Here is a 72,089-nt window from a genome sequence, read left to right as displayed (position 1 = left end):
AAAATGGAACTAGTTGTAGAACAAAAAGTTGATGGAATGTAGTCAAGTATTCCTTGGTTCCACTTGTTGTAGAAAATGATGCTCCCCCTTGAGAAATAACTAAGAAATCTGTTTAAGCTCCTGGGTGCAGCTCAATTGACAATCACTGTGAAAATGAAGTGTTATGTACCAGGAGGTTTGAGGTTCCAATCGCCCCAATTTACCCATGTCTGCAGAAACGGCATTCGTAGGCACCTAAAGGTATAGTGGTAGTGGTCAGAATCGACCCCATGTTATGCGAGTACGAAACCAGCCCAATTACCAATTCCTCTAGCATAGAAAAAAAAAACTAAACCTATTTGAATTATAAATGGAACTACGGTGACCATTTCTGTGGGTAGGAAAGCATAAATACCAGCAACCATATTATTTCAAGATGTAATGAGGTATTCCATGCCCAATTACCAATTCCTCTAGCATAGAAAAAAAAAACTAAGTCTGTTTGAATTATAAATGGAACTACGGTGACCATTTCTGTGGGTAGGAAAGCATAAATACCAGGAACTATATTATTTCGACATGTAATGAGATATTCCATGAATGGGAAAGGCAGTGTTATTACCAATTCCTCTAGCATATAAAAAAAAAAAAAAACTAAGTCTGTTTGAATTATAAATGGAACTATGGTGACCATTTCTGTGGGTAGGAAAGCATAAATACCAGCAACTCTATTATTTCGAGATGTACTGAGGTATTCCATGAATGGGAAAGGTAGTGTTATTACACATGTCCTAGAGAAAGACTAATGGAAGATCATATTTCCTGGGGGGTTACTAATGTTAAATAATGTTAGCCTATCCCCAAACCACTTGACAAATGAATTCCCCTTTTGGATATAGTTGGAACAAAATATGGGCAAATGAACCGATAGAACAGATAGACTTTCTCTTCTTGATTTGGGTTCATAAGACACTCCTTACAGCTGAAAACTCCATCAAGAAAGGAAATACAAGGTCATGGCATGTTTTGTGTAAATATAATTAAGAGTCCTCCCATATATACCTGGAGTGCTCATTCACTAATTCAGTTTAAGACAAATGAATCCATATCACAGATCAACTTTTTCTTCTTAGACTTGGGCTCATAAGAAACTCCTTACAGCTGAAAACTTCAAGAAAGGCAATACAAGGCCATCATGGTTTTTTTCTGTGTAAGTATAATTAAGAGTCCTCCCATGTATTTTTGGAGTGCTTATTCGCTATTTCAGTTTGGAGTCTCCTCCCTAATTGGTACAACTACTACACTGTGTGTGAGGATCCCTCCTAGGGTCCTCTAACTAAAAACTAAATTTATCTAATTTTAAACACAATAAGATGGGAGATAACTTATTCATATCTAAACATTTATTTGGTGATAGTATACCATTAAAATTTATTTACCACAATTTAAATAAGTAAGAATTTCATTTCAACCATTTGCATAAGTAATCAATAAATGGAAGAATACTTGTTCCAATAGCGTAGTTGAGATGCTCCTGAGCTCCTGACTCTGTTGGGATGCTCCTCTTGACTACACGACTGGATTTACCTCCCAGCCAACTAAGAATGATTTCCTAGCCCAGGGAACCTCCACAGGTTCCCTAGCCCTCCGAGCCCAAGTCCAACCAGATGTAGTGTATCCAATTTAAACAAACACTCTCCAAATCCAAGTTTGATCTCTCTCCTCTTTCTCCACATCCCTCCTCCAAAACAAAACCAAACCAAGACCAAGGATCCCCCCTCTCCTCTCATCATCCTTCCCCTTTTATGCCTCTTCCTCCCATCCACCTCAACCACCTATCATTAATGTCATGACTACCCCCTCATTCTTTCATTTAGTATCCTTGACTTTTCTTACCATATCTTCTGCCAAATAGATTTGAGAAAACATTTTGGGGATGAGATATGGATATTTAATTTGGAAATTAATTGGAGAAAACCATATCTTCTCCCAAGTAGATTTTGAGAAGACATTTTGGGGATAAGATATGGATATTTAATTTGGAGAAGACTATATCTTCTCCCAAGTAGATTTTGAGAAGACATTTTAGAATATGGATATTTAATTTGGAATAAATGGAAGGAAACCATATCCTATCCAAAATTAATTTTGAAAAAACAAGTTGGGAATTGAATAATAACAATAATAAAATTTATATCAGTAAATAAATTTACAGTTTCACAAATGTAGGTATGTACCAATATTTCTTGATAATTATAAGTCAATATTTTCAGGTAATTTAAACACTAATAAAATTTGCATGATAAGATTAAGTAGGGCATTACATACACCCCTCCTTCAGAAAACTTCGTCCCGAAGTTAGAGTGAAAAAGATACAAGGAGTTCGAAAGCAGTTTGACAATAAGGCATAACAAAATAGAGAGAGAGTTATAGTAGTAAAATTTAATAAGTCAACAATGATACCACTTCCCATCAAGAGTCTCCAACTAATCTATATCCTCCTATCCTTCCTAACCTACTTCTGTTCCCACCCTATCCATCCTTTGTTGTTATATACTATGGCATCGGCTATACCAATCTAACCATTGATAAAACCAATATGGTAGAAGCATCGACTATATCGACCTAACTTCCCCAGCAGGCAACTGGAAATCGTCATCACACGTCTAGGGGAGTGTGTCCATCACTACCCTCCCACGATTCCAGGTTTGGAGGTTACACTATGGGAAATGCTTCCACTCCTCCTTACAACTAGGGTCAACACCCTAATATGGACCACACTACAGCGCTGGTTGGATACTTGTCATCGAATAATCCAGTCAGGTAGTCTTGCCACCTGTCATTTACATTTTACCCATGTCATAAGAGTGCATATCAAGTAGATACCAAATGCAATATATCAATGTACATCATACCATTCTTCATTAGATGTCTCGACCTTCCCCAATGGAAGAGTAGATCTTGGTTATCATATATTTCTTTCCAATCTGCAGGTTAGTTCTCATTCATGCATATATATAACAACAAAATAGATATATATACGTGATCTTAAACATCATATTATTAAGTCTAGTATCCACGTGTCAATTTTGTAGTTCATACAGGAAATACATCTTACATTAGATAAATCATAATTTCACTAAGTCATTCATTAGATAAATCATATCCACTTAAGCCATACATGAAACAACAACTCTGATAAGTCATGCACTAGAAAAATCATAACCAAGTAAGTCATACATTAGGTCATACATCAAACATTTCAATCATCAATACCTAATCCATCTAATGATTTATATAAGTAGTTTCACCTGTCCAACTAAATGCATCAATATTACATAGCGTTCATAAATAAATAACATGGAACTACAAATAGAGCCTTAGCATAGGTAGCTATCTAAGTCAAAATGGACATCATAAATGGTCAAAAGTGGGGTAATTGCGACATACAGTCTTTGTATCCTCCCGGGTAGCAGATCTTGGGTTATACTTGTCCCATTGTATCTTAACTTGGTCCACCAAGTGATGCCTGAGCTATCGAACCCTATGGTATAATATGCATATTGGTTTAACCATTATGGTTCCCACGTCTGAGACCTATAATTCCCTCCAATCAAGTTTGTGGGATTCATCAGAAACATAATGTTATAGGACAAATACATAAAAACATCATGAGTTTTATGCAAGTGGGGTGGTAGTACAAGACAATAGGAAACTGGTCCAATTTTTCTCTTTGATTCTAAAAGGTCTTATAGATCGATGTGGTAACTTCACACATTTCTCAAATTGAATAGGAATAGAATAGATGCTTGCATAGTCTTCCAGCGCATAATGGTAGACATTTGTACAGATTGCTTTCCCTTTTCTCTATAAATCTTTGTTTGTGGGTCGCACAATAAGGAAAGAGATTGTGTCATCACTGATGCCCTTGGCTCTGTTCCGGGTATTGGAAAAGATGTCTTCCTCTGCAGGAAGGAATGGAGAATTTGATCCTTTTTCTCTACCCTATCTTCAAATAATATTTTTGTTCTACTTTTTGATGTCTTCAGAAAGTTGGGAGGTACACATCCCCTATAACAATGTCAAAAATGTTAGGCACGATCCAGGGTTTGAAATACTTCACTCAAAATCCACCTAGAAACTTGTCAACAAGTCGAATCTGATCACATACACTTCTGACCACTCTTTCAACCCTTCAACTCTTCAAAGGCAGTGTTGGATTTGTTTTTGGTATTTTCTAATCTATTATTGTTAAAATGCTAAAATTAACAATCTACTTGAAAAAAATAAATGCCACTATCTTCCAACTTCATACATTTAAGAGCTAAAACATCAATTGAATACTTGTGAAAACTTGAAGAAAATACTGAAAATAAAGCAAACCCAAGGGGTGGGTTCTTCTGTCATGATAGGGGTCGGTCCAATTAACGATCAACCCAAATGCATCTACAAAGAGACAACTTTACCCACACTCAGATTGTTTTAAGCCATAAAAATATGTATCCAACAGTTTCCTTCCTTGCCTTCTATGGTGAAAGGTAGGGTTAAACAGTACAGAATGTTCAAAAGAAAATAAATAAACTCCTTGAATTCTATAGGCCAAAACACTCATTTTTAGATGCAAATCTGCCTTTATAAGCACATACTAGGAAAGAAAATAAACAAACTCGTGAAACTATGCAACAGGTGGAAAAATAGATAAAAGTCTCTAACTTCCAAACCAACTATCCAAGATGATGCACATAATTTAGATTTTTAAATTTTAAACCAGAAATGAAGACATGGTTTTCAAATTTTAAACCAGAAACAAAGACATAGTTTTCAAATTCCAGAATAAAAATTTGAAATATCTAAATTATACCAAATTTTGTGTTTCACATTAGGAAGCAATATCTACACTATACAATTTGTGTTTCACAATAAAAGGCAACCCCATTTCATTTTTAAATTCATTCCTCATTAAGATATAAGTAGCAGGAGGAGTTACTTGGGGTTATCTCAGGTGGTTAGGTGGAACAATTATTATCCTTCTTACCCAGGTTCAAATCCCACCCTCAACAAAGAAAATGATGACCTTTGATGTTTTTGATGATTATGATGTAATGACTTTAAACCTGAGAAAAGCACTCTTAAGTGAGTATAACTGTAGGCTAGCCTGGTACCAACAACCTCACTCTTGCCTTCAGGTTGAGAGCAAGGCCAATTTCTTTATAAGAAAAGAAATAAGTAGCAGAAGGAATCTGAACTAGTAATAGGCCCAATATATAATTATAGCACTCATTCACAGTCATGGCCATTCTTTGCATATTTATAACCATGAATTAGAAACTCAGAATGCCACAATTAGTTGCTAATTTTCCATGGATGACAACATGTGTGAGTTGCCTCATTTGGCCAAAATATGCTTACTTGACAACCACATTGTCCAAACTGAAGCTGTAAACAAAATAAAACAGTTGCACACACCTACCAGGTGCTCTTCGGACTGTTACATCATACTTGCAACCAAAAATAGGCAACCAAGTCCAATGTCATATATTATGGAGATGAATATGAGTTCAAATATCAAAAGGCACACAATGGCTGCGGTAAGAAAACCTTTTGGAAAACCAGACACATCTTTAAGATATCTGTCGTTTTAGCTTTAAATTTTAGGACAAACTTTTATGATTCCTCAGCCTCTTCCATGAATAAAAACTGAATATATATTGTCTGGTTTTCACTGAAGTATCAACCTTTACTCTCTTCATCTAGCGTGACACAATTGCATTCATATTTTCATAAGATGGAGAGAAACCCAATTACAAAGATGGGTGGTGGTCGAGACCACGAGGATTGCATTTCTGATTCATCAGACGAGACAATTTCAAAGCTATCATGGTCTGCTGAAGAGAGCAATCAGATTGGGGTCGAATCAGTAGATCTGCATTTTGAACAGGGTTCTTCACTTCCATGGCTTAGTTTGTCTAAGGTTCATGTTAGTGGTGCATTGGAAGTTCAGAATAAAACTAATGAAAACTGTGAAGTTGATGTAAGTTACCAGAAAGCCCCAAGGCCCTCTTGTTTATGCCAGTTACTGGACAAGTGAATAAGGTTCAAGTTAGGGGAAAATTGGAAGTTCAGAGTGAAATTGTCATCAACGAAAGCTGCCCAGAAACTGCAAAACTACTCCTGAGCATGCTAGCCAGAGGACAGTTAAATATGGTACAAGTTAGTGGGGAATTGGAAATTCAGAATACAATTGTCACATAAGAAAGCTGCCCAAATTCCATTCAAGCTTCAATCCAAACATTACCGAAAGATTGCATTCGTAAGAACCTTGAAGTTTTCAATTGGACAATGAAGTTAAAGGGTGCAGATGGCAGTCCTGAATTGGATTCTGAAGTGAAGAACGGAGACAGGGTTGATAGAGTCAACAAGAAATCTGGCACAGCAAAGAAGCAGGAATTTGAAAATCACCAAGAAAATATGTCTGCATTTGAAGACATTACTTTGAACCAACTACCATTTCTCCGTGGATTAGAAGGCCATTCAAGAGAGGAGCACCGGAGAGCAGAGATGCATCAGAAGATCATTCAGAAGAATGTCGTGCGGGAAATGCGTTATGACAGAATTCAAAATGAAAAGGAAAGGCTGTTAAGATACAGACCTAGGGCCTGCCTTATTAAGACTGGCAGTATAAACAGAAATCATTATGACATTCCAACTATTACAACGCTTTTGCTAGATGGACCTAAAGGAGCTGGGAAAAGCACTCTCATTAATAATATACTACGGGTGCTCAGCCATGGAAATGAAAGATTAGACAAAGCTCAAGTTTTTTTTCAAATCATCTGCTGAAAGTGGGAGCCTCTTTCTCCAAGAACATATGGTTCCTGGAACTTCAAAAGTATTCTGCATGTTTGACAGTAGAGGCTTGTTAGAAAATGTTGCTGAGGATTTCCCTATCCTGGAAAATTGGATGTCTAATGGCATACAGCATGGAGAAATGGCTCTAAGGTCGTCTGATGACAACACTATAAGGATGTTTATGAAGCATAAGGCATGTGATAGACTTGATAATTTCAGTAAAATAAGGAAAGTCAATTTTGTGATATTTGTTGTGAGTGCATTTTCTGTTCTTCAAATCATGGAAAATGCGGATACACTTGCTTCTGATACCCTGGTGAAACTTTTCAACTGCCCATATCTTTCATTTAAAGGTACAAATTCTCATGAATTCCTTTTCCTTTTTAATCACCTGATTGGAAATACCTGTGTCCAATCCTTGTGCTGTGACTGGGGTCACGCTAAATGAACTTTTTTTTATTTTTTTTTCAAAATGAAATTTTATTATATTACAATAGTAGTATGATGGCTCTGGCTATACCCGTAGGGCTACATGTTGCAGGATATTCAAGCTTCCTGCTATCTAATTTTGCTATGTTGAGTGACAAGTATAACAGATTCAAAATTAATGCTTTAAAATTCGTCACTGTAAGACAAAAACAATTCCAAGCAGATGGTGTCCTGTTCCTTATAAATGACAAACTTTTGGAACCATGATCCATACAAAATTTCTTTACATATTTAAGATTTCTTGTTTTTATAAAAAGATAACGAAACCCATACTAAAGCTGAAAACTGAGTTGTCAGATTTGTCACCCTATCTTGAAGATCTAGGTTATGGTACAGATTGGATCCCTTGATCTGCACTGTATATTACCTCATTTATCTCTCCATTCTCTCCCTTCATTTGATCAAATAGGTCATTTATTCTAGGTATCGGGTACCTATTCTTTATTGTGGCTCTATTCAAGTCCCTATAATCTATGCATTCATTGATGAATCTTTGATATATTTAATCTTAATAAATTAAAATTGAATGAAATCGTGAAAGAATGTATTAACTTATGCATGAAATAATAAGTCAACCTATACAAGTATTTTAATTATGAAAGAATGAATAAATGTATGTATGCATTGTGAGATCATTAATTCAATGTCACTAAACTGGGTTGTCAGATTTGTCACCCTATCCTGAAGATCTAGGTTATGGTACAGATTGGATCCCTTGATCTGCACTGTATATTACCTCATTTATCTCTCAATTCTCTCCCTTCATTTGATCAAATAGGTCATCTATTCTAGGTATCGGGTACCTATTCTTTATTGTGGCTCTATTCAAGTCCCTATAATCTATGCATTCATTGATGAATCTTTGATGTATTTAATCTTAATAAATTAAAATTGAATGAAATCGTGAAAGAATGTATTAACTTATGCATGAAAGAATAAGTCAACCTATGCAAGTATTTTAATTATGAAAGAATGAATAAATGTCTGTATGCATTGTGAGATCATTAATTCAATGTCACTCAGTTAATGTTTTAGGTTTTAATGACCATTATTTATATTTTATTGTTATGATTAGAAATTATAACCATTTTTTATATTTGATATCTTTCTAAGCATGTATATTTGTTGCACCCGCAATTCCTAAATTTGCTTCCCCTGCCACACCTGCACCCGCACCCAATCTTGCACCAACATGCAAGGTAATTTCGTTGCACTAGATAACCTCAATTGCCTTAGTCCATAGATAGGAAATGGTCAGGTTGCATTGATGAAAGAAAATCAGCCACATTTTACTCATTCAGCATGGGATAATTTAGTCAGTTAGCAAGAAACAACCAATATTTCAACGCCTTCAAAAAAAAACCAGCCCATTGCACCCCATACATTCACCAAATCTTGTTCCATTCCATCCAACCTCGGTTTTGTTTAAATATACACTGAGAAATAATAGTGGTTCACCAGACACTACATCTACCAAACCCGCCAACTCATTCAAACTAGTAGCTGCTCTCTTTAATAAATGGTTCATTAATTACTATATGTTTATAGATAGTCTCCCTGAAGTCTTCAACACAATGGCTACACACTCTTTGATCAATGATATAAAGCATACTTTTACATCCATAAATCCCACCTTATTAGCAAGCACGGTTGCTCAAATGATTGGCAAGTTGTGACAATCATGTAAGATTTCCTGTATACAGTTAATTGGGTTAAAGCTCATTTACCAGGGATTTTAGAAAAATGGTTATGAGCTGAAACCTCTTCTTTTCATTTTGTTAATCGTAAACAATATGCCAAGTGCACCAAATGCTTAGACATGCAATATGCATCATTTTAGTACGAAGCAATAACTTAGTTGAATAATGGTGTAAGCATATGAAAGGCATTCAGCTATTAAGATGCATCCAATGCTATTTGAACACAACTAGGATATGAAGCTCGAAGATTCATCTAATTTGATGCATGTGGACAGATTCTATTGAGCATCTAGGATTCACTCTTTGCATCCCTTTTCATGCAGTGCCATTGTGTGATGTTGAGAACTTAATCATATAATATGCACACTACTATCTGCTTCTCATGGATGATGACTTAGATGCTACACAATGTATTGATTATCAATATAGCATATGGCTGTAAAGTCCAGGGACATAACAACTAACAACCAATGATCATATGACATATCGATCCCTATAAAATTTGTGTGTATAAGCTCAAGGATTGTTGATCCCAATTATGGAATATGCAATTGCTTGTAGGACATTCACTATTCATTCATAGATCTATAAATTTTAAAAAGACTAACAAAACCTACCATTATTTCCTTGGGAAAATGTATCATATACATATTTCCCAATTGAAATATAATTGATAAGAAAAGTTAAAATCCATACAGGTTCTTGACAGGTAGATTTGCAGGCAGTGAATCTTTACATCCACTTTTACATCCATGGATCCCACCTCATCCAAGGCAACTGTTCACTCTTTTGTTAATTTCAAAGTCAAGGACTCAAAACTCAGTGAATACAAAATGAAATATCAACTCAAGGCAAACTCAACAATCTTTGGGTGCAAAATAAATCAATAACTCAACTTATAAGAGAAATGAAGGAACACATACTAAAAAAAAATCATGAGCATCAACTCAGCAAAACTCGACAAAACTTAAAAAAGGTTGTCAAGCTTGAATATATCTCTGCTAACTCAGAAATAACTCAGCTACAAATAATGATGTCATATTAGTATGAAGCAGAAGTTGACTGGAATAATGATGTGACCAGATCTAAAGCCTTGAGAAATATTAGATGTGATCAAGCCCCATCTTTGCTCACTTTTAATATGAACATGGGCAATTCATGTAATGTTATGTATGTGCATAGATTCTCTTGAAGATCTTCTAGTTTCTACTCACCCTTTAAGCTCTGCTAACTCATAAATAACTCAGCTCACTCAGCAATAACTCAGCTACAAATAATGATGTCACATTATTATGAAGCAGAAGTTTAGTGGAATAATGATGTAAGTTGTAACCAGATCAAAAGCATTATAAGATGCATTCAAGCCCCATCTTGACTCACTTTGGATATGAACATGGACAATTTGTTTAATGTGATCTATGTGGATATATGCTAAAATTCGCAACTAGGGCCAAACTCCATGTGGATCACCTTATTTATGGCTTCTAATATTTTTCCTAGATTCCTGTCATCGAGAGGTGTAGGATTGATCTAAAGATCATCCGATTCCAATAAGTATTTATGGAGATATGAATTTATTTTGATTATGGACAAATTGTCAAGGTCGACCAGCAAACTTATGTAGGCTCAGAAGCCCAACATTCATGTCTATTCAACCTCAACATTTTCATATAAATACAAGGAGCATTCTCCTCATTTGAACAATTCAATTTACTCATCTTCTCTCTCTCTCCCCTACGCATAAAAGGAGCCTCTCTCTCTCTGACACATGTGGCTTAAAGGAAGACGTCCTAGGGCAAGGAAGACGTAGAAAGAAGGACGCTAGGGCAATAGGTCATCTCTTTGACCAGCGTTGACCAAGCGTTGACCTTCCACAAGTGCAGATTGGGTGTGGTTGCCTCTCCTAGGCAGGCCGCAATTTTTGGCACAGAAATCGAGGTGATCTAACCTCTAGTTTGACCAGTGTTGACTGCCCTAGTTTAGGGCTGCAAGTTGACTTCAGAAATCTGCAAATTCACTAAACTTTTGGGGCTGTTCAAGGGCTGTTTCTTCAAGCTATTCGAGGACAAGTTGACCGGAAATTGACCAAGTATTTTAGAGGTCAATTTCAGCTAGTTTGACCAAGTTTGACTTTGTTGATCTAAGGTTTGCTATTGCTGATATAAAATTACAGAATTCAGATTTTGTACTATTTCTCTCTACTGAACTATTGAAGATAAAAAAAGATTTGATCAAAGGGTTTCCCCACATTGGGGTTTGTCCTTGGCTAGCCGCCACATCTTGTGTCTCTTGTCTTGGCTTGTTTTTTGTTGATCATTTAATGTTCTATCTGCACTTTACTTAATGTATGTGCGATTGTTAGGCGAATAAGAAGAAAAATAAGTAAACTGCTCTAAGCATAAAACATACCATAATTTAACATGGTATCAGAGCTGAAGTGAAAACAAAGCCCAAGCAAGAGCAAGAGCAATAGCAATCACCAAAGAGAAGGTTGGCAAAGCTATCTTAAAGAAATCATGGGGTCCTCAACACACTTCCCTGCTGAAGACAAACTCCGTGAGAAGTCTGACTATCACCGATGGAAGATGTTTCTTGATCTAACATACGAAGAGCAGGAAGTGTTGGACCATGTGAGAGGCGGGATTGTTGAACCTCCATCAAATGCATCCACTGCTGCTAGGAACAAATGGACCAAGGGAGAAGTCAAAGCAAGGAAGATCATCCAAGACTCTATCGACAAACGCTTGGTGTCCTATGTTTCCGAGCTAAACACCTCCAAGGAAATCTACGATAGACTGGTGAGTTTATTTAAAGTTAATGATACAAATCAAGTCTTGTTTCTTAGAAATAAGCTGAAGGAAATTAAGAAGGGCAAAGATGAAAGTATGCAAGCATATTTCTTAAGGATCACCGAGATTAAGAACGATCTCCTATCTATTGGGGAAGTAATTCCTGACAGGGAAATGACACTCACAACTCTTGGAGGACTGCCATCTGAATGGTATATATTCAGGACTACTCTTCTCAACAATAACGTAATTCCAGGATTTGAGGAATTAATGGCCAGATGCATTCAAGAAGAAACGAGGATGGAAGAGCAAGAAATGCCCATAGTTAAAGGTCATCCTTCTGCCTTTTCTTCTCATACTAAAAGAAGAAACAATTCTGGGGCTAAATTCAAAGGAAAGGCTGGACCAAAGGGTGGAAGAAAAGGACGATGTTACGATTGCAATAAAACGGGTCACTATGCTAGGGAGTGCCCTAATAAAAGGGACTCACACCAGGACGATGATCAAAATCCGTCTCAAGGCAATCAAAGGAATGGCAGGTCAAATGGAAGAGGTAAAAGAAGTGTCGTAAATCAAGGAAGAGGACAACCATTCAAGAAGGCAAGAAATTCCAAGTATGAATCTAACACTGTTAACAATAAGCAAGATGAATATTATCTACCAGCAGCTCTATCTACTACTACTCCCCCGGACTCGCTGGGAAATTGGCTTATTGATAGTGCTATCTCAAGGCACTTCACTGGTTACAAAGAAGCTCTCTATAATCTGATAGAGAAGGAAACCAACCTAGAAATTGTTCTCGGAGATAATTCAAAATATCCCGTGAAAGGCATAGGAAATGTCACTCTTCAATTGAATCAGGGTAATACCATCCACTTACAAGATGTATTATATGTACCTGATCTCAAAAAGAACCTGGTGTCCATTTCGGCAATGGAAGACAAAGTCTACAAGCTGGCCTTCAGCGATGGCAAGGTACGTGTATGGAAAAAGAACTTTAAAGATGCTTTTACTCTTGGGTTTCAAGTTGATTCATTATATCAGGTCAGTGGAAGTCCGTGGGTGTCATGTCTTGTGACACATCTCTTCAGTCCGAACTATGGCATCAGAGGTTTTCTCACCTTCATTATAAAGCTCTACCCGATATAAGAAAAATGGTGACCAAGATGCCCGAGTTCAGATTAGAGCAAGAAGGTGTATGTCCAGGAAGTGCTGAAGGGAAGCTCAAAAGGGGACCATTCCCCTCAAGCCAAAGCAAGACCTCTGATATATTGCAGTTGGTTCACTCAAACATATCTGGTATGATGCCTGTGAACTCCTTGGGAGGATATTTATATTACCTCACTTTTACAGATGATTATTCTCGCAAGACTTGGATATACTTCTTGAAAAAGAAGGATGAAGTGTTCTCCTGGTTTCAGCACTTCAAAGCCTTGATCAAGAATCAAACCGAAAAGAAGATCAAGACCTTAAGGATTGATAATGGGACTGAATATGAATCCAATGAGTTTCATGACTTTTGCAAAGAGGCTGGATGAGCAAAATGGTGTGGCGGAAAGGAAGAATCGTACAATTGCGGAAGCTGTCCATGCTATGCTCCATGATCAAAGACTTCCGAAGTTTCTATGGGACGAAGCTGCAAATACCGTCGTATATGTACAAAACCGATGCCCTCATCAAGCATTGGGTTCCAAGACTCCCGAAGAAATGTTCACCGGTAAGAAACCTGACGTATCTCATTTTAGAATTTTTGGAAGCCTTGTATATTTTCATGTGCCAAAAGAGAAAAAGAATAAATTGGGTGCATTTGAAAAGAAAGGAATCTTCGTGGGCTATAGAAAATATACTAAGGGCTATAGAATCAATGTAGCTGGTCAAAGAGAAGTCGAGATTAGTCATGATGTCACCTTTGACGAAGATATGGCTCTTAGCAAAGTAGACAATCTTTCTACTTTAAGGGGATCTAAAGAAGTTGACACCGGGGAACCTAAGGAAAAGGAAGATGAGACAATGTCCGTTGTGGAAGAACCTATGGATCCTATTGATCCTCCTCCGCAAGAGCCTTCCTCTTCTAGGAAGAAGCCTTCATGGCTTAGGGGGACACTTGATGATGCTGAAGGACACATTGCACCCAGAGGAACCTTCCATGAAAGTAAGAAGCCGAGCAAGTATCAGGGATACCTAACCATCGTGAGCACGATCATCCAAAATGAGCCTTCGTCATTCACAGATGCTGTCAAGCATCAAGTATGGAAGGATGCTATGACCGAGGAATATGAGTCCATTATGAAAAACGATGTTTGGGATGTGGTCCCCAGACCCCAGGACAAAGCAGTTGTCACTTCAAAATGGCTTTACAAGATAAAGCATGCAGTTGATGGAAGTGCGGAAAAATATAAGGCTCGTTTTGTCGCTCGTGGCTTCTCCCAGAAGGAAGGTATAGACTATGACGAGATATTTGCACTTGTTGCCCGATATACCACCATCCGCTCGATCATAGCCCTTGCTGCTTCACAAGGATGGAACCTACATCAGATGGATGTCAAGACTGCGTTCTTACATGGTTCGATCAAAGAGGAGGTCTATGTGGAGCAACCCAAAGGATTTGAGATTTATGATCGAGAATCTCATGTGTGCAAGTTGAAGAAGGCTCTCTATGGGTTAAAGCAAGCACCCCGAGCATGGTATGAGAGGATCGATAGCTACTTGATGAAGCTGGGATTCACTAGGAGTGAAGCCGACCCTAACCTTTACTTTAAGGTTATAGATGACAAGCCTCTCATACTAGTGCTATATGTTGACGACCTCTTTCTAATTGGTGCAGACCCTCTCATTCACGAATGTAAAAGGGAGCTGGCTTCTAAGTTTGAGACGAAAGACCTAGGACTTATGCACTATTTCCTAGGACTGGAAGTCTGGCAAAAACCAAGGGAGATTTTCCTATCTCAAGGAAAATATGTTGTGAAGATATTGGAGAGATTCGGCATGGTGGACTGCAAGCCCGTAACTACCCCGATGGAGCTTGACTTCAAGAAGTTAAGCAATAGTGCTGTCGGACCTGTTTTACGAAATGCTACCGAGTATCGTCAACTCATCGGAGCATTGATGTTCTTGGTGAACTCCCGTCTGGATATATGCTTTGCAGTCAACACATTGAGTCAACATATGGTTGAGCCTCACCACTCACATTGGATTGGTACCAAGAATATGTTGAGATATCTTCGTGGCATAATCACTCATGGGTTGAGATACACTGTCGGAGATGTGAGACTACTCGAGTATACTGACGCTGATTGGGCAAGCAGTGTGGTGGACCGAAAGAGCACTTTCGGGTGTTGTTTCTCTTTGGGATCTGCCTCGATATCCTGGATGAGCAGGAAGCAGAAGTCAATGGCTTTGAGCACCGCCGAGGCAGAGGACATTGCTGCTAGCATAGCCTCCTATGAGGCAGTCTGGTTGCGAAATCTCTTCAATGAGCTGTTTGGATTTACATTGGATACCACCGTGATTCTGTGTGACAACCAGAGCGGGATCCGTTTATCAAAGAATCCCATATTTCATGATCGCTCCAAGCATATCGATATCAGGTACAACTATATTCGAGATATGGTGCAGCGAGGAGCAATAAGGCTCCAACATATCAGTACAGATGAACAGGTCGCTGACATTTTGACAAAGCCCCTAGGAAAGGTCAAATTCCTGACTTTCTGAGAACGACTTGGTGTCATTCAGAGACCCTCTTATGAGGGTCAAGTATGATGTATTGAGCTCTAGGAGCTCCAGGGGGGTGCAGGGTACTTCTTGGAGCAACATGTGACCACAGGGCAACTCACCATCCCCTGGTGGTGCACTATGTACCAATGTTTTAAAACTCTAACTCGGCCGAGGGTCGACTCCGACTCGGTATCGACTCGGTCGGCTCGATTTCAATGACTTGGTCGTTGTAGAAAATACATTAAATATTTATTTTTTATTAAAAAACATAATTTTAAAGATTTTCATTCATGTTTCCAAACACACAGCATTACAATATAGATAGAAGACAACATATGATCAAAGTAGGCTCATGAATATATCCATTATATCAAAATGGCACCCAGTGGACTGTCCAATACATACATGACGATGATATAGAGATCAAAACAAAAACAGATAACCAAGGAGGCTAGAAATGGCGCTATCCTCCAAAATAGATTGTAAGTCATCAAGGAACTAATACAAGGGTCCAAGAGGGTTCCTCACTCCAAGAAAGTCCCAAAGTGCATGTGTACATCTTCAAAAAGGTGCATCCTCCACCATGATGTCATCTAGGAGAGACCCTATGTCACCCTTTTCAAGCATGTGAGTGACATGGCACCCCTAAGGGTAAGCATTGGCATCAAAGAGGGATGTGCTAGCCCTCCTAAGTCATCACAATGATAACCATCCTCATCATTGCTTTGGAAGAAGGCACCATCCACCAAAATGGGGTCAAGGCCAGCCAGGGGGCATCTTCAGTCCATTTGGGCATATCATCAAATAGTCCAACGTCCAAGCTTTTAAGTTTAGTGTTTTAGCATTTGGAGGCTCATCAAGGGGTGTAGCATTACGTGGAATCAACTCAAGGCTCGATGCTCATCTTTGGAGGGCCAAGGTTGGGGCCACAAAGTTAGGTTTTCTTTAAGAAAGGGGCAAAGAACCTATTGGAAGGTTTGAAGGAGAATGAAGTTATCCCTTAAGGAATCTCTACTACATATGTGATACCACCTAAACAAACCTCTCAAGATCAAGCGAGATAAACTTATTTAGGGACAAGTCCATCGTGAAAACTTTGGAGTCCCCCAAAAGCAAAAAAATTTAAAAAAAATCGTTGTTTTTTAATTCACGGGTCAGTTGGGTAATAACCCGACCGACCGAACCGGTTCACTGGCCGAGTCAACCCAGTGAGGCATTGACTCGGACCAACTCGACCGAATCGGTTCCGCGCTGGACGAATCTTAAAACACTGCTATGTACAGGGTAACGGTTCAACCTTCCCCTATGACACCCCCTGGCGACTGTGGAACCGGATGATTAGTTCTCCTGTGGGCTAGAATGATTCATTCTTCGTGGCGACTGTGGAGCAGGATGATTAGGTCTCCTATAGGCCAGGATGATTAGTTCTCTGTGGCATCCACTGGACAGGATGATTCGTTCTCCTGTGGACAGGATGATTAGTTCTCCTCAGTGTTGCGGGGGAGCGCCCCCCCCCCCCCTCGCTCCCGCTCCCGATCCGCGCTCCGGGCGGGAGCGGGTCGGGAGCGCGCTCCCTAAAAAAATTTTCGCTCCCTGCCTTTTCGGGAGCGTTTTCGGGATCGTTTTGCCTTTTATGCATTTTTTTTTTGTAGTAATGTTCGAAATGCAATTTTTTTGAAAGAAACAAATAGTTTTTGAGTGGGGCAACTTAATGATCAAGTCTAGGCCCTAGTATTGATATGTTATTCATGGTAATGTTAAATTCTTAAAGTAAAAGTGACATTTTCTTTAATTTTCATTTTCATCCTTTTACTTAAATTTTTAACATTACCATGAAATGACTCAGGATGTTTGAGAGTGGTTTCGTCCTCATTGGATTTCATATGGAGAAAGTAGAATTTTAGATTTCATTCAAAATCCAGCAGACTTATCAGTTTTTCAGGATTTCAGGATTGGGGGATTGCAATGTTTCCATTGAATTTTGTCATGTATTAGGGTATGGAACTCATATTTAATCAAGAGTACCAATCCCTCTATGTACCTTGATGTTAGTGACATTGGTTGTCGAACTCCTCTATCATGACCCTTCTAAAAATGTACGCATCACTCAAACAAAATCTTGACTTGACATGCTATGCAGTATGCTTTTTCTATCTTATGTTAATGCTTAGAGGGTGATATTAATGACAAAGATCCCTATACAGATACAAAGGTAATGACAAAGATACCTCTGGATATTAATGCTTGGAGGGTGATATTAATGACAAAGATCCTGATTTTGCAACAAGACTAAAAAATTAGACATTTCTCGTGGTGGCAAGAGGCCCAAGCATAAGAAATAGATAATAGATTTACTTCTCTTCTCTAGTTTCTAGTAGCTTTTATAACTATTGACTCTTTCATATTTATTATGATATTTTTTTAAACAATATATGACAATTTAAGTTTGAAGTTGGCAATTATAACTCATTAGTAATGAATTATGAATATGATGCTTCATGAAAGTTGAAAGTTGTTTCATTTCGTTTCATTTTATAACATTTCATTTCATGTTAGATATTATTTGTTGTAATGGTTACACTTAGCTTACAAGTACAACTTTGGTGATCAATGATGATAAATGTTATATATTGAATTTTGAAAGCTTGAAACTTTAAGATTGATGAATCATGAGACTCAATATGTTGTATGTTACTATGTTACTAACTTGCGGACGTGGTTGATGAAGATTATAACTTCTAGATGATTGTTGTTATATGGTTCAATCTATGCTTTTTTATGTTTTTTTATATCTAATTCATCATTCTACATGTTTTTGTTGACATATATGTATCAAAAATTAAAAAATATAAAAAATATATATATTTTTAAAAAATCGCTCCGGGATTCGCTCCCAAACCAGGAGCTTCTGAAAATGGTCGCTCCCGCTCCCGCTTCCGCTCCCGCTCCCAAGTAACATTGGTTCTCCTGTCAAGGCATCCTACCCATGCAGTTTGGGACTCATGGGAAGTACCTCACATATGATCAATGAGCAGGGAAATGAGGATAGGGACCATAGTAGTATTATCGATGGACGCATCGCTGTATCTACCGTACTCCCTATGTTAGCATGACCTACATTGATCTGGGATCAACGACACTGATCTGGGATCAGTGAGGGTGGTTCACACTCTGAGACTAACTTCGAGTCAATGGAAGATGGTATGATACATCCTCGATCATTTCTTCTTCTTCATAGTTCGAGCAGAGCAGAGCAGAGTGGGGTCAAGCTGTACAAAACAATGCATTTGATGTATGGATAGCAACAACGGTCTGACGGATTGTAGATGAAGTTCTCCCTAGTTGAGAGGGAGTGTTAAAATTGGCAACTAGGGCCAAACTCCATGTGGATCACCTTATTTATGGCTTCTGATATTTTTCCTAGATTCCTCTCATCGAGAGGTGTAGGATTGATCTAAAGATCATCCGATTCCGATAAGTATTTATGGAGATATGAATTTATTTTGATTATGGACAAATTGTCAAGGTCGTTCAGCAAACTTATGTAGGCTCAGAAGTCCAACAGTCATGTCTATTCAACCTCAACGTTTGCATATAAATACAAGGAGCATTCTCCTCATTTGGACAATTCAATTCACTCATCTTCTCTCTCTCTCTCTCCTACGCATAAAAGGAGCCTCTCTCTCTCTCACATGTATGGCTGAAAGGAAGACGTCCTAGGGCAAGGAAGACGCAGAAAAAAGACACTAAGGCAGCATGTCATCTCTTTGACCAGCGTTGACCTTCTGGAAGTGCAGATTGGGTGTGGTTGCCTCTCCTAGGCAGGGCGCAATTTTTGGCACAAAAATCGAGGTGATCTGACCTTTGGTTTGACCAATGTTGACTACCCTAGTTTAGGGCTGCAAGTTGACTTCAGAAATCTGCAAATTGACTGAACTTTTAGGGTTGTTCAAGGGCTGTTTCTTCAGGCTGTTCGAGGACAAGTTGACCGGAAATTGACCAAGTATTTTAGAGGTCAATTTCAGCTAGTTTGACCAAGTTTGACTTTGTTGATCTAGGGTTTGCTATTGCTAATATAAAATTACAGAATTCAGATTTTGTAATATTTCTCTCTGCTGAACTATTGAAGATAAAAGAAAATTTGATCAAAGGGTTTCCTCGCATTGGGGTTTGTCCCTGGCTAGCCGCTACATCTTGTGTCTCTTATCTTGGCTTGTTTTCTGTTGATCATTTAATGTTCTATCTGCACTTTACTTAATGTATATGTGATTGCTAGGCTAATAAGAAGAAAAAAAAAAGTAAATTGCTCTAAAAGCATACAACATACCATAATTTAACAATATATTCACTTGAATATCTTCTACTCACCTTTTACATCCCATGCAATTTCATCTAAAACCCCCTTCTGATGTTGAGAACTCTCCATATAATCTGCACACTATTCTCTGTTTCCCAGAGCAGATGACTTTCCTGCTACAATGTTTCAGTTATCAGTTTCAGTAGCAACCACAAGAGCATATCACCAACGATCTTGGTATATCAAACGCTTGCTGATCACAAAGATTGTTTATGCAATGATGTACAGTAAATTTAATATTCATTTGTAGATCTCAGGCAAGGACTTTCTCCATTGAACTCTACAATCATTTCTTTGAAAAATGCAGCGTAGGCTACAATTTTTAATTGAACTTTAGCTTAATATATTTGGTTTAAAGGAGGAAGTTATTGAAAGAAATTATATACTCCAATGTTTACCTCAAAAGAGGAAGGAAGTTGCAATTATTCCCCAAATCAAAGTTGAAGCAATTTGTCCCTGGTTTTTGACCGCAATGTTGTGACATCAGCCAAACATGCTAAATGTTTGGTTCTCAAGTATAAATCAGGAAATCCCACTGGAGGTGACCCACTTAAATCAGCATATAGCAGCATGTGCAGCAAGCTCCACTGTTGGATCACCCTAGGAAAATTTAAGAGTAAAATGTAAAATCATTTTGGCCAACTAACCCAACTCACTAGTCCAACAAGAGATGACCCATTTTAACCAGCTCATAACAGCATATCCAGCAAGATGCTCCAGCAGATCACCCTTTGAAAAACAATTGTAAAATCTGACTTCTCTTGGATATTATTTTCCCCACTTTCTTTTTCGGAGGTTTCTCGCAGAGCATTCTCAGAAGCTGCCTCGCCAACATTTGTCCGTTGCGCCCTTCATCGTCTTTCAGAGGATTTGGGGAACGCAAAATATCAAAGAAGAGTGTAGATTGTGCCAAGCGAGATATCATATTGATCGAAGCCACTGCGTTGCAGAGCCATAGACGAGCTTCGGAACGGCCATCAGTCGTAATCAACTTCCAGATCAAGGGTTCCAGTCTTTCTAGCATGCTTACCCTCTTTGTACTTCGCATTCCATCGTGAGCCGATGATGCTGAAACAAGATTGTCCGGGATTGCCACGAACAGATTCGTCATAACAGTAATCTTATTGGTCACGAGAATTCAGTGGAAGAAAAAATGATTGAGGGTTTGGAAAATAAGTCCGGTGAGAGTTTAGAAAATAACTCCAGCGAAGGATTGGAAGAAGGTTGCGGTGGCAGGTTGGGAGAAAATGTATATATTAATATAGAAAAAAAGGATTAATTCATTATGATTAAGTTGGCCGGTTTGGTCCTAAATTTTGAATTTGAAATTGCACATTTATTTTTATTTTATCTTTTTTAGTAGGTAGGCTTCAAGGTCCAGATTTTGAATCTGGGCTTTGATACCACGTGTGAAGATCCCTCCTAAGGTCCTCTAACTAAAAACTAAATTTATCTAATTTTAAACACAATAAAATGGGAGATAACTTAATAATATCTAAACATTTATTTGATGATAGTATAGCATTCAAATTTATTTACCACAATTTAAATACGTAAGAAATTCATTTCAACCATTTGCATAAGTAATCAATAAACGGAGGAATACCTCTTCCAATAACTTAGTTGAGATGCTCCTGAGCTCCTGACTCTGTTGGAATGTTCCTCTTGACTACCCAACTGGATTTACCTCCCAGCCAACTAGGAATGAGTTCCTAGCATAGGGAACCTCCACAGGTTCCCTAGCCCTCCAAGCTCAAGTCCAACCAAATGTAGTGTGTCCAAGTTAAACAAACATTCTCCAGATCCAAATTGGATCTCTCTCCTCTTTCTCCACTTCCCTCTCCTCCAAAACAAAACAAAACCAAAACCAAGACCAAGGATCCCCCCTCTCCTCTCATCATCCTTCCCCTTTTATGCCTCTTCCTTCCATCCACCTCAACCACCTATCATTAATGTCATGACTACCCCCTCATCCTTTCATTTAGTGTCCTTGACTTTTCCTACCATATCTTCTCCCAAGTAGATTTGAGAAGACGTTTTGGGGATGAAATATGGATATTTAATTTGGAAATTAATTGGAGAAAATAATATTTTCTCCCAAGTAGATTTTGAGAAAACATTTTGGGGATAAGATATATATATTTAATTTGGAGAAGACCATATCTTCTCCCAAGTAGATTTTGAGAAGACATTTTGGGATATGGATATTTAATTTGCAATAAATGGAAGGAGACCATATCCTATCCAAAATTAATTTTGAGAAGACAAGTTGGGAATTGAATAATAACAATAATAAAATTTATATCAATAAATAAATTTATAGTTTCACAAATGTAGGTATGTACCAATATTTCTTTATAATTATAAGTCAATATTTTCAGGTAATTTAAACACTAATAAAATTTGCACGATAAGATTAAGTAGGGCATTACACTGAATCATAGAGGAGACCGTCGTCATGTCACTCTCGACATTGCGCTTTAGGTTGGGTTCATGAAAAATACAATTGAACACAAAGGACCTCATTTTTATTGATTGTTGGAAATATGCTAATAAATAAAGAATCATACAATACAAACTCTCAAGGAGACAATTGCAATAAACTTTCAGGGAAGAAAAAATATAGATGGGATGAAAGAAAAGAGGTTATTCTCCTGGGACCTTAAATGGATATCCTCATCAAAAACTTATGTTACCAGAATCATCTATCAAACCTTTGAAAAGCCGGGATTTGAATAAAGTGGGTATATGTCAAATAAAAAAATAAATAATAAATTTTAAAAGCATTTAAAGTTAAGAATCAAAACCATTCATGAGTCACAACATTAAAACTGAGATGATTAGATGATATCCATTATAAACACAAGGGGGTTTTATATCACTATGCCAAAGATTCAATCAGTTTGAAAAACAGTGCTCAGTGTCTTGTGTTTGAAGTGGGGCAGGGTTATCTTCTAAAATATTTTAAGGGGGGCTTAGGTTTAAGGAGTGGCAAAAATACTAAAAAGAAAAATAAAATTCTTGTGATCCACATGTGGTGGCATTGAATGTCACTGGATCTGCCTCCAAATTTCAGGAACTACCTCTGAACTGTTTGGTTATGCCTAGCAGGTCGATCCTATGCAGATCCAGATCTAAAATGCGGATCCATGGATACAAGGTGAGAACACCCTGCGGATTTGGTAATATAGCCAAAAAGTGATCAAACATCTAACTCTCATGGGGGAATTCCCTTGTCTCAACCCTATGCAGAATGACATTCATCGCTGCATCAGGAGCCAAAAGAAATTTCTTATTTTGCTTGAATGGAGCTGCAAAAGGTAGTTCAAGAGCACCCAGGTCAAAAAAAGCTTATATTTGACCAAGGGGGTGAATTATATGCAAAGTAATCATAGAATATTGGCATCTTATCAAATAACTACCCAAAAGCTCTCACTGTGTTAAAAGGACTTGAGATTCTGGAAATAATGTCCTCACAAACCATAATAACACAAGATATGACTTGGAAAACCCTGTCAAGAGAAAAATCAGCTAGAAGGTGACGTTGTGTTGCTCTCTCTTTCTCTAAATGGAAAATGGTGCAAATACAAATGAGTGAGAGTTCCACTCTCAGCTAGTTTACTCAACTATGGTACAAAATGCACTATAATCGAATTGAACCCTTTTTTCTCCTACTGGCCCGGTTATAACATAGCCCAATAGCCAACTAGCGGTTACATTTGGCCCATTCAACCCTCAATATGAGTTACAACTCGACTCTTCTAGAGTCTTTTTCATCATGGTCATGTGCCTAGCCCCTTTTCCATCAGTAATGGGGCTAACATGGCATCCTTTTAAATCATGGTGGGCAAAACAAGGTCAACTTTCAAGTGGCATAATTGTGTATACAAACTTTGTTTGAGGTGTTTCTTGCATTGTTGGAAAAGTATCTAAATGTAGAACAGCGCCATGTAGTCTAGCACAAGTGATAGTTTTTGGACCCCAAAAAAAGTAGGAAATGCATAAAACTGCCTCCGAACCCCAATTCGCCAAACTGGAACCCATTGGTAAAAATGGTCTTGTGAGCTGATTCCTTCAATTTTTCCACTCTTAAAGCATCAAGATGGATGACAAGTAATATAATGATACAATTATGATAATACCTACCAAATTTGGGAGGCTTTTGGTCCCCAAAAGCTTTTCCTGAATGAGGTGAGAAAAATTCCCCTCTACCCTCTCCCTGGAGTACCATTTAGCATTACTTAGAAGTTGTTCTTTCAACCCAATCTGCCAAAAGTCATGCTACATCTTGTAGTTTTGGACCTCTTCTACAAAATTGTATTCTCTGTCAACTTTACCTTAGCATCTAATGTTAAATCCTCTATAAAAGGTAGGACTTCTTCTTCTTCCTAATCCACCATAGAAGGCTCATAGAGTTTTAGATTTTCTACATTCGCCACTGAGTAAATGTGCATGTATGGAGGTAGATCAAGTCTATAGGCGTAATCTCCCACCTTTTCCAATATCTAAAAGGGACCATATCACATAGCCTTGATTTTCTTACCAGGATCTTATAGCCTCTCTTTGTTCAATTGTAACCATACTTCGTCTCCCACTCTAAATAACTTCTCTATTCTCCGTTGATCATGTCTGGCCTTGTATTTTTCCTATGACTTCTATATCGTCTCCTATACTTGAAGATGGATATGTCTAATCTTCTCAACAAATTTTTTGCCCTTAACGCATCCCCTATAAGATCTTCCATTAGTCATTGATTTCCATATGCAATATCCAAAGGTGAAGGTGACAAATATATAAAAGAAATTTCAAATGGGAACTTACCAATAGAAGTGTGGATTATTCTATTATAAGAAGCTTGTATATATACCAAACTTTCATCCAGAGTCTTTTGATGCCTCTAATTGTAACCCCTCAAAAGCTACACCAAAGTCTTGTTGACTAATTCTACTTGCCTATCTATCTGTGGATGGAATGTTATAGACCTTTTCAACTTCGTGTCCATCTACTACCAGAATGAAGTCCAAAATGCAGTAAGAAATCTTGTCCATGTCTGAAACGATGTTCCTTGGTATTCCAAAGTGCACCCAAATCTGTGCAAAGAACAAGTTTGTTGCCTCTTGCCTGCTAATGGTCTTTTTATAGGGCATGAGAACATGCATCTTACTAAACCTATCAACTACTAAGAATAGGTAGTCATGTCCCTTCTTGGTTGTTGGTAAACCTCCCACAAAGTCCATGGAAAGGGTTTCTCAAGGACAAGTGGGTACAACCAAGGGATGGTATAGACCCTAATTTCATGTAACTAGGCTTGCTAGTACAACAAAGCATACATCCTCTTATGAACCTAGATACATCTTCTTGCATCCTAGGCTAGTACACACACCTTTGCAGGTTAGCCAATGTCTAACCTAGACCAAAGTGTCCTGCAGCCTTGGAGGTGTAAGCCTCTTTGATTAGTTGCAATCATTCACCTTTAGGAAGACATAACTTGTCTAGCTTGTAGAGCAACCCATTCTAGAGATGATAATGAATTGTGCTATAACCATTGTGCACATGACTCTGGCTCTACAACTTTTGAAACACCAACTTGAAGTCCCCATCCTTTGTATTTGATTCACTATATGCATCATGGGTGAAAGGCTCCATGTGCATCAGAGTTCCTAAAGCTGTCATCTTTGATGTGAGTGGCCTTGAAAGTATGTCATCCAACTTGTTTGTGTTTCCCTTCTTGTACCTAATCACTAAATAAAATTATTATAAAAGCCCCATCCACTTGTAATGCTTGGTCTATTGTAACTTACTCTTGGCCTGCAGGTATTGAGACGGCTACTAATCTATGTGGATTATTGTCTCCTTTTCCATCAAATAGTGCTTCCACTTTCTAACAGCTTGTACCAAAGGATAGAGCTCCTTGTCATAGATAGGGTAGCTAAGAATCACCCCATGAAATACTTCATAATGGAAGCATACAAGCCTTCCTCCCTGCATCAACACTACTCCCATAGCATACCCACTTGCCTTTATCTCCACTTCAAATAACTACTATAAAGTTCAGTTATGCAAGCACTGGTGTTTGACTAATTTTATGCTTTAATTCCTCAAAGGTCTTTTGCTGACCCTTTAATCACTAAACCTCTTGCCACTAGTTGTGATGCCATGGAGTAGCCCAACGAAACTCCTGACCTCAAAAACATTGGTAGACACTAGTCACTTCATGATGGCCTCCATCTTGGTAGGATCTATCTTCAGCGCTCCTCCACCCATCACATATCCTAAATACACCAAATAATGCTATGCAAACTCACACTTTTTGAGATTTGTCAATAGTTTATGCTTCTTCAATATCTCTAGCACCTGCATCAAATGTGAGGTGTGCTCCTCCCAAGTAGCATTTTATACTAGTATATCATTCAAATAAACAATAACAAATGAATATAAAAGTGTGCAGTATACATTCATTAATCTCATGAACATAGTTGGTGCATTGCATAGGTCAAACAACATAACTAACCACTCTTACAAGCCTTGTCTAGTTTTGAAGGTGGTCTTCCAAATATCTTCTTCTCTAACTCAAACCTGGCGATACCTTGACTTTGAGTCCATCTTAGTGAAGTATTTTGCTTATTGCAACAAGTCCAACAGATCATCCATCCTTGGTAGGGTGTACCTGTTCTTGAGCATTATTTTGTTTAATGCCCTGTAATCAATGCACAGTTGCCAAGTCCCATCCTTCTTAGGTGCAATTATGATGGGTAACCCAAATGGTGAGGTATTTGGTTGAATGGCACCCTACTAGAGCAATCGTTCCAACTATTTCTTCACCTCATTTGCTTTGACTACAGACTGCCTATACAACCTAATGTTTTGCGACAGAGAGTTCGACAATAGTTAGATCTCGTGCTCCACTTACCTCTTGGATGGTAGCCCTTTCAGCTCTTGGAACAAACCCTTGTATGCTTGTAGCAACTCTTCCAGTTGTTGTTTTTGTTTTTTCGTACACCCCTCCAAGGATGACTATGCTCTCACTAACTCTTCTACAGACTAATTTTCTCTTTAAAATAAAAGAACATACTTCTTGCTAGCACTGATCAATTTCTTGGTTTGGTTCGCACTTACTAGTAAAATTTTGGACTTGCCCTTATGTGTGTTGATGGTGAAGGATTTGCCATCCTCACTGAGGAAGTATTGGGTGGTTCTTTGCATAAAGATTGCATCCTACATGTACATATAAAGACTTCCACACACCACTACACATTTACCGACTTCCACACACCACTACACATTTACCAAGTCGAACTACATCCAGTTCTACTACATCAACAAAATCAACATTAATAGCGAATTGGATTTTGTATTGTTTAGTTACCTTTATTTATGCATTCTCATTTACCCATCACAGTGAATATGGGCTTGGACGATCACGATCTTTTAATCCCAATTTGTTTACCCGCTCTGCTGCAATGAGATTCAACTACAATCCTGAGTCAAATCGAGCATCAATTTTCATCTTCTTGACTTGCATCTTTATATGGAACGGTTTGGTCATCTCCTTTTTTTTCTTGAAAGCGACTCATATTCACCCCCTTCAACACTAATATGTAGACAATCTTCTCATCCACGTCCAAGTTGTTTTCCACCTAATTATTGGAATTTGTGGCCATGATATTTTCCTTTTTCCTATCATTTTTTCAGTTCTTCGGGTTGAGTTTTGGATGTATTTTCCAACACTTCTCTTTTGTATGTCCATCAATGCTACATTGGTTATGGTGGTCGTTGAGATCTTTGCACTAGTGTGTTGTGGTTTTTGTCCTTTCTCCCTTTCTATTTCTTCTTCCCTTATTTGGAAAATTCTTTGGTGTTCCTTCTACTTTGACCCACTTGATTGCCCTTTCTTCTGGCCTATGTTTTCCAGGTACTATTCCTATACACACGCCTCATCCATTGTCTTGGGTTTGAACAGCATCGCTTGATTCCGCGAATGGTTGTGTAGAGTCTAGACCCCCCAGATACTTGAGGAGTACAACTGGATTTTTGGGAGAGACACCCAACATTATTGTGATCTTCCTGAATTCAGTGGTGTACTCTTGTACACTTTGCCTCTATCTCTACCTAAAGTAATGCCACTAGATCCACTAGTCCTCTACATACCCAATAGAATTGAGTTGGGACTTTCTGAGAGTTTTGAAATTCTCCCATAGTCCGCTTAGTCACTGGAGGATCCCCTACCAACCTCAAGATTTCCATATAGTTTTCCGACCAAGTCAGGGGGTGGCCCTCTAGTTTTAAATAGGCAAAAGAAATTTTTAATCTTTATGTGATGAACATTAAAATAAGCTTCTAGTTGCTACAACCAGTGATCTAATTTCAAAGCATCAATCTCACCTTGATATGGCTTGATGTTGACCTTCGCTTCCATCTTGAATAGGGACTATGAATGGTTCATGGCACTCAAATTGGGTTGTCTCTTTTGGGTTCCTTCTTAGACTCCTCTAGTTCTTCCTGATCCCCTAATTTGCCCTCTAACTAACCTCTACGTTGGAACATTCACCTTCTCCAATTCCAATCTTGTTCGCCAGAGCCGCTAATAGGAGGTTCATATTGCGATTGATTTCTTCAACCTACTCTTTCAACCTTAAGAACCTCTCCTTTGCCGCGTCTCAAGGGTTGTTGATAGATTCATCAACCATGGCTAGGGTTTTACAACTTTCTGCTTAAACGGATCTAGATCCCCTCCAACTTACCAAAAAATACCCAAAGACACTTGCTCTGAATCCTGACACCAATATGATCCATAAATTGTCATAAGACAAATCGTCACAACATATCTAATAAAAATTTACTGAAATCCGAAATTTATACTATAAGAATTACTTTTTCCAGCCCGAAGGAGAGGCTACTCTACTCTCTCTTTCTCTGAATGGAAAATAATGCAAATACAAAGGAGAGAGACGTATGGGTTGGGGACTACAACAAAACACAAACCCTCTTTGTTATGCCCTTTCTCTATCCACTCTCAACTACTCTACTCAACTATGGAACAAAATGCACTAGAATAGAATCGAACGTTGTTTCCTCCTAGATGCCTGGTTATAGCACAGCCCAATAGCCAATTAGGGGTTAAATGTGACCCATTCAATCCTCAATGTGACTTACAACTCAAATCTTCTAGAATCTTCTTCATCATGGTCATGTGGTTAACCCCTTTTCCATGAGTAATGGGTTGACGTGACATCCTCTCGAATCATGTTGGACAAAATCGGAAGGTCAAGTTCCAAGTGGCATAACTTTTTCATAAAAACTCCATTTGAAGTCTTTCTTGCGTCGTTGAAAAGGTATATGAGTGAAGAACAGCACCAAGAGGTCTATTGCAAGCTGGACCTTTTGGACCCCAAAAAACTTCAAAAAATACCTCAAATGCCTCCAAAAGATTTAAAACCCCAATTCACCAAACCAAAATCCACAGGTAAAAATAGTCTTGTGAGTTGAATCCTCCATTATTTCCACTCTGAAAGCATTGAAATGGATAACAAATAATATAATGATCCAATCCAGATCATCAAACAATGAAATATGCACCAAGGACTCGCCTCACTACAAATGTTGTTAGGGAATATGCAGCCAAGAAACCTTGATCCCTAGATATTGGGGTAAAAATGTGGCCATTAACCATCATTCACAGATTTCTTAAGCGAATATAGAATGCACCACCAAACAACCCATGGCAAATCGAGGGAGAAGGGGGGGACTTGGTAGGCGTGGAGTAGGTTATTTTGGATTTTAACTCTTAATCAATTAATTTTAAAAATATATGTATAATATTTGAGCTAAACGATTAAAAAATCTTTAATAGTAAAAACTCGTCTTTTTTGTGTTCTCTCAAGCTCAAGCAGTCATTAGCCATACATGAGATCTATTTATCAAAGTTGGAGAGCTCACAGGTTCGACTCTCTTGATCCCCTGGGTCCCCTGGGGTTAGGCTCTGATCTCCAATTACCATCCGTGAATCATGGGGGAAGGTAGTTGCGAGTTTTCTGCAAGGTTTTCCTTGCAAAAAAATTCCCTTTTCAATAAATATAGCCTTGTTGATTTCACCCTGAATCTTTTTCCTGGAAAGTTGTTAGTGAGATGCTCTTTGTTAGACTTCATACTTTACAAAGAGCAATGTGTACAGCTCCTAGGCATACCTGATACAGCTCATACACAATATGTTAGAATCTAAGCAGACCACTATTGTGATAGACAACATTGAAAACATATCAACACATGCACATAATCAACTTCTTATAAAATTAAGAACCCAGAGCACCAAATTTCTTTTCACAAAGACTATTGCAATCAAATGCAAATTCCTGCCTGTGATTCGTAGAATTTCATCACCTGTACTCCATTTTTTTAATTGGGTGCAAACTTTGTTGCAAAACGAGTGCATTTTCAAATGGGTGCAAACTTTGTTGTAAAATAAGTGCATTTTCTAATGGGTGCAAACTGTTGTTGAAAATGAATGTTGTTTCAACATTATAAAGCATAGACAGCACCATAGATTAAAAATATGCACGTTTTCCAATTGGCAATCCCTGTTAATTAAAAAACTAAAGTTTGGTTTTACATTAGAGATCACAGCCGCATTTTATAGAGCAACAATTGACTGGGATAAGACTACAAAACTTCATTGTCAATTAGTTAAAAGGCAAAAAATATAAGTGTAACTCAATTTTCTCCTTTACATCACTTCTTGGCACACAACACTGATCAAGATTGTCAACAATGGAGCAAAGTTTGCCTGCAACATCAAATGGAAGTGTCTCTTGCCCACAAGCCTGAGTCACAAGGGTTTTCAGAGCAATGTCCAGCACGATAGGTTTTAATCAAAAGTTTATGACACAATATGGCGCAATGTTTCTAACAGATTTGGGCCAAACCCCATCTTGCCAACGCAAATAATGTGTTTTCATCTGAATTAAACGGTCTAGCCATGCTCCATATAGCTGAGAGCTGCAACGTCCACCCTATTAGGTTTTAATCATTTATGACAGAATATGGTGCAATCTTTCAAACGGATTTGAGCCAAATGTCATCTCAAGATTGCCAATGCAAAGACTCTGTTATCATCTGAATTAAACGGCCTAGCCATGGTCCATATAGCTGCGAGCTGCAACCATCCAGCAAAAGCTTACAATTATACCTCCAAGTCAAACTGCAGCGACCAGAACTTGACACAAATGAGGAACCTAAAAACCAACATAAAAATGTCCGCGTTCTCTCCAATATCTTGATTTTGACGAATGGTTACTGTTTGGGCCTTGAAATTTCTAGGAACTTTCCCGATACTGTAACTTAAGACATTTATTAGCAGCCAGTTGAAGATTAATTTCTAAATATGCATTTGCAGCCTGACCTTAATCACTCTTTATAAATTGATTTGCAACTCTGTTTGCACCAACGAGAAAACCAAGATGCCTGCTGTCCAATATTACTGATTTCTTCTCGCCATAATTTCCTCAATATTCTCTCTTGAGCCATTAGAAAACTGCATGTCTATATCCCCCGTAGACCTACCAATGGACTGTGTATCTTCAAATGCATTGTCCCCCTTAAACCTACCAATGGACTGTGAATCTTCAAATGCATTGGCCCCGTGCCCCAAAGAAACTTGTCCAGGTCTTTCAGAGGTCTTTTGGCTTAAATTGGCAATCTTTTCTGAAGCCACATTTGCATCCAATCTGACGCTTCTTTCAAGATACTCCCCTGTGACTTGCTCATCATCTTTGTCCTTCATATAATGCACCAAGCTCTCATCATAGGTAGCCTTTCTAGGACTCAACATTATCAAGTTTACCAATTTCCTTCTAGCCAAATACAGACGATTGGTCTCTATCAACTCCCCCTTCTTATAAGCCTCCCTGAGAAAAATGGTATGAAGCTTACCTTTGTTGCCGCGAGTCGAAATATAGAAAATACCTTGATACTGCAGGAGGAAATTCTTCAGCTTATTAGGCAAATAGAAAGAGTGCCTCAAATGGGCAATCTTCTCCAATGTAATCTTCTTCTCAACAGTGAGATTCAGGAACTCGTGGATTGTAGCAACCACTCGTTTCTCCAAACGCCTATGGGCTTCGAGGGACCTGAGATCATGCCTGCTTATGTCTTCGTAGGGAGACCAATAGGGTAATCTCTGCCATTTGAATACAAATATTCTATAAGCCTTGCTGATCTTAAACCCTGGGGGGAAATTGACAATGAATGAAAACCTAATATTTTCTTCACTCTTACCGCGTTCTCTGTACTCCTGCTCTCTTAGTTTCTCTATGGCGCACAGACTCAATTGAGGATCACGCTCAACAATCTCCAGATACTTGGTCTTGGCATACTTTGTGTCCTCGCCTGTGAGGCGAAAGTAGCGAGGGTTTTTCAGAATAATGGAGCTTTCGAAATCTTCGGGCATACCAAGTTCCTGGCTCATGTGTTGCACATGCTCCAACCGGACTCTGCCACCAGCGGTCATCATCAGAAGCTTTCGGAGCCTGGTCACTGCCTCTTCTTTCTGTGCCTCCAAGGCCGCCTTTTCTTCTTCTATCTGCTGGAGAGCAGCCGAGGTTAATCTGCACCACAGTAGCCTTTGAACAGGGTGCTCGAATATTTTGAAAATGTGGGGAAATTTGAGGACGAAACCGCCCGACTCGAACATCTTCATGCCGTGTCGTCGGGCGAGAGTGTCGAGCCTTGCGATGCAGATGGATTGGTTAGGCTGAGATAGGATTATCTTCTGGAATTTCTCTACGTTTCTCACCTTCTTATAGACATCCATGTAGTCATCAAAGCCGTGGTCTCTGGTCCTCACTTTCACATTCGCCTTCTGGCTCATGCTTCGCCCCCATTGCCATTGCTGAGTCCAACATTGGACAATCTTCATTGCCATCCATGGTCGTCTTCCTGTCATGGGCATGAGTATCCAAGATGCCTGCTGTTTGATCAATGGAGTTTACTCTGAAACATACGTTATATGCATGAATCTGTAAACATCTTTTTATCTAATAGAAAGTTGTTCTTTTTTTCTTCTGTTAAAAAAAAAAAAACAAGGCACCTAAAATTATCATTGTCATAAAAAGTTAAAAATGGAATGTGGACACTCTCCCACAATTAGAAATAATTAATAGAATGTGCATTCATTCTTAGCGTAATAAAGAAGAGGTTAAATTGATACTCAATAACAAGTCAATGGTTAGGGTTTTGGCGAAATATACTAATGGGTACGCTTTCTGTAAAATAAGCCAAAGAAAGGAAGACATGATTTTGCATTCACTCCATTTAAGCCAATTGGAGAATGGAGAGGAGAAATGGGCAACAACCAATAGTAATTGACACCCATTACAACACATTGTCAACGTATTAGATACCCATTGTAAACTCTATATTTTTCAAGTCTGTAGCTATGAAATGACAAGAAACATAGATTCATTTCTAGAGAAAATATGTTTTTGGATGGTTTATCAAGAAACAATTTCTAACGCCCAAAAACAGAAAGAACGGTGTATTCATGACTTTTGAGTTGTCAACTTGTAAATGAAGAAAGGAATCATCTAACACTTGACATTTTTTTTTATTCGTAAGAATAACAAAAAAAAGTAGTTTTTCAATTAAAAAAAAGAAACGTAGTTGTCTTTGTAATTCTCATATCCAAATCCAAGCATTGATTATATTGACCACATGATCTCTTATGAAATTTTAATTTTAATAATTTTAGACTAAACTTATGTTTTTCATTTATTTTTTAACAAATTTTACAAATATGTTTTTTAGTTTATTTATAGTTAACTTGTTGGTGATCATTATTAATGTATTGTAATAGTCCTCGTTAAAAATCCATGTAATAAAGTTGATAAAAGCAAAATAGTAACTAAGGTCATGGGACACGTATTCCAAGTTGAATGTTGGGTAATAACATAGTGATGAGATCATTTGTGATTAATTAATGGCTATAGAAATTGGCAAAGGCAGTGGCAAAGGCTTTGGAAACGCAAGAGACATTTATTGGCATTTTATTTATGAAAATAATGGAAAATAGGAGAAAAGGAACGTGAAAGGTCATAAGTTGCATGTGAGGAGGAAATTGAAGGAAAAATAATGGAAAATGAAGAAAATAGAGGCCTCATTAATAAAAAGGCTTATGAGGATCAGTTGACAGTTTTTTGTCAGTGTTAGCTTTTTGTCAGTTCAGTTTTGGAGTTTTCATTCTATTCTCTCTCTCATACCCTTGGACACTTAGAGCACTCTTGGAGGAGTGTGGCATACTTGGGATTCGGAGAAAGAAGGCAACCGAAGAGCAGAAAGCGCAAGAGGACATCGGGATCAGTAGCTACAATAGTTTTTGCTCATAGCTACCGAGTTACATGTATTATTTCCTTGCTAGTTTTAGCATGCATGGCACATGCATGTGGTTTCTTGGTTATAATCTGTCATTGGCATGGAGGATTGCCTAGATTGACAGTGGTTTTGCCTAGCCTTTCCATTTCCTAGATAGTCATGGTGTTGTGGGTTTCTTTCCTCTTGTTTTCTCATTGGTTCTCATGTTCCTTATGGACGTGGGTTGAGTTACTAGTTCCTGGAGCCTTGGTTGGACAAACGCTCTGGAAGCCTTATAACAGCTTGAGTTAAGTTACTAGTCCTAGAAGCCTTGGTTGGAAAAACACTTTTGAGCCCTTGGTGGGTTGAGTTAGTAGTCCTAGAAGCCCTGGTTGGACAAACGCTCTGGAGCTCGACAACAACTGTGAGTTGAGTTACTAGTCCTAGAAGCCTTGTTTGGAACAAACGCTCTAGAGCCTTGGACAACTTGAGTAGAGAACGATTTGGTGATGATTAGTGATGCCTGACCATGAGGTGGAATCCTGGTTAAGGGTTGAGGTGGTTTGACCTCTATAAGCTATGGTTTGATTTTCGTGGTTTATTCCATGAGATCCCACATTCATGCTTGGAATATGGTGCAGGATTGATTGGCTAAAAAGAGAGATTTGGTTCAGCCCAATCTATGGTCAGGTGGTACGTGGAAGTCCCTGACTTGGTTGGATTTGCATATGTTAATAAGAGCTCCTTTTTCTTTAGTATTTTATGAGTATATGTGCTTTTCATTATGTGGCTTTAATGGTTGTTTCCTCATTGATATATCTCTGGTTATTTGTTGGTTATAAGTATGTTTTGTGACAGTTATGATGTATGGATCTCATCATGTTTTGATTAGCATATGAAATTTTAGTGAATGATTGACCTAATAGATAACAATGCAGCTATTGTGAGGAGATACCAGTCCTCTTTAACGATTCTCATGTAAGTATGAGACCCCTATGCTCAAATTTGTTGTTGTGACCTATAGATTACATGTTCTTGATGTGTTTGATGAAATGCATGTCATGGCTAGTAGGGGTCAGATCAAGTCCTTGTTCAAGTGTTTGCATTAGTAACCTTGTTTCAATGTTATTTATCATTTCTGGAAGTTTCATGAAGTTATGGGCAGTGGCCTGAGTCCTAACCCTGAAAAAGTGGCACAGAATCCGAGGTCGTTGGCATTGAACTCCCTGAAAAAGGCCACAGTTGCATGGATGCCTTATTGTGGGAGCGACTGGAGGGTCCCAGTCACATGCATGCCTTGTCATGGGAGCGACTAAGGCTCTAGGGCAGTGAAAAAGCAAGTTATCTCAGGGGTTGGACACCTAAAGGGGTTGGTTGGCTCCTAAAGGTTTTGTAGCTTCTAAGGAAGGTCAGATTGGTCTTGTCATGTCGGTTCCACTTCATTAACTATACATGGGGAGTTGAATCATAACATAGTAACTCTTTATCACATGTTTACCCTGGTGGACCGGTTAGCTTCAATAAATGTGGGAGGAGGGAATTACATGTACACCATCCAATATTAATGTGGATGTGCTAGTGTATACTAGGTGAAGGTTGTAGTGGTTTTGAAACCATTCAAATGATTAAAAAATGTGTTTAAAAATTGTGGAGTTGGGTATGCTCTTATTCACAGATGGTACTTTGGATGAATCCAAATTATACAATATAGGTAAATAATTGCAATTAGAAGTTAGTGAAAAAAATCATAATTAATTTATCATTGAAAGTTAATGTAATGAGGTGGGCTTTCCTTGTATCTAGTTATCAATGGCATGAATAAACAATTTGCATGTAAGGGAGTTGACTCTATCTTATTAGCAAATATGCATTGGTCAATTGATCCCACATTAACATGATTCAGTGCTCAAAAATGAAAGTTGTCGGATTGAAGCAAAACATGAACGATCTCGTAGATCTCGTCTTCCTAATTTTGGTGCAACTTGTTTCGCGCGAAACGGACTCTGTATGCTCCCAGAAACGTGTTCTGTTCGTTTTCTCAAACAAGCGAATTTGGCAAAAAAAATTGTAGCACTGCATAGTCAGTAGTCCATACTGCTGATGTGGTAGGTTGACTGGGATGCCTACGTGGTAGGGTGACTGTGCAGGTTGATTGGACCTCTGACGAATTACAACTTGACATGTGGTAGGCTTGGTGCCAGCTAACATGGGTGTTTTTTATTGGTTGTATAGTGGCCAACCACAAGCTGCCATGTGGCCCAACCGGAGGCCTCCATGTGGTAGCAAAGGGCCACTAAAATTTTGTTAAGGGGCGAATGAGACTCCACGGGAGTCGAAACCACAACCTTTGTTCCACAAGCGCCAGGCTCTAACCGTTACACCAAACCTTACTGCTTGTATTGGAGGGTGGAGTTAATTTATTTAAAATGGCGCAATAAAGGTTAGGGTGCAAGGGGCTAGGCCATAGCCACCCTCGTGGCAATAACCCACCCCGTGGCATTAGCCACCAACATAACTGTCGGTGGCAAGGCATTTGAACACCGTTGCGGAACCGTCAAGGTTCCCTAACCGTCGGACCCCAAACTGTTAACAAACTGCCACGTCGACCAGTGACATGTGGCCACGTTCACCGGCACCGCCAACTAACTGTCGTCTCTAAAACTGCTCGCAACAGACCACCAGCATGTGACCATGGTTAGCTGTTAGCCTAAACCATTGGGATAGACTGCCATCTTGGGAGCCAGCCACAGGCCATATGGAGGATCATCTACCTAGGGGCACGAATTTTGGGGCTTATAGGCAAAATTAACGGTCCTACAATTTCGCCCGTCGAGCAAGAATTGAGCCAGGTTTGGAGGAGCAGTTCCGTGTTTGGGGTGCTCGTGTTGGGTTTGGGCCGAATTGTAGGGAGGTTAACTACAGAATTGGATAAAAGAGAAAAAAAACTCATAACTTGTTCAGTTTTTACCAATTTGGGAGCAGGAAGAGGCTAGACAGGCATTTTTTGGTCTTCTGAAGCCATTGGAACAAGTTTTAGAGCTATTTGGGCACTGTAAATATATTCACACTTTTGAGCATAATTGAAGAGGGCCAAGCCATTGGAAGCTGGACCAAGGAGACGTAGCCTAGGAGGGGTGAACTCCTTCATCATGTGTTGTTGTGTTACTGTTTATGGTGATGTTTATGTCTAATATATGTTGTTGTTTATTGTTTTACTTATGTTAATTTTCTCATGAAATTTACATAAAAACTCATGGTTAACTTGCAATTTACCTCATAATCCTCAAGCACTTGTTTATATTATGAATTGGAATTTATCACAGTAAACACTAACGTTCCCATTCAGATAATTACATGCAGATTTGGATGAGGGATCACCAAGGAGAGGAGCTTTTGCTAGTGTAGAGTCATTCAGGTGATGTAGTTGGTGACTCTATGATAATCATGTTGGAAATAGGTAACATGGATGCATGGAGCATATCGCCTATTTTATGGCTTTGGCTCCCATGCAATGAGATGGCAGTGATTCAAACCCTTCCACCACTTCTCATGCATGATCTTGTTAATGTTAGCTTTGGTCTAGTGCTCCCCTTAAGCTCCGCTATTTTTAATCTTTTGTTACCTATGTTAATTATGCCTCCCCGCTCCTCTTGCCAAGGAAATCCCCTACTTGTCGAACCAAAACAAAGATTGTCATTGTTACCTTTCAATGCTTGTTTCCATCTACTATTAAGAGGAAAATCAAAGCCCTCGAGGAAGATGTTAAAGTTAAGTACACATGTAGAAAGGATCAGAATGTTGACCTGTTAGTCAAGGATTTTGTACCTTTGAGATAGTAGTAGGTCAGCTACCAATGCCAGAGCATCTAAAATAATTGTTTTGGGGTTTTTGGTTTTAGTTTTGGAAGACCAATGAATGAAGACAGATGTAGAATTGAAATACTTAATCCTTTGGAAAATATTAATATCTTAGAAAAGGGCTGTTATAAAGCTTTACACAGTGATATAGATCAAATAGTGGTGAGAAGAAGAGATAAAATAATATGATTATCACAATTTCCAGACTGTAAAACAGAACAATCATAAGTATGAAAACCTTCTAAACTATGTTCCAAAGATTCAAGGCAATATACTTAAGCTTACAAAAGATACTGATGATTTATTGATTAAAGGGGATTAGCTAAACAGACAGTTCATTAATCCATTCTCTTAATAGATGATCACTTCACGAGTTTATAGGAATAAATTGAGACACAATTATTTCTACCTAAATATCTCTATAAGTCAAGCATATGAAGAAAAACATAATGATTGATAATTGGAAAAACTTACAGGATAACACAAACTATGTAAAACCAAATTCAAAATCCTCTGCTTTGTATTAAGGTTCTAAAAAGACTAAGTACATCGAGTGTCTAGAAAAGCTTCCTTCAAAGGTGCAACCAGGTTCAAAGTAGAATGAACAGTCATAACTTAACAAGCAATGAACAATGAACCTTGAACCCTTAACAACTCGAGAAGAGAGTTATTTATACAATAATGAAAATAAGAAAATATCCTAAAATTGATTAAAATTTATTCTAGGAAAGAAAAGATCTTCATGCAAGAAGATAGGGGCAGCTATTGAACTGCTTCTTGTTGTCCCTTTTATTTAGGTTGTGTTGGCTTTGTTGTTTGATATTTTGCCCTTTAAGTTGCTTGATTGTTTGTATCCTTTACACTGGTTGATTCCTTCATTTGATCTTTCATCTGATACTCTTTAAACTCTGTGAATATCCTTTGACCCTGCTGAGTAACTTTTACTGTGTTCTTTTTTGCCTTTATTGTGCATTTCAGGTTTTTACTATGTTTTTCAACAGTAAATCATTTTAGATTTTATGTTACAGGTTAAGTGATTTGATATAATCTTCGTATTTGTCTTTTAACTGTATGCAGGCTTTTTCTTTGTAAGCCTGGAACATGAGTTTTTACGTGCAAAACACAGAAATTGTTCAGAAAAACATAGGTGACAGAGAAGGTCTTCAATGGCTTTATAAAGCTTGAAAGGATATTGGAAGGAGTCCAGAGCGTATCGGAAGGTAAAACAATGGTTTTATTGGTCGCAGAGGCTTATGGAGGTTTCAATGTGAAAACAGGCGAAACAAAGCAAAATGGTGATTTTTAAGTTTAAACAGAAAAACAATTTACTTTATGAATTATGGCGCAAAGTGAACAGTGGCCATTTTGTCGTTATGAGGGAGGTGGTTTTGGTTTTCATCGCATCGCTTATGAGGCGGAGGCGGTTTTTGGGAGGGGTCACCTGATATGGTCTACAGCCTGACACGTAGCAAGGGGAGGTTGGTGGAATACTTTTTTTTTTCGGGCGGGTAATGTTAGGGTAGAGAGCCAACCCGAAATTGTTGAGGGTCGTTGGATTTGAATGTATTTGATCGGATGGTGGTGGCACGAAAGAGCAACGTGGAGGTAAGAGGAAAGAGCAACGGAGGGGCCCAACGATTAATCATGGCGGTATGGGCTTTATTATGGGTTAAAAATTGAGATTAGCGGGGTTTTATGGTTAACTAGAAGGTTTAGGTTGGTTCTTCGTTTAAAACATAAAAACATTTTAACAAAGAAATCCTTTGCAAAACAAGGTATGTCGGACTTTAAATAGTATGAATTCGGGCGGATAAACGACGTCAGGTCCGAGTTCATCGCATATTGTAATCGCAGTTTAGCGAAGGAAAGCCCATCGCAAAGGAATGCTATAGGGGTTGGACGCAATGTGGAAAATAAATCATGGATAATAATGTGATCAGGTCCGGGTTCCCATCGCATATCAGAGATCGCAATGGCGGAGGGTGTATGTTTTAGCCGGGACTTGCAATGAGGGGCGGATGCGAAATGGACAATGAATTATGATATATATATGTGTCAGGTCCGGGTCCATCGCGCATTGCATATCGCAATGCGGAGGAGAGTGCATGCACGTTGTAAAGTTTGTGATCCGCTGATATGCGATGTACTACGGAATACATAGTTTTATAATAAAACTTATGGTTTCAGGATATTTAATAAAGGGAGTTAATAATATACGAGAAAATGACTTCTAGTGGTTTAATACGCTAAGTTAGCGTTAATATGAAATATGAGCAAAAAGGGAAATACACTAAGTATAATGCATTTTCATGAGTTATTTGCTTTTCACATATATACATCAATACTTAGGCTAAACATCTTTTTGTGGGTTTTTGGGTAAAACAAGGTTTAACATCGGGTTTTCACTTTTTCTAGGCGAACAAGATTTTAACCTTAGAAAAAGGGGTTTTTTACGGAAATTGAATGAATATGAACTGTATGAAGGTGGGAAGGGGAAATTAGTAAATATAGGGATGAATGAGGATGAGGGAATTTAATTAATTGATCTTGTAGACCTTCATTTGCTTTGTGTAATTGCCTCATGGACATATAAAAATATGGTAAAAGATGATCAATGTACATTTTATCCAATCAATCATCATACTTTTACAATCTTTCTTCTACTTACCCTTTGCTTATCCTATCATTTTTTCTTCACTTAATGGGTGCATTTAAGCTAGCAAACCCTTTTCCTTTCTTTTTATTATTTAAAAAAAAAACAAACTATCTAATTCTAACCTTATAACATCCAAGGGCTCAGATTAAACTGATGAGCACCTTATTATTCTCTACCTAACTACTGATCTACCAAGATTAAACAGTTTGGCCAGATCTTTATTCTCTAATTATAACATAAAATTTAAAGCATGAAGCAGTCAAGATTAAACTATTTGACTGTCATGGGTTGTTTCATTTATGACAAGCTGCACACAACCATTATTTTGCGGAAAAAATAGTAGTGGCATTTAGAGTTGCTCACTTTCAGAGTTTATTTGTTTTCTTTTCTTTCTAACCTAACATTTTCTTTTTGTCATGATTTTTTTAGAGCATCTAACCTAACATTTTTTTTTATATGGACATCATCATCAAGATATTTTCAAAAACATTTTATTCAATATTTTTATGTCCATATCCTAACTTAACATTTTTTCAAAATATTTTTATTTTTTTTTATTTTTTTGACTAATTTATTCTATCTTATCAAAACCAAAAAAGGCTACAACATTGGCTCCATCCGGGGACTACTTTCTCCTATAGAATGTAGAGAACTTGCAAATCCATGTGCCTTCTCCTCGGGCTATGGAGTCCTTGCTGTAAAAAAGTTCATACTGACATCTTGAAAAGTAAAAGAAAACCGGAGTATTTACAATGAAAATTATTTCAACTTCTTAGTACTGAATGTAATGTTTGAGAAACCTTCCATTTACAGGATAAGTGGAATATAGCCCCTCAAGATTCTGCAACACAAAAGTGTTGTTACCCTTCACTTCAGCAATTGCTAAAGGTCCAAACCATAGATTGTCAAATTTGCCATGCTTTCCTTTCTCTTCTCTCCTGGCATCCCATCTTAGAACTAGATCACCTTCCTTAAAGTCCCTTTCCCTGGCTCTTCTATCAAACAGGGCCTTCATCTTATTCTGATATTTCTTCAATTTGTGTTGAACTTCATCTCTGTTTTCATTAAGTTCAATAATCTGATTTATTCTTCTTGAAAAATCATCAGGTTCATCTGTTGAATCCTACAGGAATTTTAAAACAGGGAAGGCCAAATTGGTAGGGAAGATTGCATCTTTCCCATAGACTAATTGAAATGGAGATTTTCCAGTTGATCTCTTTGGAGTAATTATGTTTGCCCATACTGCATAAATCAAATGTGAATCCCAGCTCTTCTTATGATCAGCTAGAGTCTTTTTTATTACCTTTACCAGACTTTTGTTTGATGACTCTGCAAGGCCATTACCTTGAGGGTAGTATGGAGTTGAATGATGTAACAAAATCTGATATTTCTAGCAAAAGTCAATCATTTTAACACTAGAAAAAGTTGTTGCATTATTAGTGACAATTTGAGTTTGGCAACCAAATCTAGATAAGATATTCTCCTCAATAAACTTAATTACTACTAAATCAGTAGCATTTCTGATTGGAATTGCTTCCAACCATTTAATAAAGTAGTTTGTTGCAGTGAGGATCCATCTATGTTGATTACTTGAAGTGGGGTGAATCTCTCCAACAAAATCTAATCCCCATTGAGAAAAAGGTGTTGAAACTATTGATGGAACGAGTGGAGGAGCTGCTAATTTTTGTTTTTACCAGCAAACATTTGACAAGGAACACAACCTTTAACCCTTGCCCCTACTTGTAAGAACAATGTGGGCCAATAAAATCCTCCCCTCAGAATCTTGTACGTTGTTGCTCTCCAAGCATAATGTACCCCACAAAATCCTATATGAAATTGATTAATGATTCCTTCAGTTTATGATTCTGTTAAACATAATAACAAAATATTCAGTGGATCTTTCTAGTATAAATTTGCATTTATAATGCAGTACTTGATTGATTTTAACTTAAGGATTTTACACTGGGTTTTGGAGAATGATGCTCGACACTCAAAATGGATCAAGAAATTTACAATATCTTGATACCAGTTTGACAACAAGAATGTTTCATCAATGTGTATAGGACTGATCTGCTCTGAAGGTAGAGGTTCTTGTGGGTTCTCTTCTTTAGGATGAAGGGAAGGTTTTTGTGGATTCTCCCCTTCCGTAAGGACATAAGGTTCTTGTGTATTCTTCCTTGTATTTCTAAAACAGAATTGATTCCAAGTACTTTTCAGTTGGATTCAACTAGAAGCTTGGCTAATCCTTGACCTTTTACTAGCTTGGTAGTCTTGATAGTTAGATCAAACTCCAGAATTTGAGTGATCCATCTACCTCTTTTCCCATCAGTGTCTGGTTGGGTTAGGACAATTTTCACAGCACTATTAGGGACATAAGTAGTAATAGGTGAATGTAAGACATACATCCTGAATGATTTCAGGGCTTGAATGAGGGCATATGCTTGCTTCTCAATGATGTCATACTTAAGCTCAACATCTATCATAACCTTGCTGAAAAAGGCTATCGGTTGGTCATGGGAATCTTCATTTTTCTGTAACAGAACGGCAACAAAGGTTGTTTCAGAGGCAAAAGAGAAAATACTAAATGGCTTAGTATAATCAGAGTTGGCTAAGGTGGGAGCTTCAAAGATAGCCTTTTTTATTTGTTCAAATGCATGCCTAGAAGAGGTAGTCCATTTGACTTGATGGTCCTTTCGGAGCATGTCAGTTATATCTTTTACAATCTTTGCATAATTTGGAATAAATCTCCTTAGAAAATTAATCTTGCCTAGGAAAGCTTGAATCTCCTTCTTGTTTCTAGGTAAGGTCAATGTTTCAATGGCAGATACTCGTTTGGGGTCAATTACTACTCCCTCCTTTGAAATTATATGGCCCAACAATTTTCCTTCTTTGACAACAAACAAGGACTTCTTAGGGTTCAATGATATTCCAAATTTTCTACACCTGTCAAAAACCTTCATCAAGTGCTTTAGATGTTTCTGATTAGATTTAGAAAGAATAATTATTTCATCAAGATAAATAACCACAAATTTATTTACCTGACCCATAAAAGCTATGTCCATAGCTCTCTGAAATGTTGCTCCAACATTGGTTAAGCCAAATGGCATCCTAGCGTACATGAATGTACCCCAAGGTGTAGTAAAGGTTGTCTTCTCTTTGTCTGTTGTATCAACGTTCACCTGATTGTAACCTAAAAACCCATCAAGCATAGAAAGTATTTATGCTCCTGAAACCATTTGAAATAACTAATCCATTTTGGGAGGTGAATGGTAGACTTGGGAATCTTTGAGAAAGCATGCAGACCGCGAGAATGGTGAGTGTTTGCGCGAGGAAATCCGTGGCCGAGCTCAGCGAGAGTGCAGGTTTGAGAAAAACTGGAAGCCATGGATTGGGCAAGTGCAGTCATGGTCAGGGAGAAATCCTTAAGGCTTTTGCTTGTCAGTTTTCAGACCTGCATTACTACAACGCAGATCATGACATGCAGCGGTTCAGGCGATCACTTTTGAGGACCGATCGGGCACCTTTCCCTTTGATCCGAGGCTTGATGCATAGATCCAGCCTAAGGATCACCTCTACAGACATCCGTTTTCCGGATCGACCCCTATACTGGTCAGATCTGAAAACCCTTTTTGGAGGGGATCGGGGTACTGAAACAACAGTCAATGCAAACAAACAGGACTGGCATACCACAGAGATCGATGTCGCTGGCTCGCAGATGGATTTCCGGGTCCAAAACAACGCCATCAACCTGACGGTTTTTCAGAAGCTGCTGCAGGATAGGTTTGGGATACGAGCAGAACCAAAGTGGGGATCAGGGAACAAATCAAATTTTTTTCCCACGGATCCCTTTTCAGGCACAAAGGATCTTCGTAAGGCAAGTGAGATCCAAAGCTACGCTCAGGAAACTAAGGTTTTCAACAGATCGGATAAGGTTTTGGATGGCTCAGATCTGACAAGAATAGAGCCATCCCAGATTGCCAGACCCGGTGGGCAAATCTTTGTAAAGACGCCAAAAGGAAACACAACCGTGATCTGGTCTTTTGACAGTGACAGGGTTTCAGACTTGCAACACAAAATCGCCGATCAGACTGGCTACCCGGTTGAGGAACAACACCTTTTATATGAGGGCAGATCGCTGCAGGAATGCAGAACCATGCAAGAATACAACATCAAGGCAGGCTCTACAATCATTCTCAATATGAGGTTACGAGGAGGTGCCGAAAGCGCTGGAACTAGCTCGCAAAGTAAAGGGTCTTTTAAGGAAGCAGTGAAGGGCAAAGGGAAAGAACCTACAGCTGTCACTGAACCCCCGGGGCAGTATATTGTAGATCAAATGCCGGAGAGCCCCTCTATCTCCATCGACATACCAGAGGTAAATAATATATACTCAGATCTACAAAAAAATGCAGTTATTTGTAGATTCAATGGCTTCTGGCCTAGAACTAATGCATTGTATCAATGGATCCACACGGTTTGGACAAAAAATTGCCAAATCTACCTATACCCTAAGGGGTTCTTTATAGTATGTTTTCACACAGAAGAAGAAAAGGAAACAGTTCTCAACCAAGGGCCATGGTTCTGGGGCAGTGCTGGACCTTTTATTACCCCATGGTTTCTTGAGTTTGATGCCAACACCATGGTGGTATCAAGGATGCCAGTATGGGCTAGGTTGCATAGCCTTCCTTTGCATTTCTGGCATTCAAAGGCTTTAATAGCTATTGGAAATACCCTGGGGAGAATGTTAAAGATAGACAGAGAGAGACATATAAAAGGAATATTTACCTTTGCCAGAATATGTGTCGAGGTAGATCTCAGCCGAGGACTACCTGAAAGCATAATCCTGAACTTTAATAATACACAATGGAAACAACCCTTGGACTATGAGAATACAGCTTTCAGATGCCGGGGATGTCAACAAACAGGTCATCTGTACAATGCATGTCCAAGCCTCAACAAGAGCAAGCCACAACAAAGGAAGACGAAAGGATGGCAGAACATAGATGCTGCTTTAAAGAAGGCAGATATAGCAAAGAAGGAAGAACATAATACAACAAAGGATAAAGATCAGGACAATAAGGAAAAAGAGATTAATGAAGAAAAGGAACAAGACCTCTAGCTGGAAATAAGTGGTAATAAACGAAGTCACAGTCCTGAAGGATCAGATTCAGATAAGGAACAACCAATGAACACAGTAGAAAACCAGCTCGCCATTATTGACTCCACGCCCAACATAGATGGTTGGCGAAAAGTGGAGAAAAAGAAGGGCAGGAAGACTTAGGACAGCTGGTTTTTTGTGGGTTGCACTTCGGATAATTGGAGAGACACTTTCTTTTTATGCTTGTAGGCAGGATTGTATACTGCGGGTTGTATGATCTATTTTTCATACAACCAAATTGAATGCTTAACGCATATACTTGTAACTTTTTATTTTTAATAATAAAAAGTTCGATTTTTTTCTTTGGGAAAAGAAATAACTAATCCATTTTGGGCAAAGGATAATTATATTTTAATGATGCCTTGTTCAAATTTCTAAAATCCACACAGAGTCTTATTTCTCCATTTTTCTTTCTAATAGGAACTAGATTTGCAACCCAATTAGAATATCGAAGAGGGAGGATGATCTGAGCATCTAGCATTTTCTTAATCTCCCTTTCTACAATTGGTAGAAGGGCTGGATTTATCCTTCTAAGTTTCTGTTGATAAGGTTTTGCTTCTAGCTTCAAAGGAATCTTATGATGTACTAATGAAGTATCATAGGTCTTTAGATCAGCATAAGTCCAAGCAAAAACATCCTTATAATTTTGCAGTATCTTAAGATATTGAGCTTTGATCTCAAGGTCTAGAGATGCACATATTTTGATGTTTTTGATATCTTCATCAGTTCCAATGTTAATCTCTTCTATGTCATCTTCTAAAGAAATGGAATAAGGGTTTCGGAGGACATCATTTTGATCAAACAATTTTTCTAAAGGAATGAGTCCTTTTGGAATAAAATTATTAGATAATTGAATAATGTCATGATTAGCAATTTGGGTTTTAAAATCTGAAGTATCATTTATGTCTGCATTTTCATTTATTTCAGTTTTATCTTCATCAATTTGTAGAAATGAAAAATCATCTATTACCTGCAGAAATGATTTCAATGTTCATCATCTTCGAATTTTGCCAATGTTTCAGGTTATCTGGGATAGATGGCCTATATTTGACTTGTATCTGATAGAGTACATTAGTATGATTAGGAATTTTAAAAGAGCTAGCAGAGACAGCTAAGGCATCAACATGAATATTCTGATCTCTAGGAATATGAGTCAAATTAAAAGCATCAAAGAAGTTTTCAACTGAATCCCATATTTCATTTCGGTAGGACCTAAGTCTAGGGTGTTTGGTCTGGTAAACATTTCTTACTTGCTTAACAACAAGTTCTGAATCAATAAAAACACTTAAGTTTTGAACTTTCAAGCTTTTGGCTAATTGCAATCCTAAAAGGAAAGCTTCATATTCAGCCACATTATTTGTAACTTCGAAGTCTAATTTACATGATTGGGTTATATTTTCTTTTTCAGGTGAAATTAAAACTACTCCAGCTCCTGCCCCATCTTTCGTGCAAGAGCCATCAAAGAACAGTTTCCAAATATCAGTTTGGTTTGGTTTAGGACTTTCAACTACCTATTCAATTTTGACTTGAGTTTTATGTTGGTTTGAAGTGAGTTGAAAACAACCAAAGTCTTGATCTATTCCATAAATTGGATGGTTCCTCGGCTGGTCAGTCTTACAAATAGTATGTACAAATCTTACCTCTCTATATAATCTTAATTGCTTTCCTCTATAAACAGGAATAGTAGCATATGACATATCCATCTGTAGAGTTCCCCCTAATTTGGCACAACAAGACCTAAAAAGGAGCATTCCAAACTTGGGAGGATATCTGTGACAATAATATCAAGTACTACACTTTTCACAGGAATTTGGGTGAGGGTAACCACTAGATCCTTGATCAATCCTCAGGGCGCCCTTTTAGAATCAAAGGTGTACAGGTCATGGTAGATCTCGTTATGTCGAGTTTCAAATGGTCCATGATAGATTTTGGCATAAGGTTGTGTGATGCTCCTGAATCAAGCATACAATTATACAACATGGAATCATCTGTTTTAAGAGTTACATATAAAGGAGGCATTATCTCATTTATCATGTCTGAACTAGGGCCAAAAACTACTGCTGGTTTTTCATCTTGCAGACTTATGACATCACCTTCAGCATCAACCGAGGTATTTTGTATCCATTTTGTGACTTGGCTTTTGTAACCAGGGTTTTTAGAAAGTTTTGACAGTGGAATTGGGATCTTAACCCTCTCTAATTCTTTTTCAACATTAAATGTAGTCAAAATGTTTTTACTAGTTTGGGTGGTATCAATTGACTGATCTAAGGGCTAAATAAGGGTTGTTTGAGCTTCAGCAGTTTTGGTATGTGGTTCAATTATTGGAGTTTCCTTTAGAGGTCTCCCAGGACCAGGCCTAGGCCTAAGATCATAGCTCTTGTTTAACTCTACAACTAAAAATTCAGAGAAAGCGTGATATTTAGAGAGCTGTGAAGCTTCTTGATCTTCTTGAACCTGATTCTGTTGTGAGAGAGGAACGACGATTGTTTGATTGGAAGAAGAATCCATACTATTAATATCTTCAGTAATTTTCATAATATTATCATCAGGTATTAATAGAGGAGTAGGAACCTGTTGATCATTGCTAGGTCTCTGAAGAATTTGTAGTGGTGGATTTCTTTTATACTGACCTTGATTTTGGTTTTGGGGTCTAGTAACTGTTTGTTGTATTGTCCTAGGTTGGGTCTCAATATTTGAAATCCTATTTGATAGGTTTCTAAGAAGAGATGTTATTTCATCTATTTTTGAGTCTTTTGATTTAGTCTTAGAGGAAAAAGAGGCTTCTTGAATAGATTTGAGTTTTCTTTGAGCCTTTTCTTCCTTAAGTTTTAAAGAAGTTGAGGTTTCCCTATTTGCTTCTACTTCTATAGCATTTGTTTCCATATCTTCAAGAGTTCTTGAAGTTCTCTCTCGTAGCATAACAACAAAGTCATCATCAAAAGCTTTAGAAAATCTAGACTTAGTTACTGCTACAGGGGGCTTACAATCAATGGGCATTTTGTGATAGAGTTTATTGAATCTTTTGATAAAATATGATACTGGTTCACCGAAGTTCCTTTTAAGCTCTTCAAATTCTGTGAGGAAGTAAAGAGGATCCTTTTTCACACCCCATTGATTTTTAAATATGGTTGTAAGCTCTTCCCAATTTCTAATGGAAGATGTTGGTAATTGCCTAAACCAAATCCTCACATTTCCTTCAAGTGATTGTACAAACAATCTCATATAAACGTTTTCTTCTTCAATATTCATGTTGTCTGCAAAGTCTAGGAAATCTTGAAGATGGTCCTCAGCTGAGGGACCAGTTTCTCCATTGTACTTGGGAAGGTATTTTAAGTATCCAACTGGGAATGCATCAAGGTTATTATGTAAGACTAAGGCAGCATATCTAGCCTGTACAATAGGTCGGAAAGCCATGACAACAGGTGGTGTATAAGGTGCTTGAGGTGTAGATGTAGAGGATGAAGAAGAAGTAGAGGAAGAAGATGGTGATTCAGGGGTTGATGAACTAGTTGGAGGTGAAGGAGGAGAAGATCTCCTGAAAGACTTCAAAGGAGTCTTAAGAACTAACTTTGGGACCTGTAAAGGAATACCTTCTTTTGTTTCAAAGAGAGGATTGGAATATATAGAGAAGGTTTCCTCAAGTGTTTCAAAAGAAGAAGCTTCAGGTCGGTCAAAAATGGAAGGAAATGGATAGGTGGTAGGGGATATGAAATCTATGGGTTTTATTTCTGGTAGATTAACACCCAAATCAAATTCAGTTTTAGGTGATCTTGGTGGTAGTGTGGGTATTGGATGAGATTCTAATGAATGAATAAGGTAGGCTGACTTTAAATCAACTCCTTTATCTAGAAGTTTAGTAACCTTAGGTGATAAATGGGAGTAATCAAGATCAAATGGGATATTACTATAGGGGTCAAATGATTCTAATTCTTCATACTGTAGGACTAGAGAGGAAGAAGAAGATGGTTGGTGTCCCCTTTTAGAACTGGCTTTTCTCAGAAGCCTTTCAGGATCTGACAGAGGACTAACTATGTCAGGTTCTTAACGAAATCTGGTATGTTTAAAAGGTGCCAGCTTGGGAGTGTGGAGTTGCCTAGGTGAATGATTTTAACCTTTCTAAACCATTTAATCACCTTAAAGGAAAAGAATGAATGAATATTGTTGTCCCAAGGGAAACTTAAAAGAAATTCAAATCCCCGGCAACGGCGCCAGTTTGATGTTGTACCTCTAATATAGTAGTAGGTCAGCTACCAATGCCAGAGCATCTAAATAATTGTTTTAGGGTTTTTGGTTTTAGTTTTGGAAGACCAATGAATGAAGACAGATGTAGAGTTGAAATACTTAATCCTTTGGATAATATTAATATCTCAGTAAAGGGATGCTATAAAGCTTTACAAAGTGATATAGATCAAATAGTGGTGAGAAGAAGACAAAAAAATATATGATTATCACAGTTTCCAGACTGTAAAATAGAACAATCATAAGTATGAAAACCTTCTAGACTACATTCCAAAGATTCAAGGCAGTATACTTAAGCTTACAAAAGATACTGATGATATATTGATTAGAGGGGATTAGCTAAACAGACAATGCATTAATCCATTCTCTTAATAGATGATCACTTTAGGAGTTTATATGAATAAATTGAGACACAATTATTCCTACCTAAATATCTCTATAAGTCATAAGCATATGAAGAAAAACATAATGATTGATAACTGGAAAAACTTACAGGGTAACACAAACTGTGTAAAACCAAATTCAAAATCCTCTGCTTTGTATTAAGGTTCTAGAAAGACTGAGTACATCAAGTGTCTAGAAAAGCATCCTTCAAAGGTGCAACCAAGTTCAAAGTAGAATGAACAGTCACGACTTAACAAGCAATGAACAATGAACCTTGAACCTTTAACAAATCGAGAAGAGAGTTATTTATACAATAATGAAACGAAGAAAATCCTAAAACTGATTAAAATTTATTCTAGGAAAGAAAAGATCTTCATGCAAGAAGAGAGGGGCAGCTATTGAACTGCTTTTTGCTGTCCCTTTTATTCGGGTTGTGCTGGCTTTGTTGTTTGATATTTTTCCCTTTAAGCTGCTTGATTGTTTGTATCCTTTATGCTGGTTGATTCCTTCATTTGATCTTTCATCTGATACTCTTTAAACTCTATGAATATCCTTTGACCCTACTGAGTAACTTTTACTATGTTCTTTTTTGCCTTTACAATACATTTCAGGTTTTTACTGTGTTTTTCAATAGTAAATCATTTTAGGTTTTATGTTACAGGGTAAGTGATTTGATATAATCTTCGTATTTGTTTTCTAACCGTATGCAGGCTTTTTCTTTGTAAGCCTGGGATAGGAGTTTTTACCTAAAAAACATAGACATTGTTAAGAAAAACATAGGTCACAGAGAAGGTCTTCAATGGCTTTATAGAGCTCGAAAGGATATTGGAAGGAGTCTAGAGCGTATCGGAAGGTAAAACAATGGTTTTATTGGTCGCAGAGGCTTATGGAGGTTTCACTGTGAAAACAGGTGAAACAAAGCAAAATGGTGATTTTTACGTTTAAACGGAAAAACAATTTTCTTTTTGAATTATGGCGCAAAGTGAACAATGGCCATTTTGTCGTTATGCGGGAGGTGGTTTTGGTTTTCATCGCACCGCTTATGAGGCGCGGGCAGTTTTTGGGAGGGGTCACTTGATATGGTCTACAGCCTGACACGTAGCAAGGGGAGGTTGGTGGAATACTGCTTTTTCGGGCGGCAATGCTCGGGCAGAGAGCCAAGCCGAAATCGTTGAGGGTCATTGGATTTAAATGTCTTTGATTGGATGGTGGTGGAACAAAAGAGCAGCGCGGAGGTAAGAGGAAAGAGCAACGGAGGGGCCCAATGATTAATCATGGCAGTATGGGATTTATTATGGGTTAAAAATTGAGATTAGCGGGGTTTTATGGTTAACTAGAAGGTTTAGGTTGGTTCTTCGTTTAAAACATAAAAACATTTATCAAATAAATCCTTTACAAAACAAGGTATGGCAGACTTGAAATAGTATGAATTCGGGCGGATAAATGACGTCGGGTCCGGGTTCATCACATATCACAATCGCAGTTTAGCGAAGGAAAGCCCATCGCAAAGGAACACAATAGGGGCCGAACGCGATGTGGAAAATAAATCATAGATAATACTGCGACTAGGTCCGGGTTCCCATCGCATATCAGAAATCGCAATGGCGGAGGGTGTATGTTTTAGTCGGGACGTGCGATGAGGGGCGGATGAAAAATGGGCAATGAATTATGATATATATTTGCGTCAGGTCCGGGTCCATCGCGCATCGCATATCGCAATGCGGAGGAGAGTGCATGCACGTTGTAAAGTTTGCGATCCGCCGATATGCGATGTATTACGGAATACATAGTTTTATAATAAAACTTATGGTTTTGGGATATTTAATAAAGGGAGTTAATAATATACAAGAAAAGGACTTTTAGGGGTTTAATATGCTAAGTTAGCGTTAATATGAAATATGAGCGGAAAGGGGAAATACACTAAGTATAATGCCTTTTCATGAGTTATTTGCTTTTCACATATATACATCAATACTTAGGCTAAACATTTTTTTGTGGGTTTTTGGGTAAAAGGGGATTTAACATGGGGTTTTCACATTTTCTAGGCGAAAAGGAATTTAACCTTAGAAAAAGGGGTTTTTAATGGAAAATGAATGAATATGAACTGTATGAAGGTGGGAAGGGGAAATTAGTAAATATAGGGATGAATGGGGATGAGGGAAGTTAATTAATTGATCTTGTAGACCTTCATTTGCTTTGTGTAATTGCCTCATGGACATAGAAGCATATGGTAAAACATGATAAATGTACATTTTATCCAATCAATCATCATACTTCTGCAACCTTTCTTCTACTTACCCTTTGCTTATCCTATTATTTTTTCTTCACTTAATGGGTGCATTTAAGCTAGCAAACCCTTTTCCTTTCTTTTATTATTTAAAAAACAAAAAAAAACAAAAAAACAATCTAATTCTAACCTTATAACATCCAAGGGCTCAGATTAAACTGATGAGCACCTTCTTATTCTCTACCTAACTATTGATCTACCAAGATTAAACAGTTTGGCCAGATCTTTATTTTCTAATTATAACATCAAATTTAAAGCATGAAGCAGTCAAGATTAAACTATTTGACTGTCATGGGTTGTGGCATTTATGACAAGCTGCAAACAACCATTATTTTGCGGGAAAAATAGTAGTGACATTTAGACTTGCTCACTTTCAGAGTTTATTTGTTTTCTTTTTTTCCTAACCTAACATTTTCATTTTGTCTTAATCTTTTTAGGGCATCTAACCTAACATTTTCTTTGATATGGACATCATCATCAAGATATTTTCAAAAACATTTTATTCAATATTGTTATGTCCATATCTTAACTTAACATTTTTTCAAAATATTTTTATTTTTTATCTTTTTGACTACTTTATTCTATCTTATCAAAACCAAAAAATTACTAGGTTGACATGTATTGAAAATTTTTATAAGTCACATAATTCATTTCTCTCGGGGTTCCAATAGTCTGGTACACCTGGTATACTGATACAACCAATAGGTTGATATGCCCATGGCTTGAACTATTGATGTGTCGATATCCAATATGGTTGGTATAGGCAATGTCAATATCTCGATATGACACTAATAAGCCCAAACACCAAAATGTTGGTATGGCACTGACCCTCTGATCCGCTGATTTGTCGATATAGGCATAATCCTTTGTGTTCATCGATATGCCAATATAACGTTGTATTAATGTCAAAGCTTGGTGAAATATTGTAAGGGGAAAAGCTCCACACTGTAGGAATTACACTTCAAGAACAACACCAAAGGACACTGCTCACAAACAGATCACAGATCAATACACCAGTATTCTTGACGCGGTTAAAACCCTCAAAGAGGGAAACAATCCATGGCCTGAGCCAATGCGGCCACTTTAGGCAATTTATTAATAAAAGAATGAAAATTTACATAAGCTTCTCTCATGAACGGTTACCCTAAAAATGACCCTCCATGCTCTTTAAATAGAGATCATGGACCAATCGAGTGTTAAGCCATGGATCAAGTGTCGGTAATACCGAGGAGAGAATGAATCATCGGATCACTACATATCGTGACCGTCAGATTGTCAGTTACAAAAGTACATAGTAAAGAAACACACTTTACCTAACTCTACACTAGGCCAAGTTATACTTAACTATTTCCTATGTGTTGGAATATCCTAACACACACACACACACTAATAAGTTGGTAGAGCGATGGCCAACTCAACTTGCCACCTCATTACTTTGGTGTCCAATCACAACCTGCCATATGATGCTAACCAACATGTCTAACACATGACAAGTGTTGAATTGTCCACTACCACATGGCATTCTTGATGTGTGCCACATGTCACTCATTTCTATATTGGCATGTTAAAAAAGGTTATATTTGGGTTGTCATTTGACAAGAATAGGGTTGTCATTTGACAGTTTGTCACATGAAATGCACTATATCAGGGAATCCCTCGCAACACACTACATGTATTTTTAAAGCCTTTGGGGCTCAATATCCTAGTGAGCCCCTTTTGTAGCTAGCTCCTAGTCCCAACTCCCTCCAATCCATGTGACCAAGGCCTAAGGACAAGGCTTCTAAACTCCATATTTCTAAAGAAAAGTGGGAACTTTACCCATTTTAGTTCTTAGCTCTTCATTTTCTTCCAAGGTTGATTTTTTATTTATTTTTTGCATTTAACTAGGCTGACTTCAACTTATGGATATCCAAGACAGTTGGAGCCTAAAGCTCTCATCCATCATGCAGGTCTTACTTCATTGTGTTAATATGCATAATGATTCAGCATGTAGGAATTCATACACATGAATTAAACATATATCTATATACATCCATTACAACCAAAGTTGGGTTTGTCTTTAATGAACCTACATCACATAATATTCTCATTTAACATAGATGAATGGATTCCCATTTCACACAACATTTCATATCCGTAAAGGAATATATTTCAATAACTGGGCAAGCCATTTTAATTATTTGGCACATTGAACATGCATATTCATTTCAACCATACAACACCTCTCAACTCACCAATGTGCACATACATATTAGATCATGCATAGAATTTAAACACAAGTCATTGAACAACAATAACATTTCGCATACAAAGAAGGAAGATACACTTATCTGTTCCACCTTTTTTTTTTAAAATCAGAATTAGAATATACCACTTAGTGTAATCAATAACTTCGTACATACGACTGCCACTATTTCACCAAGTATAACAATTTTTTCATAAATGATACAAGGACCAACTTACAATGTGTCTCCAAATACTTGAACCCACACAACTGGGGACATGAAATGTGTGTTATACCACTCGAACTAAGTTCCTTAGACCTATTCCACTTAATTCTACTAGAAACTAAAGAAGGTATTGCCATTCTCCATCCAACTGTAGGCACAACTACACTGCAAATTTCTTATAAGTAGCCATCCACGAGCCAGATCCAACATCTAATGAATGCTTCACTTAGAGTATTACACCAAAGGTCAATTCAGGGATGGAGAATGAAGGCTAATCTATTTCATTGGCTATGAAATAGGGATGCCACCTCTCAAGCACTGAGTCTGATTTGTTTACAAAAAAAAATATGGCCACTAAAGGCCTACAAGACACAAAAGGAGACCCCTTCACTGTTCCCTTCGGTTCCCTTCGGTTTCCTTGACAATCCTCCCTCTTTCTCATGCTTCATGTGCACAAACATAATCAAAGGGGTTGAATTCTCCTTAGTCTACTTGATTCAAATAGAGGACTCTCTCACTAGTTTCCTCAACTATCACAACTCAAGTATAGGTTTTGTGGTCCAGTTTCTAATCACATATTTATAGTTTCAAAGGGTTACAAGTCTCTAGTTCACAGGTTCACAAGGGTTCTAGGATTCACATACATAGTTTGGGTCTCTCCAATCACTGCAATACTCTTTACTCGACTTTCAAAAATCTAAAGAATCATCCACTTGCTTCATTCCCCCCACAATCACTGCCTTATGTAGGAGAGTTTGAGGTCCCCTTCTTGGGGTGTGGAGCTAACTTGGGCTACTGTGAGGTACTCATCCCATGCCTAACAACTCTAATACCTCCTCCCCCATTCCTCATAATTGTTTTTGTAAGTTGGTAGCTCAACCAAAACATCATGGGTTGAAACATTAAATTCAAGGAAGATAGGAAACTTCCCAATCTCCCTCACAAGCTTCCTAAGCAAGTTATCCTTCCATACATTGAGATCCAAATAGGCATGTCCTTCTTCTTCATCAAAATAAATATTTACATGAAATAGTATTGGAAATAAATCCATCTGATTCTCTAACATTATCATCCTTTAATTACATTACAAAACTTGGGGATTAGAAAAAGCAATATGACATTCCTCTCCCCCTTAAAGGAGCATTGTCCTCGATGTTCCACTATTGTTAGAACTAAATTTTATAAAGAGAAAAAAATGATATTCATTTTTCATGGCACCATCTAGCTCCCATGTTGCTCCATCTGGTCCAAAGTGCTTCCATTACAACTTGACCTCCTCAATGGCTTGGTTTTGGAGTGTGGTTTTCCTCCTATGTATTATGAATTGTGATTCTAGCTAGAATTCTTCCTCAGGTTCCAGTTGTATCAAATTCCAATCAATAATATGATTAGCTTCATGTATATATCTTTTAAACTGAGATATGAAATGTCATGTGCCTTCATTATGGGAGTTAAGGCTAGTTTGTATGCTACTGATCCCATTCTCTCCAGGATCCGGAAAGGTCCACAATATCTTGGTGCTAACTTGGCACATGATCCCACTCTTATGGAGATTTTGTTTGGCCTAATTTGGATATATACATGCTCTCATATTCGAAATTTCTTATGTGTTATGTTTTGTTTTTCTCAGCCTTGTGATACCTTCAATTTCTACCTTATGTCTATCAATTCATATTCCATTTCCTTCACATTTCTGGCCCAAGTGTGACTCCGTCCATTAGTTTATCCCAAATGATTAGAGTGTTGTACTTTATACCATACAAAGCTTAAAAAATGCTCATCTTTAATGATTATTAATAACCATTATTGTATGTAAATTCCACTAGAGGTAGAAATTATTCCCACTTATTGGGTTGGTGCATGACATACATCCTGAGCATATCTTCAAAAATTCTATTTATACTCTCTATCTATCCATTAGTCTGGGGGTTATATGTTGTGTTGAAAGCTAATTGGGTTCCAAACCCTATAAATAAATATTTCTAAAATTTAAAGGTAAACATGGAATCCTGATCAAATACATGAACTTCTTGAGCATGCCATGCAATTTGAAAATTTCCTTCATAAAAATCTAGGCAATATCAATTTCCTTATAGGTATACTTTACAAGTATAAAGTGAGTTGTCTTGCTTAACTTATCTACTACCACCATGATTGCTTCATGTTGCTTGGGGGTTCTTAGTAATTTAGTGATGAAGTCCTTTGATATGACTTCCCATTTCCATTCTAGAATTAGTATTGGATGCAACAATCTGTTAAAAAATGTGTAACTGGGTTCGATTTTCATAAATATGAAATGTACTTTTGATTCTTGTATATTGTAAAATAAAAGAAAATTATTATTATTATTTTTGGAGCATGGGTTTCATGCTCAAGGTCATTTATTTTAGAGGTCAAGCACCCATTGAGTGCTTCTAGGGTTTATCCTAGGTCAAGAAGTCAAAAGAGTAATTGCCATAAGTTGTAGACCCCCTCGGGCACATTATAGCTTGTAAATAAAATTATTTTTGTGATTAAAAGTGTCAAAATACCCTTCAAGACCAAGTTAGCGTGGAGCTGGGAAGTCGACCTAATTGGAGGAGCCACGTCCACCTTTAGAAGTCTATATATAGGAGGGAACTCGACCTCCTTGAAGGGCATTCATTCACTCACTCATCTAAGTGAAGAAGAAGAGAAAGAAAGAAACAAAGAAGGAAGAGGACGGAGAAGAGTTGTTTCTGGGTTATTTCTCTCTCACACGTGTGAAGGAAGGCTAGGGTTTCTATTGCTGGACTAGAGTTTTTCTTTTGCAGGCTTGATCTTGAAGAAAGAAGGTGAGTGAAGGTGACACTGGGTCATCCTTAAGCACTAGAAGAAGGAGAAAGCCAAGCGAAGGTCTGAGGAAGCTTGGGAAGCTACAACAAGCTCACACGTGTAGCAACAACTGCTATTGGGGGTGAAAATTTTAAACCTATAGTAGAGGCTGAAATTGTGAAGCCAGGGGTCGAAGTTGTGTCGCTGGAAGAGATTTGAATGGGTTTGACTTGATCAAAGGAATCACATCATCCATAAGGGTTGGGATTGGTCTTGGAGGGTATTGGTCTCTGGGTCCAAAGGTCTTGGAATTCATCAATTGAAGAATCTATAAAAAGAGAAGAGATTTGTGGGTTTTCCTCTCAAGTGGCGAGGTTTTGGCCTTGGCTTGCAGCACACATTCTATGTTCTTGTGTACTATTGTTCTTCTTGTTTCATTAGTTATTTGATGATACATAAACATATTAATAAGTGAATAAGCTAATAAGTAAGAAAAAAGTAAAAAGACATCACAAGCAGTTATCAAGAAAAGAGAAATCATCTTATTTATTGCCTTATATATTTCTCAACATGGTATCAGAGCTAAGGTTGTCTAAGGGCATAATGAAGATATATACTACACTAAAGAAGTTATAAAAGAAGTGTATAGAGGTGGCAAGTCAACTCAAGAAGGGCGTCAAAGGAGTATGGGATCTCCTATTTTCTTCTAAGAAGGAATTGACCAAGACATTTACAAAGGATGAAGGATTATTCTAAGCACTCACTGGCACATTTCAAGATGAGAATATTTGGGTGATCGATAGTGGAGCATCAAGGCATATGATTGGTCAACATAAGTGATTGAATACATTATCAAAGGGGAAGTCTTCTTACTCTATAGAACTTGGTGATAATAAAATCTACCCTATGAAAGGAATTGGATCAAACTCGATTGAGCTAGAAAATGGAGGAAACATTCATCTCAACAATATCCTATTTGTTCCAGGTTTGCACAAGAATTTAATTTCCATTTCATTCTTAGAAGACAAGGGTGACCGAGTTGCATTCATTAATGGAAAGGTCATAGTATGGGATAAAAACTCAAGCATAGAAGATGCTAGAATGATTGGGATTCATTAAGGAAGACTCTATAGATTGATATCTCCCCTCACTCAAGCTTTGGTTCACATTGAAGTTAGCTCATGTGAAGTCTAACATATAATATTTGGTCATCTCCACTACAAAATCTTACCAACCCTAAATACCCTAGTAAATGGCATCCTCGAACTAAAAGAAGATCGTGAAGGAGTTTGCAAGGGATGTGCATTGGGTAAGAACACCAAGGGACCATTTGGAAGCAACGCTTCAAGGTCAAAAGAAATCTTGAATCTTATTCATTTCGATGTTTGTGGTCCTATGACTCCAAAGTCACTAGGAGGTCATCTATATTATGTCACATTTATAGATGACCACTCCAAGAAAACTTGGGTTTACTTAATGAAATCCAAGGATGAAGTCTTTACCAAATTTCAAGAATTCAAAGTTGAAGTAGAGAACCTTACAAAAAAGAGAATCAAGATATTGAGATATGATAATGGAGGAGAATATACTTCAAAATAACTTATAACTTTCTATAAGGAGTCTGGGATTAAGAGGGAGTTGATAGTCCCATACAATCCCAAGAAAAATGGAGTTGCAAAATGAAAGAATCAATCCATTGAAGAATGTGTGAAAGTAATGCTACATGATCAAGATTTGTTGAAATTCCTGTGTGGTGAAGCAACAAAAACAACCGTATACATACAAAATCAAAATCCCCACAAGTCACTAGATAACTTGACTCCTGAAGAAGTATTCACTAGGAAGAAACCAAATGTAGATCATCTTTGAATTTTTGGTTGTCATGTTTATATTCATATACCAAAGGACAAGAGAAAGAAGTTGGATCCATCAAGCATGAAGGGAACATTTGTTGGCTACAATAATTCTTCAAAGGTCTATAGGATCTACAAAAAAGGACATTGAAAAGAAGTCAATTGAGACATGATATTTGACGAAAGTATTGCATTCAAGAAATAAAAAAATATCCCTATGGACTCTAATGATGAAGAACTTCCGATATTTGAAGAGGAATTTGCTAGGGAGGAAAAATAATAAAATCATGAAGATGAAGGTCCCAGTGAACCTATACAACGTAAGGTAATCCCAGATACTAGAAAGATACCTAATTGGTTGAAATACACCCTATTATATGCATAGGGTCATGGTACAGCTAAAGGCACATTTAGACAAAGCAAGAAGCCCAAAAGATATGTAGGGCATTTAGCATATATGACAAATTTAATAAAAGCAAAGCCATCGAGTTTTGAGGAAGTTGTCAATAATCAGGAACGGAAAGATTCTATGAATGAATAATACCCATCGATAATGAAGAATGGGGTATGGGAGATAATACTTAGGCCTGAAGACAAGTATGTGGTAACTTCCAAGTGGTTGTACAAAATTAAACATGCGGCAGATGGAAGTATTGACAAGTATAAAGAAATGTTTATGGCCAGGGGCTTCTCTCAACAAGAAGGCATCGATTATGAAGAGACATTTGATCCAACAACAAGGTATATAATTATTCAACCATTGGTATCTTTGGCAACATTGATGGGATGGAATATACATCAAATGGATGTTAAGGCTGCATTCCTGAATGACACAATTGATGAGGAAGTCTATATAGAGAAACCCTTTGGATTTGAAGTCAAAGATAGAGAGGCATATGTTTTCAGGTTAAAGAAGGCATTTTATGGCCTTAATCAAGCACCAAGGGTATGGCATGAAAGGATGGATGTATACCTTCAAAGATTGGGCTTCACAAAAATTTCTACTAATACAAACCTTTATTTCAAGGTTGTAAAAGGTGAGTCTGTAATCATTCTTCTATATGTGGATGATCTTCTCTTGACATGTGTGGAAGGTCGAATTGAAGAATACAAGAAACAAATGGAATTAGAATTCGATATGGAGGATCTTGGATTGATGCACTATTATTTGGGACTAGAAGTCTGGTAGAGACCTGATGAGATCTGCCTAGGTCAAGGGAAGTATGTGATCAAGATGTTGAATAGGTTTGACATGATGGATTGCAAACCAATGAAAAATCTGATGATCACAAACTTGAAGAGATTAGGGTGTTCTGATCTAGCCCAGTGAATCCTACCAAGTATAGACAATTGGTTGGCTCACTAATGTACTTGGTGAATACTTGACCATACATATGTTTTGCAGTGAATATTATCATTCAGTTCCAAGTGGAGCCAAAGCATGATCATTGGATAGCAGCCAAGAACATACTAATATATATTCAAGGAACAATCCACTACTTCCTAAAATATGATAGGAGGAATGATGTCCACTTGATTGGATATACAGATTCTGGTTGGGGAGGCAATGAGTAGGATGGAAGGAGCACTACAAAAGGTTGTTTTAGTTTTGGATCCTCCATGATCTCATGGATGATCAGAAAACAAGATATGGTTGCTCTGAGTAGTGTTGAGGTTGAATATATTACAGCCTGTGAAGTAAGTAGAGAAGTTGTCTGGTTGAGGAAGTTGTTGTCCGACTTATTCAAAGGACCAATGGAACCTAAAGTGATGCATTATGATAACACCAGTTATATAAGATTGTTTGAAGACCTAGTGTTTCATGGAAAGACAAAGTATATAAACAACAAGTATCACTACATTCATAAGCTAGTACAAGATGGCGTGTTTCAACTACAATATATCTCTATTGATGAGCAAGTAGCTGACATATTGACAAAATATATTCCTAATAAGAAGCTTGTGTATTTGAGAGACAAGCTTGGTTTGGTTGATATATCCTACCTGGTTGAGAGGGAGAGATAGGCACATCATTTTTATCTTCACTTGGAAAGATAGAATGGAGGATTGGGTAAGCATATGCAATCTGATACTCTTTGAGGATGTGGTAGGGCATCTAAGATAAGAGTAGTCGAGGACCAATATTCTTTGAGGACTAGCTATCCAAGATAAGAATAATCTAAGGAAGGACATACTCTGTGAACACCTGGGTGGGGTATGTGCCTGAGAGACAATGATGATGGTGTCTATAAATCATTGGCCTCGCCATCATTTTGCTATGATCTTATGGAAATATATAGTTGCTAGTCAAGGCCTTGCTATGTGACAATGTTGGTTGTTATGATGCTAAATAGATGGGTTACCAATCCGACTCTTCTTATGAGATATCTTCATATTGAGAATGCCCACATACCATTTATGAATACCTCCCTAGTTAAGAGGGAGAGTAAAAAATGTGTAACTAGGTTTGGTCTTCATAAATATGCAATGTACTTTTGATTCTTGTATATTATAAAATAAAATAAAATTATTATTATTATTTTTGGAGCATGGATTTCATGCTGAAGGTCTTATATTTTAGAGGTCAAGCACCCATTGAGTGTTTCTATGGTTTGTCCTAGGTCAATAAGTCAAAAGAGTCATTCTCATAAGCTATATACCCCATCAATCACAATCTAACTTGTAAAGAAAATTATTTTTGTCATTAAAAGTGTCAAAATACCCTTCAAGACCAAGGTGGCCTAATTTGAGGACCCACATCCACCTTTAAAAGCCTATATAAAGGAGGGAACTCAACCTCCTTGGAGGGCATTCATTCACTCACTCATCTAAGTGAAGAAGACGAGAAAGAAGGCAACAATTAAGGAAGAGGACGAAGAAGACTTGTTTCTGGTCTATTTCTCTCTCACATGTGTGAATGAAGGCTAGGGTTTCTACTGTTGGACTAGGGTTTTTCCTCTGCAGGTTCGATCTTGAAGAAATAAGAGAATGATAGCTAGCGAAGGTCACATTGGGTCATCTTCAAGCACTAGAAGAAGGATAAATCCAAATGAAGCTCTAAGGAAGCATTGGGTGGCCAAAACAATCTCACACGTGTAGCAACAGGTACTGCTGGGGCAACCAAAAATTTTAGACCTACAATAGAGGCCAAAATTCTAAAGTTGGGGGTCGAAGTTGTGTTTCTGGAAGAGATTTGACTGGGTTTGACTTAATCAAAGGAAGCACATCATCTGAAAGGGTTGGACTTGGTCTTGGAGGGTATTGGTCTTGGTCTAGAAGTCTTGGAATTCATCAACTGAAGAATCTATAATAAGAGAAGAGATTTACATGTTTTCCTCTCAACTGGAAAGGTTTTGGCCCTAGCTTGTAGCCTACATTCTGTGTTCTTATGTGCTATTGTTCTTCTTGTTTTGGTATTTTTTGATGATACACAAACATATTAATAAGTGAAGAAGCTAATAAGTAAGAAAGAGTAAAAAGTCATCACAAGTAGTTATCAAGAAAAGAGAAATAATCCTATCTATTTCCCTATAGATTTCTCTACACAATCATGTAGGGTGCTTACTTTCCACTTTAACCCATTTTCATTCTAAACATTTGGAAATAGATGAACAATTTCCTTCTTCGTCCCTAACTAGTAATATAGTTTCCTCGTGGTTGTTATCATCTTTTTATATCCTACGTGACTGGTATATGATCTTTTGTGAAACTTGTCCTTTATGAGTCTTTTAATTTAACCACATTGGGTATGTACAACTTGTCTCTTAACAACAATAATCCATCCTCGGTTGGTTAATAATTTTCTCCCATTGGCACCTTGGGCTCTTTCCGTAAGCACTTAATTACATTTTGGAAGTGCTCATCTTCATGAAATGCTTCTTTGATTCTTTCTCTGATGTTTGTCTCACACATGCCTAAGGTTTCCATGTGTATCATTTGCATACTTTTGTTGAGTCCATTGACTAATCGATTTTATTTGCCTTTAATATGCTTGATTTCAAAATCGAATTCACTAATAAGGGTCATCAATCTACCTTGTCTGGCATTCAATTAGGGTTGATCAAATAAATACCTTAGCCCATTATGATTCGCCATTAATAGGAACTTTCTCCCAAACAAGTAGTGCCTACACAATTATAAAGCATGCATAATGGAAACAAGCTCTAAATTATGTGTTACATAGATCTTCCCGTACTCACCTAATTTCATGGACTAATAACCAATCACGTGTCTATTCTGCATGAGAACTCCATCGAGTCCCTAATTTCATAAATTTGTACAAACCAGGAAATATTTATTCAGATCTGCAGTATTCATTATAGGGACATGTGTGAAAAGATGCTTCATCTATTCAAAAATTGTTGCACACTTTGATTTTAACACTCCCATCACCCCCTTGTACTATCTCGGGCTACGATAAGTGTTACCTACTAACTTTAAACTGACCTCCAAGGTCCACTATGAAGATGGGGTTACAAAAATCCTCTTTTTCCAACATTGTCAAAACCCAAAACGAATTCCACCATCACGTTCAACTCATCCAAAGCTTTCACATGATATAAATTTTATCTCAATCTAACTATTAGATTGAAATTTATGCTCATTTAAATTTTAGCCAATCATATGAGGCCACATTGGCATTGAGTTTCCACGTGGTACCACCATGCTAATATACATTAGTCCACATCCTCATTAGGTTTCTACGGGATGTCCACATGGTATTTGTCAGGTCCACATGGCACTACCATGTCAAAACAGGGTGTGGGGTTCACTTATCCCATCCCCATCATGTTATGCGACATTTTCTTGTTATATCCGGTTCACGACTAATCAAGGGTCACAACATAGTGACACCCCTCTACACTCCTCGACCATCAAATCTCCATATCCACACTATCTTGGGGGAAAATCCAACCCACCATGTGGTATCCAAGCCCTTAAATTGGTGTGTGCACTCACCACACCTGAATACCTAGATTCACAGATATCCACTCCACCATACCACCATCCACGTAGGTCCCATTGAATGATATCTGGTTCACCACATATCCAGCACCTCACAAAGGTTCATCCTCTCATTACACCTAAATTCTTGGATCCTAGATGCAACCAATCCTTATTGTAACCTTATATACCTCTGGTCATTTGGCCTTCCATCACTTATCCACCCCTTTTACATATGAGAATATTCGAATTCGCCTCAATGAAATTTGGCACAGGTCCCACCAAATTATATATGGTTCACCACATATCTAGCAGCTCACAAAGATTTGCACTCTCGTCATGCCTAGATTCCTAGATCTTGGATGCAACCAATCCTTAACACAACCTAGGACACATCCAACCATCTAGCCTTCCAACACAGATCTACCCTTTCAAGTTTGTACACATTCGTATATATGAATCTGCCACAAGGAAATTTGGCTTGGGTGCATCCATCCATGCACAAATATAAGTGCCTCCAGCAAACCTCAAATGTCAGGGTGCACTCTATTAAAAGGTAAATAAATCTAGTCTTGCGGTGATCTGGCCTCCACACAAGAGTGTTGGCCCTTGTAACCCACAAATACCCTGGATCACCAAATCAGTTTACATAAATGTTGAGGAGAAAGGAACAAGGAAGATGCAAGATTTTTCGTGGGTGAAGGACAGTTGCCCCATACATCAACTTTTAAGAAAGGGATAACCAAATCTTGCACAATGGCCTCCAACATGCAAAGAAAACTTGCAACTCAATTTATAAGCATTTTGTTATGCATTCTCTCGACATGGAAAATTCTAACTAAATAGTTCAAAACTATCATCCAAGCAACAACAACAAGGAAATATTACAGAGATTGAAAATTTACAACAATATTCACAAGATAAGAGCCTGCAACTACAACTACACAGGTCTTCATCCTCGACATACAGATAAATGATAAATCTTGACATAGTAGCAACTCCATAGTGCTACTAGTCATTTAAAACATAACATAATAAATAGCTAGTAATAAGTGTAAGAAACATCATTCAAACTTCCACACATGAATATGCATGACTATAATAACACTCATCATTACAATAAAGCTATCATAGTCGAAAAATAAAACATATATCATTTTATTCTTATTTGAATGAATTGAAATGGTTGGAAACTGAAGGAGGGACTTCAACTCTCCACCCAACCATAGGTCAACTACATTACAACTTTCTTACAACCGACCACCCCCGAGTCAGATCCAAAGTCCGATGGGATGCTTACTCAGGGAATTCACACCAAAATTTTAGTAAACACTCTAGAGATAGAGTCCATTATCCAGGTGGTTTCTCAATTGCTCTCTGGAAGTAAGCAACACAATGACTCACTTACTCCCCCTCAGATCAATCATAATGTTTCTCCCAAAACCCAGTTGGGCTATTACTCAGTTCCAAGATTCTAAATACATTATCTAAGTGGTTTATCGTTTTTTTTCAAGGAAAACACTGCAGAGCCTGTATCCCACTATCCCGGTGTTTATCAATCTCATGGTAAGCACCACAATGGCTCAGCTCACCCTGTCGAGTGGTTTATCAACCTTACAACAATCCCCTAAGTGGTTTGTCATCACATTTAGAAAACACTAAGTGTTTTATCATCCTATTCAACAAGCACTTAGTGGTTTATGAACCTACTTAGCAAGCACTTATGGTTTAGTTCTCCTCTTATCCTCCCACTAGATAGTTAGGATTGGACACACACAATCCAGTGGCCTCAACACATCAATATAGGGGAAAACCACACCAATTTTAGAAAACAAAACTTAGTTATAACTACAACATTTCTCTTGTGTTCCATGTCCAATATCCCTAGAATCCTCTCTCTCCTCTTACTTCTTGCTTTTTGCTATCTTTTTTTCTTCTCATTTCCTATTTTTACTTGTGTCCCATTGTATCCTGTGAGACTTCCCCGACTTCCCTTCTTTCATGTTGGAAAACAAAAACGTGGCCACTTTCCTTCATCTAATCATGCATTTTCCATCTATTAGGTGGTGGTTCGATATGTTATGCCACTAGATACCACTCTGCCACTTCTCCACTCTCCCTCAAACTTGGATCCATGTGTCCCTCCCTTAAGGCTAGTATTTCATTTTTTTTCAATAACACAATTTAATACTTAATTCATTTACATGATTTTTCCTAGCCAGCCATGGCTTCCACATTGGCATTTACGATTATGATGACATATACAAAAACAAGGGTAGAAAGGTGGGGTTGTTACAAATCCCACCCCCTTAAAGGAACATCGTCTTTGGTGTTTTTGTAACTAGGAAGCAAAAGAACAAAAACTAAGCTTTATAATCGTAGGTCTTACGTCTGCTTAATAATTTTAAAAATGAGTATAGTACCCTTATCTATTCTGTCGTCTCCCAAGTTGCTTCATTAGGTCCAAACTACTTCTGTGGTACCTTGACCTGCTTTATTACTCTACTCTAGAGCATCGTCTATCTCTGATCTAGGATGCACAATGGTTCTGGCTGGAATTCTCCCTTGAATTCCACCTGTATCATAGACCAATCAATTACATGATTAATGTCATGTATGTACTTTTTAAGAAAAGAAATGTTAAATAAATTTCGTGCTTTCACTTGGGTGGTAAGGCCAATCTATAATCCACTAGCCCCACTCTTTCCAAAATATGAAATGGTACACAAAATCTATGTGCCAACTTTTAGTGAGCTCTTCCTTCTTCTGATGCAAAGGTATACACACTCTTCCACTTGGAATTATTTGTGTATTCTTTGTTGATCTGCATAACTCTTTTGCCTATCTTGGGATGCCTTCAATTTCTTTGTAATATTGAGCACTTCTTGCTCCATTTCCTTCAACATATCCGACCTAATAACCACTTTATTCATTGCGTCACCCCAATTAATAGGAAAGTTAATTTGCAGCCACACAATTCCTTAAAAGGGCTAATATTTAGTGATTCTTGATACCCATTATTGTATGCAAACTCCATTGTTGTATGCAAACTCCAATAATGGTAGGAATTCTTCCCACCTCTTTGGTTGATGCATGATATACATTCTCAACATGTCCTCTAAAAGTTTGTTCACTCTTTCCATTTTACTATTTGTCTAAGGTGATATGTTGTGCTAAAAGCTAGATGGGTTCCAAAACCAACAAACAATGCCTTCCAGAAATTGGAAGTGAACTTGGCATCTTGATATGAGATGATTTTCTTAGGTATGCCATGTAATCTGAATATTTCCTTCATGGATATCTGAGCTATGTCAATGACTTTGTGGGTGGACTTGAAAGCTATGAAATGAGTTGCTTTACTCAACGTCCACTACCACCATAATGGAATCATGTTGTTTGTTTTTTTTCAGTAATCCTATAATGAAGTCCATAGATATGACTTCCCACTTCCATTAAGGAATTTGGATTGGTTGTAGCAATCTTGTTGGGTTCATACATTTCACTTTGACTTGTTGGGATTCTAGGAACCTAGCAATGTATTCAACAACTTACTTCTCTAATCATGGCCAATTATACATTGTCTTTATGGTTGTTATGATTTTCTAGTAACCAAGATGACCTAAGGTTGGTCTCTTATGAAATTCATCTATGATGAGCTTCCTTAAGTTGGCCACACAAGGCACATATCATCTATCTTTGAACAACAACATACCATGGACAGTGAGCTTGTAGCTTGCTCATTTATCCCTTTGGCTCTTGTTGTAAACATTCCTTCACATGTTGGTAATGCTCATCATGTAGCAATGCCTCTTTAATCCTATCTTTGACATCAATTTCCCAAGTGCTCATGGCTGCCAAGTGGGCCACGTGCAAACTTCTACTAAGTGCATATGCTACCTTGTTTCCTTGCCTTTAATGTGATTTATCTCAAAGTCAAATTTGTTGACCAAAGCCAACCATCCAGCTTGTTTATCATTTAACTTGGGTTTTTCAAATAAATATCTCAACCCTCCATGGTTTGAAATCAGCACAACTTTCTTTCAATCAAGAGGTGCCTCCACATTTTTAATGTGTGCATTATTTCTACAATATCCAAGCCATGAGTGATATAGTTCTTCTCATGTTCATTTAATTTCCCCAACTCGTAAAAATTCACATGTCCTTCTTGCATAAGGACTCCTCCTAGTCCTTCCTTGTAATCATTTCTATAAACAAAAAAGTCCTTCTTTGGATCTATTATTCTCAAAATAGGTGCACATGTGAGTGATTTCTTAAGCTACTCAAAACTAGTTTCACACTCTAATATCCATTGAAATTTGACTCCTTTCCTTTATAAGGATGTGATTGGATGCCCAATATTTACAAAAATATGGAATGAATCATTGGTAATATCTGGCCAATCCCATGAAGGATCTAACCTTTATGACATTTCAGGGAGTGAGCCACTCGATTATGGCCTTGATCTTTTCAGGGTCCACAACCACTCCTTTTGAAATGACATGCCCCAAGTATTGAACTTGTGTTTGGAAGAAAACACATTTGTTAAGCTTGGTATAAAACTTATGTTCCCTCAATAGTTGCAACATTGTTTTCTGATGATCTTCATGCTCTTCTCAGGTTTTCAAGTAAACTATGATGTCATCCAAAAATACCAGTACAAATCTATCCAAATACGAGTTGACAATGTTGTTCATGAGGCACATAAATGTGGTTTGTGGATTTGTGAGCCTAAATGGAACCACCACAAAGTTGTAGCGTCCATATCTCATCCTGAAGGCTATCCTGTGGATGTATTCATCTTAGTTTGGACATGATGATAACTAAATCTTAAATCTCTTTTAGAGAACACCATAACCCCTCTTAGCTGATTGAACAAGTCATCAATTTGGGGTAGTGGGTACTTGTTCTTCATTGTAGCCTTATTCAGTTGTTGGTAATCAATGCACAATCACAGTGTGCCATTATTATTCTTTACAAACAATGTTGGGGCTCCCCAGGGTGACACATTGGGTCTAATGTACCCCTAATCCAACATTTTTTAGCTGCATCTTCAACTCCAATAATTCTGGTGTACTCATACAATATGGACCTTTCGAGGCAGCACTACTCCAAGAATCATTTCAATGGAAAAGTCGATGTCCCTCTTAGGTGGAAATCTTGGTATTTCTTCAGAAAATACATCGCTAAAATTATTTAACACCAAATGAGCTCTCATTCCAACCTCGCTACTTTTTGACTCGCTGGTCACTTGGATCACATAAAGGAACACCCTTTTCTATTGCATCTTTTCACTTGTAGCGTTTAGATTTGACTAACCGTGTCGGGCTTCCTTATCCCCTGCAACGCCACTTCCTCACCCTCGTAATTGAGGCACTTCAATGACTTATTTTAGCAATTACTTTTGGTTTTATGGGCTACTAACCAATCCATGCCAATAAGAGTGTCATACGAGCCCAACAACAAAATATTTAGGGCGATTAAAGTGCTTATGTTGCTTATCATCCCAAGGCATGATTCCACTAGGTATGTCACATCCCTTTTGCCCATGGCCAGCTAAACCAGGCACAATTCCTCATGATATTTCCTTTGTAAAGCGCATTTCTCTGCAACCTTCATGTTGATATAGCTGAAAATAGAATCTGGGTAAATACAAATTTAAACAAGTTGGTTAACGAATATACCTTCCAAATTGATTACTGAAGCTTAATGGTTTGTCTGCTTATTTTCTAATGCATCGTAAATTCATGGTATATTTTGAGCCACATTGTTCACTGTTGTTTTCTTTTGAACATTGTATAACCTTGTGCCATTATGTTGTTGTTGAGGACAATCTCTTCGCAGGTGGTTATCTCTACATGTCCAACATTACAAGGGTCCTTTCTTGAACCACTCTACCTTTTATCTCGTTGGTTTAGTGGTCCAAAATCTGTTGGTAGTAGTGCATTTTTATTGAAACTCATTCTAGGAAAGAATGATTAACTTCACATTCCTCTCACCTAGTTTATATCCTAAGGATTTTCGCCATTTTCCCTTGAATTTGGTCTTATCTCTCTTTTTCTAGTATGTTTGGAACTTGACCTTGTGCTTTGATTTCTCATAGAAATATTTGGCCCTTTCAGATAACGTCCTCTAATTTTGTTGGCTCATTAAACTCAATCTTATGTCAATAATCTTATGATAATCCACTGATTTACCTTTGAATCTTCACCTTCTGATCGCTGATGTATGGAACATACCTCAATAGTTCAAAAAATTTGTTAGTATAATCATCAGTAGTAAGTTTCCCTAGCTTATGCTCATGGAATTCTTTAACCTTGCTATCATAGTACTTGTAAAGCCTCATGAATGCTTCATTTTGACACTCTCCCTTACCAATTTTTCCTCTCTTTGACCATCATCATCAACTTAAAAGGCATCAAACTACAAGGTTTTTGGCTTGGTAAGGTATTTAATTGTTTTAACTTTCATATTTAATAATGTCCCTTATTATTGAATTAATGTTTGTATTAGCTATCGAATTCATGCAATTCTGCAATGAATATATGTTTATGTAGCCGATTCCAAGGTTTATCAGGATCTAAGGTGCCAACTAAGAGGATAAAGATATGAACATGTGGAGATTGATCCCTTTAACAATTTCCTCCTATTCATCCAAACCAAATCATCAAAGGATTGTTCAATTGTGTGGTAAAAGGGTAAAAGTTGACATGTTGCTAAACAGGTGAGTGAGAGTCTGAAATCCTTGCGCTTCACGATTTTCTTTGCTAAATAGAAAATCGTGAGAAAATGATATTTTGATATCTATTAGAAGCTAAAATTAGAACTCTGTTAGCTAGGGTAGGCGTAAAAGCCTCGAACAATTATTGACACAGGCTTTTATAAATATCGTGCAACAAACATGAACATGAGGTTAATTTTTATATGCGACAGTATTGTTTTAAACTTTGTTTTTACCTGTTAATGAAGAATGAAGTTTTGATGCGTAGCTGACTGTTCGATTAAAGTTCTATGACCACCTGTTTGTGGAGGGCCCCTGCAAACAGTGAAGGTTTTGCATTTTCATATCTTTTCTTTATCATTTGTTGCAATTATTTACATGTTTTAGAATCATTTTGCAATGTTGATTTCAATTAGATAGCGATAGAAATATTTCACTAATCATTCTTTTCAAGTTGATTTATAATGATGCTAATTGTAGTGTAATCACTTTTCATATATTTCGTTATAGTTTCATTTCAGAGCATGAGTGATTTC

General features: G+C 37.7%; 2 pseudogenes; one reads left to right on the top strand and one right to left on the bottom strand.

Moving 5' to 3' along the window:
* Positions 1 to 5,581: 5,581 nt before the first annotated feature.
* LOC149192367 (uncharacterized) lies at positions 5,582 to 7,276 on the top strand (annotated as a pseudogene).
* A 23,254-nt stretch (positions 7,277 to 30,530) lies between these two features.
* On the bottom strand, positions 30,531 to 33,006 carry LOC149192366 (protein ROOT PRIMORDIUM DEFECTIVE 1 pseudogene; annotated as a pseudogene).
* Between the last annotated feature and the right edge of the window lie 39,083 nt (positions 33,007 to 72,089).

Source organism: Pinus tabuliformis, chromosome 2_2 (assembly GCF_031772625.1).
Source record: "Pinus tabuliformis cultivar Carrire ecotype Pingquan chromosome 2_2, CPIR1, whole genome shotgun sequence".
Taxonomy (NCBI): Eukaryota; Viridiplantae; Streptophyta; class Pinopsida; order Pinales; family Pinaceae; genus Pinus; species Pinus tabuliformis.
The sequence above is the reverse complement of the archived record's forward strand: the minus strand, read 5'-3'. Positions and strand labels throughout refer to the sequence as shown.